Source organism: Passer domesticus, chromosome 3 (genome assembly GCF_036417665.1).
Source record: "Passer domesticus isolate bPasDom1 chromosome 3, bPasDom1.hap1, whole genome shotgun sequence".
NCBI lineage: Eukaryota > Metazoa > Chordata > Aves > Passeriformes > Passeridae > Passer > Passer domesticus.
In genome coordinates, this window is record NC_087476.1 from 96,585,406 (window position 1) to 96,657,494 (window position 72,089).

At 38.5% G+C, this 72,089-nt stretch overlaps 2 long non-coding RNA genes across 4 annotated transcripts; both read left to right on the top strand.

Annotated features, from left to right (window-relative positions):
• Positions 1-6,382: 6,382 nt before the first annotated feature.
• LOC135297216 (uncharacterized) lies at positions 6,383-17,328 on the top strand. Of its 3 annotated transcripts, XR_010359257.1 has the most exons (5): positions 6,383-6,569; positions 6,905-10,113; positions 10,294-10,485; positions 11,557-11,624; positions 13,873-14,100. It is a non-coding gene; the product is annotated as an uncharacterized LOC135297216 (long non-coding RNA). The 3 variants fall into 3 exon arrangements; XR_010359258.1 differs by lacking the exons at positions 10,294-10,485; positions 11,557-11,624; positions 13,873-14,100 and adding an exon at positions 17,185-17,328 and having other exon boundaries at positions 6,384-6,569; XR_010359259.1 differs by lacking the exons at positions 10,294-10,485; positions 11,557-11,624 and having other exon boundaries at positions 6,384-6,569; positions 13,873-14,097.
• Positions 17,329-19,944: 2,616 nt separating this feature from the next.
• LOC135298203 (uncharacterized) lies at positions 19,945-35,854 on the top strand. The gene is made up of 8 exons (XR_010360212.1): positions 19,945-20,366; positions 24,784-24,864; positions 25,940-26,085; positions 30,848-30,931; positions 31,773-31,871; positions 32,410-32,660; positions 34,235-34,409; positions 35,168-35,854. It is a non-coding gene; the product is annotated as an uncharacterized LOC135298203 (long non-coding RNA).
• Positions 35,855-72,089: the final 36,235 nt, after the last annotated feature.

The window sequence follows — 72,089 nt, forward strand, 5'->3', positions numbered from 1 at the left end:
GTCTCTTCTTATTTCACTCTAACCATATCAAGCAAATTATTGCAGTTCTCACCAAAAAACACAACTCCACTGGTAAGATTTCTAAGAGTCCTCCAGGCTTTATTCTGATTTTACAGTCATTTTGTGAGGTTAGATATTTAGAAAGTGACAGCAATTTCTGTTCCATTTTATACCAGGGAGGAGAGTGCAATTTCTTTCGTACATCTAAAAGATTGCTCTGTGACTCCAATCCAGTCATACTCAGCTTCCTTTGGAGGATATTGAGACAAATGGACACTTCCAGATCATGCGTCAGGTGCCTACTGCACAATGTCTGAATCCAAATCCACACCTCAGGCTTATGCCAGCACAGCTGTGTAGATCTGGGCTGGAGAGAAGAGAAATCCCAGGCAGATTTAGCTATGCTAACATTCATCCTACTGTTGATCTAGTTATCTCAGCAAACCCTGGTCTTTCTGCTAGCACAATATGCAGCTGTGCTGTGACTAAGGTGTGTGCCCTTTTGCAGGAACTTTTTTCCTCATGCTAGAAGTAATGCACTCTCGGGGCTGGCTTTGAAATAGCAATACGGCTCACTAAAAGGACATCACAAAACTGTAAGTAAGGGAAACCTTGATTCCTCCAGGCAGTGATATTTTTTTATGGCTTTTTTCTCTTTCTATTCTTTTTGACTTTTTTCTCTGATATGAAGAGAACTGGATTAATATGGGAAGAAATGGATTAGAAGCACCTGGGGAAAGTAGCATTCAGCTTTTTCCATACTTATAGCAATTTTTATCTGCTCTTGTTGAACATTTACATGAGAAATATAATATTTACATAGAATACAATTGACATTTTTTTCACATTTGCAAAGAAAAGTGTATTGATATTTTACATTAAAAATGTCTCAGATATTTATGAGAAACATAATTGATAAGCATCTATAATAGCTTAGAAATAATTTATTTGAATGCTTATAATTTTAAGATTTTAAAATCACAATGGAAATATTAACATAAAATAATATTATTCACTTTGATCAGCTCTCAGAAAAAATAATTACAAATACATAACGGAGATATATTTTTAGCAGAAGCTTAATGTACAATATCCAAACCCACTGAATTATCAGGGAACATAAAAAATTTCAAATTATTTATGTAGTACTGGAGATGACCAATACACACTGATTAAAAAAAGTATAGTTTTTAACATATCCATTAGCTGAATTTTTTTTCATTAGAACTCATCTTAAAAATACATGCAAACATTGAAACACAGAATGGGAAAGGACCCCAAGAGACCCAAATTCCTCTTTGCTTTATTTCATGGTAAATATACTATGAACACACCTACTGGATATTTGTACAATCTATTCTTACAAATCTCCTGGGAAATATCTCTTGCAGCAATCCCTACAGAGTCTATTCCCATGCCTCACCCTGATTTGGATTTTTCTTAGTATTTAACTATAAGAATCAGATTTTTAAAACTATATAACATTCCTACAAATTCCTCTTTTGTTTTCTATCCTTACTGTCTCTAGAAAAGCTATTGCTGTGCCTTTTTACAGCAACCAGTTGTGAAATGGAGGGCTGTTACCGTGTCTCCCATTAGCCTTTTCTTTCTTAGCCTGAACACTTCCCTTTCTCTGTAGGTTACATCTGTTCATCCTCTTCTCTTTCTTGCTGCTTTTCTTTTGATCACAGTTTCCTTTTGTCTTTCTCAATACCAGGCATCCAAAACCAGAGGTAATCATTTGTGCCTTGGTACCAGCATGAGCTGGAACTGTGGTTTCTTTTGCTAAGTGCTCCTCTGTTACAGAGTCTGGTGTGACATCTTCTCTTTCTGTGACAGCATCCTCCTAATTTTGGCACAAGCAGTTTGTGGGGTGCTGTACTCACTGGTTATCCTCTGTGTAGTCATTTGTCCACTTGGTTTTCTTTGGGCTTTTTTTGTTTGGGCTATTGAACTTCATCTTATGGATTTCCAGAGTAGCTTTCCAATTTTTCAATATGTTTTGTTTTCAGTCCTGTCTTCCAAAGAGCTTGCAATCTTGTCCAGCTTGCTTTTTACACTTAAAAACCCCCAAAACTGAAATAAGACAATGTTGTTCTGGTCAATTAAAATCATGAATAAAACCAAAGCCAGGCCAAATGCCTGTGGTTTAGCACTTAAGAATCCTCTCCAGCTTGATCACGAGTCAACTATTCTAACTGTAGTTCTGCATCTATATAAGAATATGTTTCCCTGGTTTGCTTATTAGACTCTTTTCTAATATTGAGGAAATGGAAATGACCTAAGATTTTTGTCTGACAGGAGGGTCATGACTTTAGACTCACTTGAGAGTTGGTATCTTCTTTGGACTTTAGATATTTGCTTTTATGATATACTCGCTTTCATTTAACAGTGCAAGGATAATAGGACTTGCTTGTGTTTTTACAGCAGGTTTGGATCTGTTGTTAGAACTAATGATTTTTTTTAAATTTAGTGATGTTTAGGTTCAGCTTGTCTTTGTGATATCAGTTTGGTTTTATTTCTTCTGATGAATTCTACAAATCCTAGAGAATAATATATATATATATATAAATATAAGTAGGTGCACACTTATTGAAAAAATCCAAAGAAGAAAACAAGCCAACCTTCCAAAAATTTTAATTTGTGGAAAAGAGACCTATCATAACTTTGAAACACATTAGGAATATTTGCTGTTTTCTATTAAAACATCTCACACCTATTGATGCTCCTAGCTGCTTTGACATGTAACACAAAGGCCCAACTCACTTGTCAGGCTTCACTGTGTCTCAGAAATAAATCTTTCATGTATTGAAAATGTGTATAATCTATTTCTGGTATTGTAAGGGTCTTCCATTAGTCTCAGAAAAAGAAACTGGCAATTGAAAAGGATACATTCATTAGCATGGACTTCAAATCACTATTGTTTTCTAATTGTCCTTTAAAAAACATTATTTTATTTTCTGAGGCTGGGTCATAAATACAATTTTATCTAGGGCTGGGACATTTTATTCAGGCAAGTTTAGCCCAGCTGTGAGAGGACATTTAGCAATGGATTTGCATAAATGAGCTTGCCTCCAGGACCACTCTCTATCTTCACAGTCATTCTTCCTGCTTCTGCTCATTGTCTTAAATTTTCAGCAAGTCTTTGAAATCATGCCAGGCATGGTCTAAAAGCCTTGTGGGATTGAGGGTTTCCTTGAGAAGTAAGAAACGTGGGAAGAGGAAACTGAAGTTTCTGGTATGCTGGAAATCTGGGGAAGAACATGCAAAATCTGAAAGTGATGATAGAATTGAATCCCTGCAGGGCACGTGGAGACAGGGAGTGGGTGAGGCCAGCTCCTCTCTGCTGGGGCTGTTTGAAAGCACCTCTCCTTTCCGAGCCCTCACAGCAGTCCCTGAGCCATCTCTGCTAGCGTGGGCATGCCTGCTCTGAGCGAAACCAAAGCTGTACAGAAATGTCATCTCCAATGGCATACCAGTGTCCTGACACAATTACAGAGTCTGGCCCCAGGGGAGAGCTTGTTGGGTGCTCACTTGAAGATCATAGCCCTGCACAACCTTGTACAGCAAGGGCGTGCTGCCAGGAGAGCTGAGTGCTGCAAGACAGAAAGTGCTGAGGGAGCTCTGGGAGCAGAGCAGGGGAATATGTTGAGAGGAGAGCAAGGCAGAGAAAAAAAAGACAGAGTGTAGGAGTATACTGAAGATTCATTCTCACCATCTTTTTCTGAAGGTTTTTATTAATTCTTTCAAATTCCACTGAAATTTAATATGCATATGGGGAATATTCACATTTGTGCACTGACTAGGTGTGTTGCAAAAGGATGAGAAGTTGTTCATTTTATTTCTTTATATAGATTTATTTTAAAAGCATTTTCCCACTCTACTTTAAATATAAAGGTGTATTAGTATCACACTTCCTGATGTCTGTTACAAACATAACTGTCTATTAGCATTGCATTACATGATGTATATATGTGGATGCATTTATAAAAGTGTATGCTTGTCTATGAGTATCCATATAGATCTACATGCCTTTCTCTCAACAGTCTCACTATACACACTGCATCATTACAAAAATATTTTATATGTTTTTAGATAAAAGTTGTCATGTAAATCTAGGATTTTATTATTCCTTTTTAAAGTAAACAATGTGAAATATATGTTTACATTTCAGAGATGTGCCTTGAAATCTGCAGAACTGAAGGGGACAGGGGAGAAATTCCCCCTCCCAGTTCTGCCCTGCTTTAAAAGATGTTACACTCTTAAAAGTCCTTCTAAGATGTCATATAGGTGATAGGAGTGCACACAGACACATCTATGAAGTCAGTAGGCCCCATATCAAACAAGCCGTGCTGTCTGTAGCTAGTGTGAACTACATATTTAGAAAAATGAGTGTCTATGGATCAGAAGAAATTTTCATTAAGATTTGTTTTATAATCCCTAATTGCTGTAAAATCTACTTGTTTATATTCTTCAGCTCAGCACGATATAATTTTTTGTGATCCAGTGGTATTGACTAGATCCTAATATGTTGGGAAAAAAAAGTGGTTTGTGTCACTAAATAAATCGGAGACTTCTCCAACAGCTGGAAGCTAACACCTGAAGCCATCTGAACTGCATGATTTTCTGTTACTTGTAGGACTGATTCCTCTCCTCACAGTGGAAATATGAACACTCAATATGCATTGCACATCAAGTAATTTTCCTGTTTATCTTCTCTAACTGTTGCATCACATTTTTAATTTTCCTCTCTTTGTAATTTAGTCTAAATAAAGGCTCTGGTATTAAATTAAATTTTTTGAGAGAAAAATAAGACCTACAAAATCAGAGACATGAATTGCCCACTGTCTAATCAATTTCATAACTTTTTTTTTGTTAGCTTGCTCCTTGAATGAATTATCATTTTCAGATGAGAGATGTATTAGAGTCTAGGTTGTCAAGCCTGCTAAATCTTGTCTCATAGCAAGACTGAGTGGGATTTTCATAAATGCATTTGGCTCTTTGACTTGCACTAATGCACAATGTTTTTGTTTTGTTAGTTTTTTTTCCCTAAGTATTTTCCTGTGATGTCCTTAAGAATGTTGCAAAGAAAGAAGCTTTTATGTATTTTTTTAAAGAAACTCTTTCTGCTGTAAGGAAAGACTACCCACAGCTGGACACAGCTGTGAGAACAAGTATTTATACCATACTGAGAACATAAAGCTGTCCCTATGGGGTAGTTCTTTCCAAGACTCCCGTGATGAGAAGACCTTGTAAGGTCCAGGAAGGCAGGCATAGAAAACATTAATATGTGTGAAACTGCCAGGTAAAGCAGAGACATCAATCACTGCTCTATTCCTCAGAAGGCTTCTCAGATGTGGTAACTCAGAAGCATCCCTTGATATTTATATGAATCCAAGACATCATTGCTGATACAGGGCTACACACATGAATTACTATCAACACTATTTTATTTTCTGTAGAATGCAATAGCACAGAATTTATTTAGCTCATTGTCTCATATGGGCTGTTCTTCTTTCTTAATTTTTGCAAGTTCATGACTGAGACCCAGACTAAGACATGTGGAAATCTGGTCTCAGGGTGAGGTCCACTCACTTTACAGAGAGATGATGATGAGAATTTTCTGGTAAGCAGGGTAGAGAAAAACAGCTGAATGGCAAGAGAGCTTTGTTCACAATATCATTAAAGTTGTAATTGTTCTATAATTGATGATCTTTGGTCCTTGCAAAAGTGAATGCAGAGAAAAAACGCATTAAGAGAACACATTGAATGGGTTCCATAAACACAGAGGAACTGCATAAGTGGAAAAGCTTATAAAATGCCCCTGTAACTGTACAGATTATGCCCAGATGTTGTTGAGTTTCAAAGAGAGATGGACTCATCTAGACAGTATCACTAAGATTTTTTTTTCAAGCAATTTTTTGCATCTTGTTTTAAATGAGAGTGGATTATCCTCTTCTTTTTCCCCATAGCTAAATGTTTTTGTTCTCACTTCTTAAATATCTGAATTTTTCATAACCCTCCATGGATCTTACTCTCACTGCAGCTCAGAACTAGGACCTGTTACTATCTCCAATATTTTCTCCCTTGAAAAGCACAGTTAAAAATTCCCAGGCAATGTTCTTAATGCTCCCCAGTGACTGAGTCAGTTGAATGATTCCTTACATGTATGCATGTGTGTGTGATCTTTCCCCACACAACACATTTATGTCATGGACTGGGCTCACAGGTTTTGGTTTTGTTTCAGCAGTGACACATTTTTGCCTTCAGGATTTTACCACAGCAGCTGAGTGACGAGGAAAATAAATCCACCTGGCTGAGCTATTCACCAGCTTTTTTTTTCTGCCTCTCTTTAATGTGGGGCAGCTGTGCTGCCTTATTCTCTGCAGCTGACTGTCCTTCTCTGCCCACCTTATAAAACATGGAAAAATCACCCTTCCCCTATCCAGCTGCCTGGCTGAGGCAAAGCTTTAAAGGGCAAAATTGCAGCTCCTTCAAACAGTGATTCACAGAAGAACTTGAGCTTTGATTTATAATTAGAGCTCTGAAAACCTTTCATTGCAAAGCTGGTAAGAGCTAGGGAAAAAGCTGTCCTCACCTGTTTTCTATCTCACTTCATTATGAATTTGGTTCACGTCTGTCCTCTGCCTCTGTGTTTGCCAAGGTTTTGATGGTGCTGGTGTAAAACAGTTTCAAAGGGAAATTTTAAGGCAAAAGGAACAGAAAATATCCTCGTTCTCCATAATTTCAGGACAGGGATTTTTGCTTCCTCTGAAACTATTGGGTTGTTGACTTTTTGTATGACTTTGAATAGGACAAAGTTTGTTCTCACTTTTGTCTTCTCCCCTCCTTTTCTCATTCCCTCTCCGGCAATAACAACAAATGATATTTCTCCATTTCACAGCCCTGATGACTTTGAGAGTTTCGCATGGACACGGGCTGAATGACCGTCTGTTCACAAGACAATCATCTGTGCTTTTGCTTATGAGATGCTCTTATGCAAAAGAGCAAGCCAGGAAAGAAGAAATCTTGCTGCTGTGAAAACACTTGAGTTCCTTCTTGGCTTCAGTGCCTTGAAAGACAGAGGCCACCCAAAAGTAAAAGCCCCCCTGTGGAGGATAATTATTTTTATTTAAAAGGATGAGCATAAGCCTTAAATGAATTTTGTACATCCCTTCCTTGTGAATCTTCATGCATCTTGATATTTGTTTTCTGTTTTTCTCTTCATAGACTGTGATACCTCCTTTCTCCCTCTTTTTCTTTTGTCTTGCTCTCTCCTTGTGGTAGCCCTACCCCAAAAAAATCTTGAGCTCCTCAGTATGCCTTTTCTCCTTTGAAAAAAATGATCTTTTCTTGAATCTCACATAAAAAAACAGTTGCAGAAATGTGTAATCTCTCAACATCCAGAGGTAGAAGCTGTGAAGAGAAACATGGATTTGAAAGGAAATGAATGTATTAGTTCTGTGTCACTTTGAATCAGCAATGCTGTCTATGCCTACATGCCTATGCATAGATTGAAAGCTCTAAAGCTTGCTTTCAATCCCTGAACCCCCTGAATTTGTACTTGTAGTATACACTGTATATATGCCACATTTTGTATGTATGGCACACCTTGTCAAGCCTCTTAACAAGAGATGATTTTCTAGTGCTAGCACTGATCCTGTATCATGGTGTCACCTACAATACCATGCTCAGCTTATCCTGTTGAGAAGAATTCTACACAGCTAGTATAACTCTATCAAGTTTATCTTACTGCTTCTAGCAATTAGTTCTGAAGTTTTGGAGGCCAATATATGTGATTAATACACATACATAAAGCATATCCTCTCATTTGCTAGTAATTGAATTTGCTTTTCCTTTTTTTTTTTTTGTTATAACATGTGGCTGGATGTCACAGGAAATAATCACGTACGATAGGGTATTGCTATAGTTTAGTACTTTGAAAAGATTAACAGGGCAGCAGTTTCTCATTTTCTCAGTCATGTTCTATGGATAGTTATACTGGAATAATAACAACGAGTGATGTGATTTTGATCATTTATCCAAGACCTCATGGCACATGGAAACAAAAATTTGCAAGTAGGTACTGTATTTTGAGTCAGTTTTTAGTATGCAGGTGACAAGAAAACATTTTTCAAAACTTTAAATTAGAGATGAAATAAAAATTAGCCAGAAAACCTTAGGTGCATATAAAACTGGACAACAAAAATAGGGAAATAATGAGGAGGAAAACGCTTTCCTCTGAAGTCATCAAATATTGATGACACTTGCCTGTGATCTACAGCTAAGACACCATTACTGCTGTATAAAGTTACGTTAAGACTCTGGACATCAGTGGTCAAATGTTCCAAACATGAAAGTCAAGTTTTAAGGGATAATGTTGATTGCAAATACAGGGATTAATTCTTTTAAGAATGGGAAAGTGGGTTAAGCTGGCAGTGGAGCAAACTTGTTGTGACTTCTAAGGTCCAGCAGTGAGGACAGAAGGATCCAAAAATTTTCAGAGTACAGTGCATGGCATATACCAAGGCCTTAGAACTTTGATGTATCTGGGAGGAAGAGGAGGATGAGGACTTCTCTGTGTCCCTACCAGCGTGCAGATAAGGGCACTGGACATGGCACTGTCTGTTAGCCTGCCCTCAAAATCAGGGATGAAGGTTTCCAAGGAGTTGGTCCGGGATTCACAGTTTTGCTCTCTAAATGGAAACCACTGAGCGTGGTTAATCAATCACATAACAGGCCTATCAGGTTAATTAACTTGTTTCCAAAAGTGATCACGAATGGTTGAAGTAGAAGGAGGTGATAGACTTGATTAGCTGGGCATAAAAAATTGCAAATAGACCATTAAAATATTTTTGTCTGTCTTAATGTGTGCAACATTTTTATAACATATCCACTCTACTTACAATGCAAATATCAACTTCCATGCCTACAAAAGTAAAACAACATCAAATTCTCTGTTTGCCACGTGGAACACTTCATAAATGTCCATAAGGGCTTTGATTTGTGGTTTGTCTTCTCAGAAGCTGGAAAATGAAGCCATATCCCATAGATGGAATAAAAAAGTTGTTCTCTATGAAAGCAACTTTCTCTCCTGTAGCTCTACCAGAGTCTCATGAATAGATTTTGAAGGTGGAAATTTGACTACCTTATTCTTCAAGAAAGATCTAAACAGAAAAGTTGTTTTGATAGTTTAGAAAGAAAGGAAAAAAAGAGATGGGACTTTTCTGGAAGGCTGGAGCAGGCTATCAGCAGTTTAATGGCCTCATTAATCATCATCATCTTTACAAAAAACCTGCATCACTTCTTCACTCTACCTTTCCACTGAATTACTGAAACAGATCACTATATATTGAATATTATTTTTTTAACTTCTGATTTAACTGTCCTCATAATCTGCTGTAGCCCAAATATTCTGAAGATATCCCATGTCTTTTCTAATATGTAACCCTTTAGCATCCAGAAGTAAACAGTAAACTCCCTTTATACTTTTTACCTTGACAACATCAAGAGATGGATGTAGAGTTAGGTTTCATGGAGGTTTTAACTTGAGTGCTGAGCGTAATAAAGTACCTAAACCTCCCTCCAATAAAACGGAACCAGTAAAAATTTAATTCTATACTTTCAAACAAATCTGAGCAGTAGGTAAGTTTATGTGGATAAGAAGAAGCTTTATAAAGACAAAAATCAATTCCTGGTAGCCCTGCTCCCATTTCCCTCTTTGGAACAGACTGCACTGCCTTCACTGTCAACTGTCGCAGCAAAGACTGTCCTACGAGCTGTAACATCTCCCATGTGCATATCACTAATTATCTGCAGCAGGGAAGCATGTTCAGATTTTAACTACACAAAATAACAACCCAAGCGTATGGATTATGACATGAGACAAATTTTAATGTCTTGGAGTCATAAAGGGCTGGTAGCTGTGGCATTCCCCAGCCTACACAGAGAATGAGGTGAATGTTTTGGAGTGTTAAGGCTTATGATTTCCAACTATCCCAGGGGCTTTGGAAAGGGAGAGTGACATTTACCACAGATTCTTGAACTAACCACAAAATCTGGGCATCACCAATGTTCCACTCAAGGGTATAAACAGTGCACAGGTTTTTGCAGGTGTGTGGATTCCTAATGAAGTGTGGTCCACGGGTAGTAGATATAATTAGACCCCATTTTCAGATGAAGGAAGAAAAGCATTAAAGGATAAAATGACTTGTCTAAACTCAAAGTGATAAGTAGGAAAATCTGGTAGGTATGCCAGAAATCCCCCTCATTAACTTTTTTCTGGAATTGCAGAATCACGAAGTGGTACAACTTTGAAGAGACCTTTGCGGGCCATCTGGACTAGTCTCTCCTATTGAAGCAGGACCACTCACAGGAGGCTCCTTAGGACTTTGTTCAGATGGCTTTTCAGTATCTCCATGGATGGAGACTACAATCTCTCTGAGAAACCCATGGCAATGCTCAGTTATCCCTACAGTACAAAAGGTCTTCCTTATGTTCAGATGGATCCTTCCGCTGTCCTACCTATTCTTTTTCTCTATTCACCAGTTGTCAGGATAAGTGCCAGATAGACTGATAAACACTGTGGATCTTTGGTACCTTCACAAAACAGGAATAAATTTAGTGACAAGTTGTCCATATCCCCCATGGGAGAAAGATGATTTGATTGTTCTCCACCTTGGCAAGGCCAGTGAAGATATGCAATAGGAGATTGAATCATCATAAATTATAAAATCTTGATCTACTTCTCCCTCTACTGTCTGTGCTGTTAATGAAGGCCTGGTCAGTATAAAGAAAGTCTGTACTTCCACACTATATACATCTGAATTAAGTGAGCAGATCTAGGCACCTTTCCCTTCTCATCAATATAGTTTCATTTTATTTTTCAATCATCAGTGCTAAAATCACATTGCTTTTTCTTGATTCATCACTGCAAATATTTTAAACCTATTGACATCCTTCACAGCTCTTATTGTCTCTCACCTTGACTGGTGTAATTTTTGTTGGTGCTTTTGTCTTGGTCCATATCAGGAACACAACATGCTGCTGTGAGAATCATCTTAATTGTTCATTAACTCTTCTGTATGAATTTCTTCATGTTGTTCAGTGACTTAAGTTACTGCTATATGTGAGATACCAAGAGAGAGGTATAAGGGGAGCAGGAATCTGGTGGAATATTTAGAGTTGCAAAACACTCAGACTCTGCCTTCTGACTCTCCAGAGTACAGTCCTGCTCAACTGCCAGCTCTCACCCAGTCCTCTGCTTGCTTGAACTCTACTATTTACTCATTGCTTCACACCTTATTTCATGAACTTAGCCCCTGTTCTCTGGTGTACATAATGAAAATGACTACCACTGAAATCCATTTTTTTTTTAAAGATATGACTTTTATGATATATTCTGCCATCCCTCTGCTTGTTTCTACCCTTTACTTCCCCCATCTTTTTCATCACTGATGACTCAGTTGGTGAGAGCACCCTGAAAGAACGCATAAAGTGGCTTTCAAGAACTCAGCCTAATGAAAGCATTCTGTAAATATCTGGATTTGGCTTTAGACATGATCCCAGCATGAGCCAGTGGGAGGAGAGAGAAAAATGAACCAAACCTCTTTGCTGTTCCTGAGGTAAGAAAGCCATAGAAACCTTTTTGTTCAAGTGGAGAGAAAATTCTGGGAATACCATGCCATGCTCTGCAGTCACCATGCAGGCATGGTGATTTTAGTGTTTAGAGAGGAGTGGGAAAATGTTCTAAAATCTTTTCTGGGGACTGAGAGAAGAATGTGGAGGTAGTTTGTCTCTAATTGTCTAATGTATTGTTTCATGAGCTGTATCTATGGACCTGAAAGAAGTTCTTTGTTGGAGACAAAGTGCAATGCCATTGTCTGGAGATTAGTATTTAACAGTGATCTCCCCTCTGGAGACAGTGTCAAAAGAAGTTGGTGATTAGGACTTATTTTTGTGAAAAACTGAATAGATGAGGTAACCACTTGCCAACAGAAAGAGGATGAGATGAGTGAGGTGCAATATGTTTTCTGTCCTCATTGGGTCAATCAAAATTTGATACCTCAGTTTCCTCCTTTTATTAAAATTACAATAGTGAGCTTTTCTTTACACTTTAAAGAACAAGATCTACAGATTAAAAGAGCTATTATTTTTGCTAGGCATTCATAAGGTAGGATTCTTCTTCAAATATATTTTCATACAAACTTCTTTTATTAGTTCTCTTTTTTCATATTTTTTTCTTAAGTATCTTTTCCTCTTATCCCTTTTGTTCCTCCTAAGGTCTTAGATGGCAGCATTTTTCATTACATTCCCTGCTTTTTTAATCTCTTTGTCTCCATTTATGTAAATTTGGCATGTGAACATGGAGTTATGAAAATCCTTGGAGCCTGCTTTAAAGTCTCATGAAGGTCTAATTAAATATTGCACACTGGGAAAGATATATTTTCCAATGTATGCGAAAAAATTAAAATGATTGACATGAGTAGTAGGTCTCAAATCCAATATTTCCTGACATAATGCATTCCTGCTTAACTCAAATTTCAAAGTGGATTCCGTTCTGTTGCACGTGGCATGTGTCTCCATAACTGCCCCATTTCCTGTTTGTTTTGTTCATTACCAGTGTGAAGACCAAAACTAAACACAAACCATTTTACTTCCCTCCTGGCTCCAGGCTGTTTGGTGATTGCTGTTATTATTACCGTTATTACTACTATTGTCATTTTCTTGTGGGTTAAGGCACTGTGTTTTCACTGTTGTGTAAAGACAATGAGCAGTGAATGCAGAAAGGGCCTCTAAATGAGATCATCCCTTTATCACAACAAAAGTAAATCTCCTAAATCTAACTGAAAATTCACCATCAGCTGAGACCATCCATCAAACATGACAGCAATGGAGAAAAAATGAATTCTGTATCTACTTGCTTAATTCAAATAATCTGATTTTAAAATGTTGTTCATCCTTTCATTACCATAGCAGCCAATGTGGGATTTTGCTGAAACTCGGAGTCTACATTTTTACTGTTAAATATAATCTCCATGAGGCATTTTCTGGCCTGAAGTGCAACGACACAAACTGCCTGCATCCATACTTCATTACATCTGGTTCTGGGTGAAATTATGTTTTGGCCCTGGAGGGATCAAAACCACCCCGAGTAGTGTTGGAAGATATTTTACAGAGATGGGAACCAAAACACTTTAAAGTAGAGGGGAAAGTCCCCGGTACACTCTTCCACCTGAGCTGTGTGCTCCCTCCTTGGTTTGTGTTCCCCAGCCCCATCCCTCTGTCACTCTGAAGAGTTCTATTGAGCCAAACCCATCTCAGGGCACCACTTACAGAGGAGGATTTCATGGTAATCAAATGGCTGCATATTTTCCCTAGTCCTCTTAACTTTGGGGATTTAGAGTCTCAGTGGGAGGTTTTGTCAGTGGTTGTATGCATCCGGACTGCAAAAATGTCTGAGGACATCTACTCAATAGGATGCTGTGCCTCAGAGCTCACTGACAAGTGCAATAGCTGGTTGGTTGGACAGGCAAAGAGATCTGGATGGAGGAAAAAAGTCCTGTAGCCTGAAGAAATTACTCTGCAGGAAATATACCCTCTCCTGGCCCAATAAAATTCCTTATCACCTTTCCAATGTCAAATGGGGAGAGTGAAAGAAAGTTTAGATATGTTTAGGCATTTGTCTTGGTTCAAATCCCCCAGTGAAGGTGTGGGAATTTTGCTGTGGAGGGAAGCCCTGTGATGCTGTTTTGGTGTTTTCCTCTTTTTCTTTTACAGGTTCTCTGTATTCTTTGCACACATACTTGTAGCTTTGTAGCTTATTGTATTAGCAGCTAGACTTCCCAGTAATTTTCTGTGGCCTTTCCCTAGGTAGCAAGACAACACAAATTCCAGAGTTCCAACTCCCAGGGGGTAGAAGGCCGCAGTGCTATCTTGGTTCTTCTTGGTTGCCAAGGTTGAGAACAACTCTTCAAGATACATTTTCATGGACAAAGTACAACTAGTGCTGAGGGGGTGAACTCCGGAGAAGGGACTTGACCTGAGGGGGAATTGCATCAACACTTGTACTCCTAATTGGTGCTTTTCATAAAGTCTGGTAATCTTCTAAAACCTGTAAAAATGTACTCACCCCTGGGAAAGTGGGCTTTTGTGGACATCTTTCCATGACTTCCCCTGAAGGCCTTCAAATAAAGATCCTCTTTTATATTACCTCCTTACCAGAATTATTTCAAGTTTAATTTCCAGGTTGGGAAAAAGGCAATATTTGCAGAATGTCCATGAGCCATGATCAGGAAAGTTCTCCTCCCACCTCTGGACAGGTGTCTTTGTGCTGTGTGTTGCAGGGATGTGCTGCCATGTAGTCTGCAGAAAAAACATTCTACAATTTTTTATAATTGGCTAAAAGCTGTTGGAATTTTATGAGCAACTAAAACTATTTTATGTAAACTGCTAAACTTGGGGTCTAAATAAGTAATTACATTTGTGTATAGCACTAACTTTCATGCTCTTGCAAGCTTCTTCCCTTTCTCCCTTAATTTGCAAGGCATCTTCAGGCAACTCTGTTTCACACTGGAGAGGCCTGCATAGCAGTATTGGCTGAAAAAATTATGACATGAATTTTATGATCCTTCAGATCAAATCTCTTGACAAACATTATACAAATCCTGCTCATCAATAATAAAATGACTTGAGTTTAGAGGTCTGCAAGATGAAGATAATATATGAGAGGGAAGGAGAGAATTCATAGAAATTATGAGGCTACGTTCTGCTTGCAAATACTACAAAGATGCTTGCAATACAAACAAAGATGAATTGCCATGTAAAGGATTTCTAGAAGAGTAACACTGCTATTCTAATGTTCCAAATCAGTCAGTCTTTGCACTGTCAGTGCGAGAGTTTATGAACAAACAGAAGAGACCAATCCTTAGCATCTAGAAAGATGTTGGTTTTTTTCCTTTGGTTTTCAAACACAGAAGGGGCTCTTGGGGAAACCCTTGCATTAGGATTTTTGCCAAAGAAAACTCAAAATTGCTTTGTGAATCGGTATCTGTGGTCACCGTTGTATGAACTTCAGAGCAGATTTACAGAGCACAATTCATTTTTTTGGAAGCAAGGCATTGTTAGTTTGTGATGGTAGAAGAGAACTCAAAACACTCATTGAAGCTGCATGGAAGCCCACTAGAAATCTCATATAACATTCTTACAGTGGGAAAGAGTATGTATCTGTGCAGAATCATACTGGACAGGTATGTGTCCAGTATGGTGTAAAAACCTGAGAACCTTCCCCTTACATGGCAGGTCAACATCACTTGTTCCATCATGATGTAAAAATCTGGGCAGAGTTTGGGTTTAGTTTTTTGAACTTGTTTGAGATCTGTAAAACACACATGTTTAAAATCGTGTCGGTTAAGGGTTAAGTTACTCTTCCAGGTAAGAGAGTGCCAACCTTTTGTTTCTTTTTATCTGACAAAAAGTTTTTCAATGGGGGATTTCAGTTCTTTGCCTGTTGGTCCCACTGGGACCTAGAAATGTTTTGGTCATAAAGGATGTGATGACTAGTTTGAAGACCTTATGAAATCTACTATTGCCAAAAGATTCAGTTTCATGGCTGTCATATTTAATCTGTCAGCTTGGCTTTCCTTTATTCCTAACAAGTTTCAAGAATTGTGTATTCAGAATGTGAAAAGTAAAACTCTCAGCTGAGGGTAATTTTCTTCATTGTCTTCTTTTCCAAGCAATAGAACATCAGCAGGAGGCACCATCTTGAATTAACTCAGAATGGTACTGCATTTTGTTTATTCTTCTCACATTTATTAACATGGAAACCTGAAGGTAAAGCCAAATTTCCATTGTACTATGAGGAAACCCCACGCTATACAAGCACAATCACATAAAGAAATAGAAAAAATATTGGTTTCACTTTTCAAAGGGGGATCTGAAGCATTAAAAAAATATACAATATCTCAAGCAGAAATTGGGCAGTGTAGAGCTGGAAAGCAAACCTGCATTCCTGAGTCTTATACCTCTATCCTAACTATAAAAATAGTCTTACAGCCTCAGTCAGGTAGCTTCATGCAGTACATTTGAAGGGATAATGCCAAGAGAAAATCATTCTCATGTATTTCTTACCTTGTTAAAAATACATGTTGCAGCTGATGCATTTCCAGTTGCAATTGATTTCACTGAGCCTGATTGAAATCAAGTAACACCTTGTGGCTCCAGTACATTTTGGAATGTTTTCTGAGCTGTCTGTGCCAGGCAAAACCTTGTCATTTCCATCTGTAGCTGGCTTGTCACAACTTTTACACTCCATGAGAGAGTTTCATTTTCATTGCTAGATGTGTTTTAAAAGTTCCTCCTCATACTGAAAGCTGAGGCCCATAATGGACTTCATTAAGGTAGAACTGTTTTCTCCTAGGAGGCTTCAAAACATTTTTCTCTGAACTTCACGCTGCTTTATCTGGCAGACAGGCATGCCCTTATACAAGAGGGCATTCTATAGATAGATATTTCACACTCAAAAAATTTTAAATAAAATATCAAGTAAAATACAGCTTTCTAAACTATAATCTGTCTGTCACTTCTCTTAGTCCATTAGCTCTGAAAGGTACAGAAAGATGTGTCTTCTTTTACTTCTTCCTTGTAAGCAAGTGCTATTTTTGAAGTTTACTGTAAAATAATGTTAACAGGGGTGGGATTTTAGATTATTTCCCCTCTGCTTCTCCTTCCCCCGCCAAGGCATAGTATTTGTTTATGGTGTTATACTTAGATTTTAGAGACATAAATAAACCTTACCTGAACTTGAAAGATATCCAGATCTCTGTATGAGGCAGAATGTTCCAGCTTGATTGACACCTTCCTTGAACCTCCATCTCCATCTTAGTGTGTCAGAGATGGTTCTAACTTCTGTGGCTCGGTGCCAAACCACAAGGAAATACATTAAGGAGGGGCTGAACACGTAAGGCTGGTAAAATGTGGAATTACCTTGTTACCAGCAAAAAGAAAGCCCAGACAAGCTGGTGGCAGCAGAGTTTCACTTATGACTGCAGTCCAGATGCAAGCATTCATAATTCTGTGCCACTTTTCCTGCCATCCCACCAAAACATTTCCTTTGCTGCGTAGAGACAGTTTCCTCTTGCTACTCCTGACTGCAGCAAAAAAACAATTACATCATTTTTACAGGTGACTAGCAGGGCTACGAATTGGCAACTAAAATTACTGGGCACAGGATTTCTTCCTGAAAATGAACCTCTCCCTCAGTGATCAAGACAGCCCTGGACATGCCTCTATATGCAGAGAAACAAGGATGGCAATGGAGCACAGAAGTCCCTAAATCAAAAAGATCCTACTTTCAGCGATTAAAAAAAGTTGGTAATCCAAAGACTTTTCTTTATTTGGCATGTTGATGTGACTCTTATAGATAGGCAACTTAAACCACTACTGCCTGAGAGGAAAAGTTAACGCTGTTGATTTTTTCACACGTCCTACTCAGGATCGGAAAACAGTAGACAGTGGATGACTTTTTCACTTGGCCTCATCTGTTCATCTATCTAGCTTCTCAATAGTGAGGGTTTTAACAGTGCTTTAACTGTGCACGTGTCCCAGATGTGTGGAAATAAGTGACACTGTGCCCTAACTATCAGTTCGTCATCTGACAGGGTCTGGGGAGGTGAATATTTGGAGAATCCTTTCTGCCACCCATAAAAAATTAACAGAAAATGCAGGTGCATGCATGGTAGTTCTTAGGTAGAAGAAAAGGATAGATAATTCAGGTTTATAGTGGTATAGAAGGAGGCTTGAGTCATATGTGCCATTTTCTGTTGTGGAGACCTCTTCTTGAATATAATATTTGCCTTATTAAAGGGGCTACTTGTTTTTCAGATGCCTTCCTCTGTGACCATCAGTTTTGTTACTACCCTTTCAAACAAGGTCAATCTTCTGAATCAGTTACTGTCTTCATCCAGCTTGCTCAGCCATCATTAATAGTAATCAATGAAGGGAAGAGCTGTTGTGATTGAAGGGAATGACGTGGGTACTGCTCAGTCCTTGGAAGCCCAGATTTAGTGAGACTCATGCAGAGAGTGCTGCTCATTGCTCAGTCAAATGCTCTCTTGTTTGTCAGTCATTCTCTACCCTAATATCATGGTGAGAAACAATTGAGGTTTTGTGCTGCTTGAACATGATGTTGCTTTGGCCATTGAACAGCTCCTGTGGAATACATTTCTCATTTTCCCTGCCTTTGCATACAGTCACACATACAGAGAACACACTGTGTACCCAGCTACAGGTGTTCCAGCCTTGCAGTGCTGAAACCATCCACTCCCACTCCTAGCTTTGCAAAGAGTAGTTGGCTGTTCAAAATAATTGACTGAATAAAAGGGGGGAATACCTAAGCTATCCACTCATAAAGTACTGGTCTATGACTGCGGGCAGCTGAGTTCAGCTCCCAGCTTCCCACTTTCCAAGATGAGGAACTCTTCATGGATTATACTGAGCAAGCTGATGCCATGCATGGATTTTTGGTGTTATCTAAATGAGCTAATGCAGTTCTTGAGCACAGTGCAGCCCTGCCTGTGTTGTCAGCCATGCTTGAAACAATTAGGAAAGCTGGACTGATTTGGTCTGCATGGAGGGCATCCAGGCCTGGACTAATGTGAGCTGTGATGCTCAAGGCTCTGTCGACACATCAGTTTACATGCAGCTAATTAGGGTATGCCCAAAATGCAACTTCATTGCTTGGGGATTTTGAGCTTTTCTGTGTCTCCAGGCAAGACATGTAGTCCAAATTCTGAAACAATATGAATTAGGGATTTAAGTATTTGGACTGACTTGTACACATGATGTGTAATCATATGTCTCATTGGTTTTGCTGTGGACATTCACTGAAAACAGAAAATGAAACCAGCCCACTTAGTTTCAATTTTAGATCTTTAGGCTTACCTTCCCCAGTAACGATGAAGAGGCATTTCATCTAAGTTTGTGAGTGTTTGAGGTGGTCTTATTGAAAGATGTGTATTTCAAACCTAGCTATGGAGAGCTCTTTATTGATTTATTGATATTATATATATTATTAACTACTTTCTGTATCATGGAGATAGGAGATCCTTTGTATGCAAACAGTAGCAGAATCTCAATTACCAAACTTTGTCCTCAGTTTCAATGCTGGAAATCAGTAAAAACTCTGTTAAAGTTACCAGAGTATTTCTGACTTGAGGCAAATGAGGCAAAAAGTGGTTTTTTGTTGCCTAAGTGGAAAGTTATATACTTTTAAACAGGGTAATTTAAGGGAATAGGTAGGCTAATGCTGACAAGTAATTTTTATATCACACCTAGTAATATGCTTCACACTTTTACACTTAAAATGAAACATATGACCCCAGAACAGTGGAACTACTTGGCCATGTGGGATACAATAATTTGAGAGGTGACAATGGAACAATGCAATCCAGGCCAAAGTTGAGAAAAAATTATTATTTCAAAGAAGATTTTAAAATCACCTTTTAAACTTCCTAGGTTTAAATGATGAGGATCAAGCAGTCCATCTCATTTTATCTGGTGCGGTAGGGATAGCATAAATTTACATTTGAAGTTCCTACAGAGAACTGCTTCTGTATCTTTTCTTCCTTTACTCTTGTGTGCATTGCTGTCTAGTGCAGGAACACTCTGGATTTAGGAAAGTGCCTGGATTATTTGGAATTATGGGACACAGATGAGAAATTACAGGTAGGATCTTTGGGTTTATGAGAGCGATAAGTGGTTCTGTGTGATACGACCTCCTGCCACCATCCTGCAAAACATTTTGCATAAATTCTGCAGTGACAAACTCTTGTTCTGCTTGCTCAGGAGATGGACAGTGGGATTGAGTGCACCCTCAGCAAGTTTGCTGATGACACCAAGCTGTCACCCAGTCAACATGCTGGGGGCAGAGGATGCTTTGCAGAGGGGCCTTCATAATCTTGAGGGGTGGGCCTGTGTGAACCTTGTGAAATTTAACAAGGCCAAGATCCTGTATGTGACTTGGGGAAATCCCAAGCACAAATACAGGCTGAGTAAAGAACATATTGAAAACAGCCCTGTGGAGGAGGACCTGGGGATGCTGGTGGATGAGAAGCTCAGCACAACCCAGCCAAGTGCACTCACAGCCCAGAAAGTCAGCCCTGTCCTGGACTACATCAAAAGCAGCATGGCCAGCAGGGTGAGGGAGGGGATTCTCCCCCTCTGCTCTGCTCTTGGGAGACCCCACTTGTGTCCTGCATCCAGCTCTAAGGTCCCCAACACAAGAAGGAAATGGACCTGTTGGAGCAAGTTGAGAGGACACCAACAAGTAAATCAGAAAGCTGGAGCACTTCTCCTGTGAAGAAAGGGTGAGAGAGTTGGAGTTGCTCAGCCTGGAGAAGAGCAGGCTCCAGGAAGAGCTTATAGCACCTTTCAGTGCCTACATAGGGCTGCCAGAGAAGAGGAGAAAGACTTTTGTAATGACATGGATTGATAAAACAAGGGGGAATGGCTTTAAACTGAAAGAGGGTAGGATTAGATTAGTTATGAGGAAGAAATTCTTTACTCTGAGTGTGATGAGGCACTGGAAGAGGCTGCCCAGGGATGGAACTGGAACAGGCTGCTCCATCCCTGGAAGTGTTCAAGACCAGGTTGGATGGGCCTTTGAACAGCCTGGGTAGAAAGTATCCCTTCCCATGGCATGTGGGCAGGTGATTTTTAAGGTCTCTTCCAACCCAAACCCTTCTATGATTCTGTGCTTATATTTGGTAGGGTGATGGCATCAGGCCTTCACAGGGCCCATTTGGCCACACAACAACTGACAGTCCTAAGTCCTTTGTTCAGAAAATAATTGAAAGTGGCTGTAATTCTTGGCAAATATGTAATTCTTGCTGCCTTGAAAAGACAAGGATTTAAATACTTTCCTGATGTGTGGCCAGAGGGCCTACTCCAGAATCCACCCTCCCCACCAACCACTGCTGAATATCCTAGTTCATTCTATGTCTGCTGAAAAATTGCAGCCATCTTTATTGTTCATCAGGAGTGCTGTATAATTAAATTAGAGCCAGGCAAACATTTCAAGAAAGTTTTTGTGAAGAAATAGATTAATTCAGTTTATTTCTGTTAAGATTAAGTGCAGGTCTCTTGTGTATTCACTTGGTATTACCACCTGATTATTTTGCAACTGGCACAAACTTGAAAGGCAAATTTCAAAGCCACATGCATACATTTTTACAAAATTCAGAAATTTAAATACTTACATGTTAATATTTGCATTGCAAGTGATCATCTAATCAAGGAAAATGAATCATTAACCTTTCTAAGATATTCAGGTTGAACTTCATAATATTTGTGATCAATCCTAGACTTCAAAAGATTTGAAATAATATCATTGCAATACAAATGTTTCTAGGGCGAACAAAATTTCATGGTAAGTATTTAGCTAGCAGGTTAAGGAGGTTCTTCTCAACACATATACCAAATAATAATAACAATAAAACATTCATATACAATCTTCTCAATGTGTTGCCACAATTAAGAAGTAAAAAAGAGAAATAAGAAATAGGGAAGTGTCTTAGCACACATAATTTACTTACTATTTTGAGACTGATTTTCCACCCCTGCTGACATCTATTGTTCTTGATTTTTGTGATTCTAAGTTTAAATTTCTTCACTTGTACAATATCTATCATGTCCTTTGAGAGCTTATTCTTCAACCTATTGGACCAGAAAAGAAACGTTTTTTTACTGATTTGCTGACTGAATTTTCCTCTGCTCAGTATTATTCAGTGACAGTGGATTATATTTCCTTTTGCAGTCTTAAATAATTTATTTTGTCCTTGTTATTTACAGTCTTTGCCTGGTGTGACCTCCTTTTATCTTTGTATTCTATTCTTCCAATATTTTTTTTTCATGACTCCATCTGTCTCTTAATCATTTGTTGTAGCATTTCTCTGAGCCTTTTCCAATTTACTGGCATCTTTCATGCTCTAAGAGGCTTGTGACTTTACACAGTATTTTTAGGGCAGGCAAACCCTTCATTGATTCAGTGCAGCCTCTTTGGTAAAATGCTCTTGGCTTTCAAATATGCAGCATCTACCTTTGCTTTCAGGATACCTTCAAATTCTAGTGCACAGGGATCTGTGATATAATGAAAGGAATGAACTGACAAGAGGGTCTTTGCCCTCTGGAGACTCCCTGCTCAACACTGGGATGATCATCATGAACAAAGTAGAGTATCAGCCCCAGTCTTTGGAATGGCTTCACTTTACGTTCCCTTTTTCTCTATTTTCTTACCAAGTCTTTCCAAGTATCCCCTCCCCAAGAAACAAAACACTGTATTTTTTTCCCACTAGCACTCTTTTCTCCTGACTATATAATTTTTTATTTAATTAGTAATTATGATAAGCCTGCCCTGGTAGATCTTACTTTGGTTATCAATTCTGCCAAGGTTGCACCTCCCAGCTGTTGCACATAATGTTCTCCAGTTTTACATGCACTACCTCTTAGTCCTGTCCCAGGTCAGGGTGGGCCACTGTCACACATGTTATTCCCCTTTTGTTACCTGGAGAACACCACAGTTCCTCATTTTGTTGTCTTGTTAGGAGCACCATGCTTCAGAACTAGCAATCTGCACGCCTCCCTTAGCACATTTAATTATGGATATTACCACATTTTATGTGAATTAAGATGACAAAACTGGACATTATGGTGGAGCTTATAATCTATTACCTACGGCACTGTCTACCTCTTTTACTATTGTTCCCTCTGGAGTGATTCAGCCCCATAGCTGGTACAACACAATTTTCATAACATTCAGCTCTGGCTTAGCCCGTTCTGACTACCAAAATGATGAATGTTTGGTTGGTGATGTATTTTTTTCTGTTGTTGTCATTGTTGTTGTTGTTTTGGGTTGTTTTTTTTTTAATCATTAAAGTTAGGTGATTTTAGGGTTAAAGGTAGAAGTTACGGTAAGGCACTGGTGCTCTTGTTCAGCTCCAACAGCTATTCTGCATTACCATGGGCAAAACACTGTTTCCACATCCACAATAATATATTAAAGTTATATAGTCCCCAAAGACTCTGAGATCTCTAAGGAGGGGGTGTGACAGATATTCAGAATAGCTGCTGCTGGAAATTTCTTTGAGACTTCCTGTCTTGCATTTTAATTGTAGCCAGCATAAGATGGTTGCTGATTGCAGAACCTTCAAGGACATACTTATGGTGGCAACATGCAAGGGGAACCACGGCACTAAAAGAAGTACCAGGATATTGGTGGGGTCAAACAAAAAGGTGGAAGGTGTGACAGCAGCTGAGACTAAGCTGTTCATTGCTGAAAATGCTGAACACTCACAGGATAGAACATTCATCTCCTGTGCCACACAAGACAAATATATGGTTTTTTGTTTTAGTTTATAACCTGGTATCTTTTAATGAAAGCAGTGAAGGTCAGCTCTGACTCAATGGATAATGCTTCAGTTTTCTTGTGCTGCAGTGAGAAACTTTCCTCCACAGCCAGTTACTGTAACAAATCTCACTTTTCTGAGCCACTGTTACCCTCCTTTCCAAAAGAAAAGGCATTATTTTAAGTTCTCATTCCTTGGCTTTCAGTTTATCTCAGAACTCCCACAAATTAGAATTTTTAAAGGCCTAAAGTTAGTAAATGATCATTTCTCATTCAAAGCAGTGTTTTAACTATGATCCATGTTGGGAAATGTATATATTAGTATAATAAAAGTATTCTACTTAAATAAAAAAGAAAATTCCCTGTATTTTCTTCCTTTGTATACGCTCTCTCACATCCAGTACCCCTACTCTCAGTGTATATGCAGAAACATACATTTCTCCTGCTGCTGGTTCTGGCAGGGTTTTCTTTCTTTTCCCATGAGACAGTTCATATAGGAAAAAAAAAGGAAAAGATTTTGCAAAAACAGTCTTTGTAAGTGGATAGTCTGATGGTTTAGCCTGTAAGACATTGCATTTATACTGTCTGGAAAAAGGAAATACTGTGAACCTGTTTGGCTCTTCTTAGACCAAGAAAAACACCACTGACTAATAAAGAGAGAAAAATAGGATACCTATTGGCTGATAATGTTGTCTAGAGAGGTTTATATCGTATTAGAACACCGACACCCAGAAAGGAAGGACAATCTTTCTTCCTTCCCCTGATTAAAAGGAATTGTCTTCTTTTAATGTCCCTTGCAACTTAATTGATAAATCCTTTCTCCTTCAACCTAATTTCACTAGTGGTTAGTATGTGTGTCACATCCCTAGCATTTGCTCTCTGTGCTGAAGTAGAGAAATATTCAGAAAATGAAAAATTAGTGAAGACAAGAAAGATTCTGAAAGGTGAAAGAATCTGCAAGCTTATCCCATTTACCTGGATCTCCCAAGAGTGCAACATTTGAATGGATGTGTGAAGATTTTCTGGAGGCATTCCAGCATGACTGGATTTTGCTTAGACAGAGATCAGACACTGATGTATTTCTGTGCTGATCAAAACCAAAAAATAATGTAAGCGGGAGGTAATACAAGTCTTTGTTTTTGTTTGTCAACCTCAAAGCAGCTTGAAGTTTGGCCTGAATTTTGAATAAATGTTCAGGTTTTATATTTTATTAATTCAGAGCAGTTAATCTAGTCTTAACAGCACATTCCACATTTCCATATAAAAGAGAAGAATTCTGAGGCATGCCCTCCCTACACTTACTCTGTTTTTTGGCTGCCAGAAGGTCTGGAATAATTAGCAGCTCCTTATTTTCTTATTATTTCTTCTCTTTTTCTGTCCAGATTTAAGAGATTGGAGCATCCTCCTTTTTGATTTGTTTTTCTTTACCAAGCAGTGTATTGGACACAGAGTAAAACTGTAGGGTAAGTCTGGGAAGGTGTTTTTTTTATTGGAAGTGGGTGGGCAGCTAACTGTAACATATTCAGGAAGACTCCTGGGATGAGGTTCCACACTAGGTGCTGGGAGTACCCATTAATTATTGTGAGTACACTGTAGGTGTTGGCTTCATTTTGTCTGGCAGATTATTGTTGCTATGCCCAGTAAATGGGCCAAAATCATCTCTGCTCTGAGCAGGGAGCTGCCCACAGAACTGACACCACTCATTTCAGTCACGTTTGGGACTCTTCTCTCCCTCTTCCAATTTGACAGCAAGGCCGCTAACACCTGCTTTGAGGTGACACACTGAGGGCAATACAACTGCAGCTCTTCTGGGAAGGTTATTTAAGAGACACCAAGTGTAGGCTCATGCACAAGGACACCCAGAAGCAGGAAGCTGCTGTGAGAGCAGAAGATAAGGAGGCAGGAATGGGCCCCTTGAAGAGAGCACACGGGGAAGAGCAAACAAGTTTTTGCCTCTGCCTAGGGATGTCCCTCATTGAACAAGCATCACGAGGGCTACCCTGACATCCTGTTTTAATCCTGTGCTCTGCATTAATAACCTGACTCTATCTAGGCACCTTCCCAGGAGCCTTTTGCAAGCATGACCAGGAAAAGCCTATGCATGTGTGCCAGAGTGGTATCCTGCCAACATGGGAGCAGTTGCTGCAGAACTGAGATGACAAAAGCTGCTTTCAGCTGCCAAGCAGCTTGGGCTGGCTGAGTCTGCGGGGGCTGGAGTCCCTGCAAGCAGGCTTGGGGATACTCTGTGACTGCTGTAATTCAGGCACCCAGCAGACATTTCCAGTGAAAGAATCCCATTTAACAAGAGCATTACCTGCTAGAGCTGCACTGGGAAATGTCAGGGAAGATGAGTTTTGGATAATGTGCTCAGTACACTTGGTAAAGGGCAAGGCAAGCTAAGGCTAGGCAGTCTAATAGCTGTGATGGTGTATCATGTATCCTTGATTACTTTTGCTAGTCTGGGAAAGATACATACTTATTTATGCCAAGATAACTAATGGCTGAGCTCTCATTTCCTTTGCTGTCGGTCTCGAGAAGATTGGACTTGTCTTGTTCCTACTGCTGCCTGCAGATTTAGCTGTGAAAAAGCAGATGACAGAAGTCTGGATTTCAACAAGAAGCAGAGCTCCCATATGAAGCACAAATATTTCAATGTTGTAATTAGAGCACACTAAGGGAGTGCGGTGAGCAAACCATTTTTATTAGTATCATTAATTTGCTTGTTTTAGGAGGAAAAAATATAAAATGTGCTTTTTAATATTTTAATTGCCTTCTGATATACTGCTGTAGGTACATAGAAAAGGTAGAATGTACAGAGACTAGAGCTAAAAGGAACCTGGAAGCCATCTCAAGAGACATTCTTAGCCTATCCTTTAACTCCAAAGCAGAATCAGCTATACTTAAAGCAATCCTGTCAGGCATTTGTGTTATCTGTTCTTCAAGAAATTCAAAGAAAAGATAGAACTGCTTCCTATGGGAAACTTCTCCAGTCCTTAACTAACATTATAATTAGAAAATTTTCCTTAGTTACTGAGGAAATTGCCTTTTGTTCTATCCACCAGGTGCCCAGAAAGATTAATCCTTTATTCCTTGCAGGATGATTTCGTATTCCACATTACGTTTTTGTGATATTTTTTATATGAGACTAATAATTCCTTTTTCCCTTCATTTTTTTCTCCTTTAGTCTTTGTTTCCTCTGATTGGGTTGTATTGTTTAGATCTCTGGCCTTCTGAATCTTCTTGCTCTTCTCAGACCAAATGTTCCCTGCTCTTGAAATATGATGCCTGAAACAGGACTCAGTATCCCACATGAGATCTTATGTATAGAAGGATTATTTTCAGTGTCATAGATAATTTCCTTGTTCATACATTTAATGGTGACTTTCAAGTTTGGGAGCTTTTAATTTTCAAAATATGCCACAATTAATTAAAATTCCCTTTGTGACCCACTGTGCCCTAAGAACATCTCTTGGCAAGTTGTTGTGTCCTGTCTGAAGTGAAGCATTTCTGCCTAACTTGCAGCACTGTACTGCACCTGAGTTTATTGAATGATACCTTTTTAATTCCAGACTGATTTTCCTTTTTGCAAAGATCACTTTTTATTCTGTTAGTGTTTTCTAGAGTGCTGCAGCCCCCCTCAGCTTTACGTCATCTGCACATTTAGCAAGTACACTCTATTCTATCACTGGGCCTGTGAAAGGAAGTCGAGACAGCAGGATAGTACCAGACTCTTTGAAACCACACTTGAGACATGTTCTAGTATGACAGGGGACTACTAATTGATTTTGCTAAGACAGATCTTTAATAATGAATAACCACTGCTTAATAGTATGCAGTGAGCCTACCTCTCAAGGAAAATCTGAAATATTACTCATTTCTCAAAATGAACCTGAAACAAGCATATTGTTAAAACTCAATGATAAGCATTGGACTGAACTAATTCAAGCTACTGATCTTTTTTTCCCTGAAGTGGAAGTAAACCTTAACAGTTTTGGAGAACTTTGTGGATCTCAGACTGGAAAGAAATGCAGATAGATCCAAAGTAAAACATAAGTTAAAGAACATTGGTTTAATTCCTTTCATGCAAGAGTATTCTATGGGCTGCTTTTCTTTAGTTAGCCCACGATGATGCAAGGAGACATTGATAAAAGCCCATCCTAGATCAAGCCAAGGTGCAGAATATTGAGGTAAGGAGATGTTAGCAAGTGCTGCAGCCAAAGACTGGGATGAGCTCAGGCTCCTTGGTCACCCTCTCACCTAAATGCAGAGACTGGGACTCAGTTCACTTTGTCCTTTGTCCCCATTTCAACCCCATCTGCTCCTGCTCCTCCATCCACAGAAAGTGGAAGAGAGATTTCTCCCTTGGGCATATTTTGTTGTTTAAGTGAACTCACAGGCTGAAGTTCGTACTTGCTCTGTTTTTATGTGAGACTACCCTGCCCCTGCCCCATCTCTTACAATCACAGCAAAATTGAATTAAAAGAACAAGAGCAAGTATGGCACCCAGTATTTTAAAGTTCCTCTAAAAGCAAACATAACTATGTAAGGAAGATAGTTCTACTGCCATTTTACTACTTAAAATTATGGATCAAGTTTGACATCAGGGAACTAAAGCAGAGAATATAAATTGACCCTTCTTTAGTAGCAAAAATATGTCAAGCTACCTTTTGAGGTATATTTTTCACATGTACAGATAGCAAAGCTCCAAGTGATGATCTTCAAGACACTGGAGAAAGTATACAGGGCATGTTTCCAGTCAATGCTGCTGAAAACAAAACACACCCCTGAGCCTCTCAAACTTTTTTTGCAGGGACTCACAGCCATCAGCTTCTTAGAAGCAATCTAGGGAAGGGACTGTGTAGCAGAATACAACTCTCCCATTTGCTAGTTCCTATTGTTTTGTTGAAATATAGAAGGGAACAGACCTAGAGGATCACTTAAAGTAGTAGGACAAATTTGAGTATCAGGATTGCAGCTGAAATGTGAATTTTTAATGTTTGTTTCAGAACCGTGTTTTTTCCTCTCCCATAATTTAGTAACAATTTTACAGTTGCCACAACTGGCAGATCGTTTATAATTCATTACCTAAGCTCTTATCTGATTAATTTTATTCTTCTTTCTAATCTTTCATTCTGCTCCTCCTTCCCTGAGTTTTGGGCAGAGCTAATTGTTCTCAAGAGAGATTAGCAAACTGGTCCATAAAAACTAAAAGTGACCCTGAATGCTAATCCATCTAAACCTGCTGGCAGCTTCAGGGTGTTTAAAGATTTAGAGATATTTGCATGGTGGGAGCTCAGCTATGTAGAGGACATTTTTACCAGCACAGCACTGGCAGTCTTAGTGGATGGGATCCAGCTGGGAAATAGTCTTAGAAAAAAAAAACAAAAAAAACAGATAAATCTAACCTCTTATGATATTTAGGATGTGCCTAACAAGCCTTCTGCTTCAATAATTGCTGCCATCATGAGAATGGCACTTGCCAGAATCAAAACCCTTCCCATGGCTAAACCTAATATTCTTAAAGAAGAAAACACAGGCTAAAGGACCAAACCTCAGGTGGATTTTCCATATGATGGAGAAATGTTGGATAGTCCCAGGAGTTTACAAGCGATTTCACCGTTGCTTCTCTTGCATTACTTGGAAGGAGCTCAAACTCTAGGCAGAGTCAAATCTGATCTGAGGTTGCTTTTTCTTGAGACTGTAAAATTTGACAGTGATTGAGGCCTTTACTTGGGCTAAATAAAGCTTCACAAGAGCCCATGGCCACTAATCTCTCCCTCACATAGTCTGTATGGTCTCTGCTAGGAAAAAAACCCCACATTTCAAAGAGGGTCTGTGTAATATTTCACATCTGCAGCAGTGCACAGAAGGGTAGCTGTGTCTCTGCAGAGGGGCAGGAAGGCTTCACTTATAGGCATAGCACACAGAATGAACAGACCTCACTTCTTCTCAGTACCATTAGTTGCATACCCCCCAGTAAGTAATGCTAATTTATACATAGCTGCCTAATGAAATCAGTGTGCATGCAATGATCTTATGCTTTACAACTGCTGCTTAAGGCTATTTGACCATACTTTCCAAAGGTCAGTGCACAAAATCATAGCTGAAAGAAAAAAGGATTGGAGTAATTTGCTCTGTCCAATAAGAATTGTGATGACCTTCCTTTTAAGAAGGTCTTAACCTGGTTATTAGTGATATGCTTGAAGCTTTCTGTAAGCACAGGTTTTTTCTGTGATGCAGGTGAAGAATTCCAGCTTCTTTGTACTTGCAAATTCCTGTTTTTCAACTTACTTGGGTTAAAACAAATGGCTCCTTCTTTATGGAAGAAAAACATTCAGCATCAATGACCATAAAATCAGTCACTGTGTCTCCTGGCAAGGCTGTTGTTGGAAGCTATGATGATAGAGATTAGAGATATAACCTGCCTAGATATAACCTGCCCTCAGTAGGAGCCCCTGTGCCTGGGATGGGAGCTACACCCAGGCCCACACAGGAGCTATGAATTGCTCTGTGCAGACTAAGCTTTGATTATGACCCATGGGGAAATACATGTTTTTTCCAAGGGATCACAGATAAAGTTCAGAAGGGGTTATTTGATAGCCCCTCCAACCCTTGTGCCCAGAGCATGTGACAGCTGAGATTTATATTTACAAACTGAATGCATGACAGCATCATAGTGGGAATTAAGCCAAATGCTGAAATTTTTTCTTCGTGTGGCTGAAAGCTTAGTGAAGCCTTTGTTTATTTGTTTTTTGTTCTATTGTCTCCACAAGATCTTAGACACTACAAATTTATTGTTGATTTGTACAGTTTGAAGTCTGGGTGGCTATAACTATTTTTTGTCTATCTTTGTGACTTACAGAATGGAATCACAATGCTACTCTGTCCATAGAAAAGCTACTGATTTTTTTCTTATGAAATAAGTCAGTTTATGTTTGACAAACCTCTATAGGTAATGGAAACCAGTACTGTCTAAATCAGCCAGTGGAGACACTTGTCTGTGTTACAGCCTAGGGAGAAGGCAGGCACAAGCTTCTTCTGCACACTCATTTCTAGGTGGGAAATACTAAGGGAGATGAACCCTAACTTGTAGTAGCTAAAATCTATGCAGACACAGAAAGATGACTAAGATCTCAGTGATTTTGATGAACCAGTGAATTTTGATGATTCCCTTGTGTCTGTAGATATCAAATAACCCTAAGAAATCTGAATTTATTTTATAAAGCTCCTCATTCTTGAAATAGGAATATTCTTCTTTCTCCATAATTTTTTTATATATATGTAACTATTTCAAGGAGTTTGTTTTGAAGTTGTAAAACTTCAAGTATATCTTTCAAGCTTCAGGATGTTAATATTAGCCAAACAAATAATGATGATGATGGTGGTGATGATGATGATTCTAATTTATCACAAAGTCTGTTGTAACTCTGTTCTGCTCTTCAGCAGAAAGTCCACGCAGAAACCAAGCGAAGAACAATCTGTGGAAAATCTCTCTTTTAAGCCCCTGGTGCTGGCCTCCTCTGATAAGAAGTGAGATTCCTGGGGATATACAGTATGGGGAAGACTTCTAATGTGATTATGCAAGTTTAGAGATGAACAGAGGGTGGCAATATTTAGATCTTAAAAAGGAGAGAAAAAACACAGTCTTGAAAAATGGTATCTTTAAAAAGACTGAGTCATCATTTTAAAAGTCTACCTATTTGGCTTACCCACAGATGTTTCATAACAGTTGCAAGACATTTATTCTCAGTAGGTTGGGAGCATCCCATCTGAGGGCATATTTCTTAACAGTGGCACCTGTTCAGCCTCCATACTACCTATATATATTGTATGGATAAAGATTAACACAGCCTAGATCTCAAAATCAGCCTCATTCAAAAGGGGTGGGAGGATTTGCCTTGGAAGTAAAATACAGTATTATGAGGTTTAGGAGTCTTTATGCAAAGAATGAGAAGTTATTTCCCAAGACAAAGAGACTCTATTATTAATGTGTCTAAATGCAGTACAGATATGTACAAAATACCCTGTTTTAAATTCACTTCTGAAACATCTTGATCTGATTGATGATCTCTAGCTGCTTATATTCAAATCAGTTCAAGATGTGAGCTGAGTGTCTTAAAAATGAAATGCTGGTCAAAAATACTGAAACTAATGTCTCTGGGTAGTTTCCATCCTCAAAGCACTCTTCATTCAAACCATAACTTTCCTCAAAGTTGCTTTAGACTGTCAATAACATTTTCCTTTTTGATTTTGATTTTTTTCAATTGAATAAAATAATTTTCAGTTTGAGCAAAAATGCAAGAGACTATATCTATCTTTATTTTTTTCCTCTGCTTTTGTGTTTTCATTATCCACTACATGGATGGGTTAGCTCCATACTACAAGAAAATATGTATGTTCTTTGGAAGATTAAATTAAAGGCAGGATAAGAAGAAGATGACAATGATTCTAAAAGGACTACTAAAGCAAGGTACAGGTGATAGAAATATCAAATATATGTTGAGAAAAAAATGGAAAAATTGAAAGCAGAAACAGTAAGAGAAGGAAAAGAAGGAAAGAGAGAAACTGGATGAGGAAAGTTGTGGATAATTAGTGGAAATATCATTGAAAATATACCCTAAATTGTATACTCAAATGTTCTACATTAAAATGGTATATAACCAGTATTTTGTAGAATATTGTTCACTTTGACTTTACATTCTTCGTGTGTTTGCATCAGTAATGTACAATACATAATGTGCCAGTCCTAAAGTGAAGTGAAAAGAGGACTTGGAACAGAATATAGAATTGCAATGTGTGAAAAACCCAGAAAGCACATATTTTTAAAGTTTATTTTTACAAAACCATACATACAGCTAAGAGATTTTTCAATGGTCTATGTCCCTTTTTCCTAGTTTGTACAATGGGCTCTTTCTTTTTCTCGTTTGACATATATTACTTAACTTTATTTGTATTGCCTCATGTTTCAAAGGAATGGGTCTGAAATACCCTTTCTCTATATTTTTAAGACAGAACAAGAGGAATAAAAGAAAAGATTTGTTGAGCCTGAAATCATGCAGTCAGAAACTGCAAACAGGAGTGCACTTGCTGCATTGTACCCGGGATTCTTCTCCCAGAAAGGATGGAGAAATGCTGGACTTGTGCTTCAACTCCTGAGACACATGGAGTTGCAGAGCATCCAGGCAGTCCTTCAAAGGACAGCCTTTATGGTCTTAGAATACTCACCGCTTCACATACACTTCATCTTGAATAAGACTTGGTAAGGATATTCATAGGTTAGTGACATTTTGTGCAGCAGGCATTTGAAATTTTACTTTCCCTCTACTCTTCCTCACATCACTTATACTAGCTCAAAGGGTAGGAAAAAATATTGCAGAAGAGAAGTTCTTGTCTTTTTAATCGAGGTTGAGAACAGCAGGATCTAATACTGATGTCTGGAAAAAAAGAAAGGGACAAATCTGAAAAGAAGTTATTAGATTAAGTTCTCACAATGCAGAGCACAAGAATATTAGAAAAGGGAAAGGCAGAAAATCTGTGGATGGACTGAAACACCTGATTGTCATTTTGCAAACACTAACAGTCCATCAAGAGAACTGTATTTTGACAGTATTTGACTCAAAAATTCCTGGGAAAGATAGAAGCTGCTTCTAGATTCTTCTGTTCTTCTACCCACTAATGATTTCACTGTCAGCTGTGACTAGATCTATTAATAAGTAGTGTTTTGAATTTATAAATCAGTTTGTGCCTAATTTTTTCTTCCAGGAAAGCTCACATTGGTTCCAGTTGTTTTCACAATTTGGTATTTCCTCATGAGAAGCCTGCGGAATTTTCCTCTCCCTTGTAAAAGAGACTGTGGTGGGAAGCAGGGCTACTTGGTACCTTAAGAGAGGAATTCCTTCACCATCTGGGAAAAGTATTCCTGTATCACAGCGAAAATTAGATTAGCATGCTACAATTGTAGTAAAGAGATTTTTAACTTTGGTCTTTTAACTTACACACAGGCACATTGTGAGAGGTTTCCTGCACATCCTGGTTTGTTGAGTGGCTACTTGCTTCTGGCCAGATGTCTACCAGCATTTTAATGCTAGAGACCTTTGTAAATGCAGCCCATAGCTCCTAACCAGAGGTTTTCTTCAGAAAGTTCTCAGTTTCTCCCACCTCCCACTATGTTTAATTCTATGTGAAAGCACTGGAAATCCTCAAATGAGAGATGTCAGTAATAATTCTCGAGGAACTCTAAAAGTCTGACATTTTCCATTGTTCCAGAAGACAGCTCCAACTATTTAGCCTTGCTTTTCAGGACTAGGATAGAGCAGAATTTGGGTAGGATTTGCTTTGTCTTTTCTCTTAACATTTGTCAGAAGTAGTTCTCACTGGGTGAAATTTTAAATGGGCAGATTCCGAAGCTGCCAATCCTGATGGTCTGGATATTCTGTAAGAATGAATTGGGTCAGAGTTATTTTTGTGAATTTTTTGAGTGGAGCAAGGAACAAAGAAGGGAGTGGTTTGTATCTTTTTATTGTTGGTTTTTGTGGCTTTAAAATGGTTCATGTGTAGGAGAGCAACAAAAGCCCGTTAAAACCATGTGGCAAAAACACAACAGATTTGGAATTTGTTATGAATCCAGAGAATGCAGGGTGTACATAGGCTGAAATACTTGTACCAGTGCATGATTATGGATTGTTTGAATTCCAGCTTTCAGGAAACTTTTTGCTTCATCCAAACTACTTCAAAGAAACCCTTTATCCAGAGAAACTTGAACAAAGCCTGTAGCAAAAGCTGGCCAAAATCTTCTCAGAAGGGATTCATCCAGTCTTCTTTGCTTCTTTACAGTTTGACAGCAACAGAAGGAACTCAAAACAGAAGAGAGTCATAATTGCTTTATGCCTACACTTCCCTGGCTCCTGTGCATGAAGTTTGCACAGAGAAGCTGTGTCAGCACTGGGAGAAACTGATGTGACTGCAGTTCATCTTTACCAAGCTTGTTGTAAATTCTGTTAATAACAATGTTAGTGCTTCAGAAATTCATTGAAAAAGCATAAGGGACAGCTGCTCTCTACATGCTCTCGCTTTCCCATCCCAACTGGAAGGATCAGATTTCCAGCTGGTGTAAAGTGTTGTAGCATCACTGATGCCAGTGAAGTATTGTTTACTCCATCTTTACTTTACATCTCATAGAACACTAGAGTATGCAGAAGTTACTAATTTCAGCAATCTGCCTTATAAGAACTATTAGTAAAAAGCAAATATCAGAAGCCATTGCTTAAATTTTCAGTCACACAAACTAGGGAATTCTGCCCATTTTCAGAGTCCAAACATGTTTAAAACAATGCAAAAGCACGCTGAAGAGACAATTGAATTTATTTAAAGTGTTCTGTGTAATGATCTATGCTGATGGGCCCCGGATCTAAATCTTGCAAAACATATGTGGCAATTATTAAGCCTGTTGTATCAGCAGCTTTAAACATAGTGTTGATCATTGTTGTTGCTGAAATTTAGATTGTTGGTTTTACGATTGCAGTATTTGGAAATCTTCCCAATATTAAGTACTTTGATCAGATGTTACTTTGCTGTTGTCATAATAGAGATGACAAAATTGAATAAGACTAAATTAGACTAATGAATATATTAATAGTGAAGATTCATTAAGTTTAACTCTCAAAAAAGAAAATTCAAGGAATTTACCTGTATTCCTTAAGAATCTATGAAGTGGTATTCTGGGTCACATCAAAAGTCTATACAGCCTCAAATGTTTTTTTCCTACAGGGATCAGCTGCAAATGTATAGGACAAATGTAAGAAATGGAAGGAAATAGTGAGGATGATTCTTTGTTGGTGCCCTCAAGCCACCTTCTTCAGAATTGACAGGTGCTAGATGTTGTATCCCTTCCATCACATTCAACTCCACACCAGCAGATCTTTCCCCAGGAGCTCTCTGAAACAGTTTTGAATATGTTTAAACTCTCGCTCACCTCTATGTCTTGCAATAATGAGTTCTGCAGTTTTTTTGTAAGTTGTGTAAAAACAGTTTTATTTGTTGCTCTTCCTAATAAAAAACATTGGGGCACCTCTAGTTCTTACACTCATAATAGCTTGTAATTACTGCTCGTCTGCTAGATAAGACTGTGTAGACCCATTTGGTGACACCCTTTAGTCCTGCCTTTTCCAAGATGAAGAGCTGCAGGCTATATGCACATGAAGTCTGTTCTGTATTTCTAATCACCCTTACCATGACTTCAAAACTACACCAAGCTGTTTTCCAAATTGATTGAATTGGTTTGTGTTCAAGATGTGAGCATGCCATGGATTTACAAAGCAGTGCAAAGATACTTTTTGTTTTGTTCCCCATTCAATTCCTAACAACTTACAACATTAGGTTTGCCTTTATGAAAATGGCAGAACATTGTGCTAATGTTTTCAGAGAAGCAGTCAAATATTTTCTGAATGGGGTTAGATAAATTAGAAATCATCATAATTTATGCCAGTTTACATGGGCATTTTCCTTTGTGTATTACTCTGCATTTCTTCAAAATCTCAATATTTTCTGCCACTCTGTTGACTAGGCAAATAATTTAATAAAAATCATTCTTAGAAAAACTGTAGTTTGTGCAAGTAAAAAATAAAGAGACTTTTCTGAGTCAAAATATTTCAGTCAAAAATCAGATATTAACTTTTTGATGACATGATGTTTATCTTGTCTTCTTTGAGTCACTGAAATGTTGCTTTGCAGTTTGAGCTTAAGGTCATTAATTTCTCTTTTCTTTCTCTCTGATAACATTCTCCTGGACAATGATTACCATATCAAGAAAGTTGTAGGTGAGGGAATTTGCAGAGGAAGATCGGCAGGTGAATAGTGTTGGGTTTGCTCAAAATAAAATGCTTTTAGACAGCAATTTTATATTTGCTATTGTAATTTTTAGACTTTGGAATGCACTTGTGTTCCTTGAAATTAAAAAAAAAAATTCATATGCTTTATATTGATCAATGTTAGAGAATACTCTAAATTCTGACTGTCACATGTTCTTAATGAGTCACTTAACAGCAGCTCCAGACTGGGACTCTAAAGTCTTATTCTGATGCTGAACTTAACAAGTTGTCAGCAACCCACTCAAAAAGTGTAAAGTTAAATAGCTGAAGAATTGGCTTTCAATATTTTTTCACCAGTTTTATTCTGTATCAAGCAAAAATAAAATTGAGGAATGGGCTGCCCAATTCTCAGGCAGGAAAAAATAGCAAAATAAATCAGAAACATTTTTCTTATTACTGACTTACTCAACTGTAAAACATCATTCACTTAATAGTCCATTCAGAATATAGATGGATAGATAGATAAATAATAGATTAATTTTATATAATTATATTAATCCACATCTTTCAGTGAAAGTCAACTTATATGGGCAAATATAGGATGAAGGAGTACTTTTATAATTTCATGCTCAAGGAAGTATTTGAGTAGGGCTGAAGAATGGATGCTGTGAAACATTTTCAAGACAGAAGAAGACAGTTTTTTTCCTCATTTCAAGACACAGAAAATTTAAATGAAAAGAAACAGATAATGGAAAAAATACTGCTTTCCTTCTGCTTTGGTTAGTTGTTACTGTTGTCACCAATGACGTCTTAATGTTCCTGACAATTTAAATGATAATAAAAGCTACAGTCTTGAGAATTCTTCCATAGTAGGTAACTATTCTCTCTAGGGGGATGTAGATAATATGAAGAGGGAAAAAAAAACACTTAAGATAAAGATGTCCATAAAAAAGTACCATAATATCTTATTTACTGTAGTAGTTTAATGGTGACACTGACATAGACTGTAGCTGTATCTTCATAATGCTAGCTTCCCTCTTTATAACTGGGTGACCAGCCCACAGTCTGTACCCAAAACATTTGTATATGCTATATGGAGGGGCAGGGAGAAGCAAGCAAAAGCAAAGGGGAAAGAAAAAGCATTGCAGAAGCCTAGGATTTTATTCATGTGACTGAGAAGCAAAAAAAACCAATCAAATGCATGAGCACTCTCATTTTTGTAAAATTGTCTGCTGCACTCACTGCTGCAGTGGCTTCGATTTGACTCACATCTTTGGATGTCTGGGAAATTAGCAAAGTGACCGGTGATGCTGCTGTGTCTCTGTGCCAGTCAGGACACCATCAGTGGCACTTGAAGTTCATTTTCCCCTCTTTGGGAGGGCATTGCATGGTCTGACAAGAAGGCAGAGGAAGGTGGGATGCAGACTGGGATTTTGGTTGGAGTGTCTTTGAAGTCAGTGGTCATACAGAACAGCATAGATTCCCTGTCTCCCCACAAAGCAATCTGCTGGGATGAATTGCTCATTTTATTTTACTTAAGTTAGAGATGAGATTTAACTTTGTCCTACTCCATGCCCACAAAAAATTTACTTGCACATCCGATAACCATCTTTTGCCAAGGTTACCATATGTAACATGGGGTATAGAAAAACAAGTAATTTTGGAGCAACAGGTGTGTTCTGACTTGAAATCGACCAATCTTTCTCAGTTTTGCTGTATGACATGCAAAAAAGGCTTTCACACTGACTGCCATATATTCAGTCTGTCAGATAACCACAAAACATTCTCGGGTTTTTTTTAATGTTCCTTCTGCTGGGGAATGAATGGATGGCATTTGAAGTGGCAGTCTAAAATGCTGTTGAGCATACTAATAATTGGTTATTGGCTTATATTTACAAATTCATGTATTATTTTATCTCCTACTTCAAAGGAAATAACCCAGCACCAAACCTGAGGCAGATTCTCACTTGCAAAGGATGTTGACTGGCCAGACCTGTAGAAGTGAAACAGAGTAATAACATACATACAGGCCGAGTTTTTCCTTACTTGCCTTGCCAACATACATGGTAAATGGAAGTACAGATGAACTGGGCATCCCCAATTCCTGCCTTTGCAGCCTCTTCCCCCCTGTGACATTTGCTAGTGTGGGACTGGGCTCCAAATCCCTCCCTTAGTGGCTGGAGCAGACTAAGAAGTGGTATTTCTCTAATCTCTGACCTGGCATAATCCCATCCCTGTGCTCAATTTGGGTTGAGAAAAGTCCAAAAGATTGCTATCACTGGTGCATATTCTAAAATAACTTTCCCTTTTCTTCCTCCTCAGAGATGAACAGGGCTATAGGGCTATTTTACAGACATCTCTGAGACAGTGAAGGCCAGCTATAATATAACTTTCTTTCTTTTCCACTTGAACAATGAGAATATGACAGGACATAATGATACAGTACAATCATGCAATTTTAAGAGGTTTCAATTCCTGCTACAACCAATGTGAATTAATTTGTATCTTATATCTAGACTGTCTCAATCCCTTATCTTTGAATTTCGTCTCAGTGTTAACCACTTAGCCAAGAACCAACAATTTCCCTATTTTTATTTCCTTAGAAACAGGAAATATATGTGGTTGTGAGCACATAATATTTATGTTTGTGTGCAGTGGCTATGTGTTGGACAGATCTGGAGGCTATACCAACTTGGGAGCCTTGACAGCATACCAGTCCACATGAACAAGGTGTCTTGTCTTCCTCATACTAAAAATGTTCCAATCCCTTCACCTGTACCACATGAACCATGGTGATATTTTACCAGACTTGGATCCAGACCTAAATGCACACTTCAAGTTGTTTTTCAAATCACTAATTTCTTCTCTGCTTAGATTTCACAGCTCTTTTACTGTAGATCTTCAAATAAAATAGCTCATGGTATCTCTAAAAACTAAGGGGAAAATCTGTTAGCATATTCATATTCATATTCATATTCATATGTGTACGGATATAGAACAGATAAAATGACTAAAAGACTTGATTCCCACAAAACATGATTTTTCACCTCCAAACCCCAGCTGGCATGAAATATAGTATGGAATATAGGAATGCAGATGATTCTGTTCATAACCCTGGGTTAAGTGGTATGCAGAAATGTGGGCAATAAAAATGATTATGCAGTATCAGACCCATGGAAGACAAGTATGGATGAACACAACACACGATGATAAAAAATGGGAAAATCAGTTCACACCAGAGAGCTGCAACTTAACTGTGGTAGATGCTGGGACACTGTGAAGAGCAGCAATTCCCTGAGGACAAGAGGTGTGGTGGTCCCCTGGGCTACCTCCCTCTGGGGCAGAACCTCACCATCTAGAGCCTTTTCCACCTCCCCAGTGAGAAACTCTGGGCAGCCAGGGGAAACAGGGGCAGCCCCAGTCCTGGGCACGGGGCACCTCCTTGGAGGTGGGAACCTGCCAAGGATGGGCTCGGGTGTCAGCCTGTGGGTGGGGGTCAGGATCAGGCCAGGTGTGGGAAAGCTGCATCAGACACAACCCTTCTGTTTGCAAATATGAACTAGTGAGAATATCACCACGCTTACGGGGACAGACAGAGTAATGGTGTATTTCTGAGAGATGCTGCACAGCCCACATCTTTCACCCTGTTCTGAAAGTGGTGCCTGGTGTGCTGTAGGCTACAAAAAGGTACTTGGTATCCAAGAGGTCTTAATTACAGTGACCACACAGAGAATTTAACTGCAGGAAGATACCATGCCATTAGAAACACATATTTAAGTCACTGTTCTGCTGTGAAAATAGGTTGTGCTGGATGAGGAAGCATTCTCCTGGAGGCAGGGTGGTGAGACTCCCTTAGAACAGATCTTGTGACCTCTAATTAATTAGTAGCTTTGTAATAATCTTGTATACTAATGATGTGAGCAGATAATACACAGTTAAAGAGCATCAGCAGCAGGAAAAAGGGCTGGAATTTGACAGAAAGAAGAAAAATGCTATCGACAGGTCTGAATAATTGAAATGAGCAAATAATGCAAGGAGCAAACAGGAAATTCTTTGGTAAATTCAGGACCATCCTTTAAAAAGGAGCAATGTGTTTTTATGTAGATAATAATTTTTGGAATTTCTGTCAAGAATCAATAAGATATGAGCATGAAAAGCCCAAATGTCAGAAAACATTTTCAACAGGGAGAGGCGATTGCTAATACCATTTTGCAAGGATAGCAGGAGATGAGATAGATAGATAGATAGATAGATAGATAGATAGATAGATAGATAGATAGATAATAGATGCCTGTGTACAGGCATACAGTCAGTCAGATAAAGGCAGGAGATGTGGAAGGAAGAGCAGCTGCAGGGAAAAGAGAATTGGAATGACTACAGACATAGTTTGTGAGAGGAGACTAGAAGGGAGGGTGTTTTCTAGCTTGGCAAAATGAATGCTGAGAGACAACATCGTTGCTCTCATGGAACACGTCAGTAATTGAACAGTAGACAGTAAGGTGCAGGACTTGTTAGCACACGACAGAATGTTTTTAGCACTTATGTTTTCCTTGTGAGCCCATGAACCACACACTTGCTAGTGCTAGACATAAGAACAAGTCGTTTTCCTGGGAGGCTGAAAGTCCAAGTTGAATCATGTTCAAAGACTGAACAACACAAGATGCTTTCCAATGAAATCTTCTGTAGGTAATGGCAAGATCTAACTGTTGCTTTCGGCTCTGCTAATATGCCAGGAGTGAGATCTGTTTTCAGAGCTGTCAGAGAAGTCTCAGAGACTGTCAGAGTGAGAAGTAGATTGTGGTCTGCCCTGCAAACACCACAGGTACTTAAGCAGAAATGAGTTTCAGAGCCTCTCTCCTAATGTGTGAAGTGCAGGCAGTACGGGCTCTATATAGCACAGTGACGTGCTTTGGCAACCCGTACTGGTGACGATGGGGTAACTGGGGCATGGAACTTTCCTTCAGAGAAAACTCCTCAGTTTCTTATGCAGATTTCCTCCCCACTCTGTTACATATTTTCATGCTCACACACTTGCCTAGCCTTTCTGGAACTGCAGAGCTGATCTTACGGAGGATATTTCTGATCCTGATCCCAGGAATATTGCCCTTCAGAAAGTCCCATTTGGTGGCTTGAAGCTGCTTTAGATACACACGCACAGCAACTCAGAGATGAAGGAAGAGCATGTCAGGGCAATAAAGCCCTGATAATAAAGCATTTTTAAGTCACAAAATAAGTTGTTTGAGCTTGAGATATGTTAATATTTCTGAAGAAGTGCTTCTCCCATGCTTAACATTAGCATTTATGTTCAGTTAATATACTCTATCACAAAGCTAATTTGTACCTCACTGTGCATACTTCTTGATGACTTGTTAGAAACTGCAGCTATAGAAGGTCTGGTTTTAAAATCTCCAGTGATGGAAATTGGACAGGGGCAGGCACCTACAAAGACCTGGGAGAAGAAGTGGGAAGCATTCGTTTTGCAAAACTTGAAAAGAAAGGAAAATGAGACATTAAACATAACTCTGTCATTGCAGCCATGTAGTAAGAGGCAGAGGACCTGGCACACAAGACCTGGTTGAAGGCTGGTATCCAAAAATAACTTATTGAATATTGTTTAATAGCATTTTACACCCTCTACATTTGGAACTAAAAAAAAATAAAAGTGATTTTTGTGAGGGGTCCTATTAGGTTTTTGATAGTGGTGGTGTTTTGTGGTGAAGGGAGGGGTGCTGGTTATATTTTAGTCACTACCAGATGTCCGAGATTTCTATGCTGAGGAAAAAACCTTCTCCTTCTACATATCTGTTACAATAAGACAGAAACATGTACTCCAATTTTCAAAGCAAACAGAAGAAATAGTGACTTTTCTTTTGGTGTTGTCTCCCTCTAAGAGATCTGAAAGTTGTATACGTTTTTAGTATATGCTGGTTAGTTATTCTATGAAAAAGATATTTTCTGAAGACGAAATCCCTTGTATTTCATTTGGAAGAACTGGTGATCTAATTTTTAGCTATAATGTTTCATGAAATATGAATTGCTTGTATGTGTCAGAAGAGAAACTAAAGAACAGATGAAGCTCATTAAAAGGTCTGGTTAAAAGGAAAATTTTTATTGAAATTTTTTTTTTGGCAAAACTCTTGTCATATGTATTTGGTTTTCAATACAGTATAATCTAGTCTAATACAGTATAATCTAGCAGGATTACTTATCCATTATAAAAACACCATTCTTACAGGATCAATTTTGTTTTTTCTAATTGTTTTGGAACCAATGAGCAGAAAGAGGGGAAAAGACTGAAATATTACCTGTGATGTTCCATGCCACTGGTGGTAAAACATTGTGTCACAATCAATCAGAAACTGATATCACAAGCTGATGCAACATTGTTCTGGGTCAAACTCAAAAATTTGTCAAAATCCAATTATCTTTAAAAACAAAGGAAAATGTATCAGGAGAATAATAATAACTTCTATAGGTTTTATTTCCCATTACAGGCTGTATCCTCCACACAGACATAGGAGATTTTTAGATCAAAAATATCAAAATATGTCCAGAAAGACAGTATGTGATATAATTGTTAGAATAAAAATTTATGGAAGTTAACACTGTTTGTATAACAGATTTAAAATTTGCATAAATCCCAGTACAAAAATTATACCTTTGAAATTTCAGAGTTGACGCACAAGCTGATTCCTCCTGCTTCCCTTCCTAGAGCTGGCACACTGGCAAATGAAAACCAGGTAATTTCATTAACTACAGGCAAGTGCATGAAAGAAAAGAGGCTGAAGGATTCATACAGTGAGATGCTCTGCTCTGAGTTTGGAGCTGTGGGTATCAAACCCTCTGCTCTTCCACTAACTGCCTCCACAACTGAGGGCAAATCCCTCCTGTGCTTCTATTTCTGTAACTGAAAGAGAAATTTGCAGTATCATTTGGTGACGAGCTTTAAACGTAAGTGGCACATAAGAGTATGTCTTTACAAGGTGGGTGCAAAACCAGTCTGTTCTCTGTGGCATCCTTTTGAAACCATTGGAATCCATAAAATCATATGGATGCAGGTGAGATGCTATATATTCAAAGAAACAGCCAAAGTAAGGGACTTAGCACTCTTATGGTTTGCAGCGCTTATTGATCACTGATCATGGGTGACAACATTGTTGCAGGTATTCCTTGCCTATACTTTTATCTAAATGGGGCTTACTCACTGAGCTAAGTGAACAGCTCCCCTGGTTTCTTGCTGACAGAGGAAAGTTCTGTGAGGAAACACGGCATCTTTATGGTCACATTTTCCTGTTGGTTGAAGAGAGTACAAATGTTGCCAGAACTTCCTGGGTGAAGCAGTCAGTGAGACTTTGACTGCCCGAGGACAAGAGGAAGCTCCTGCACATGTTCAGCTGAAGTGGCACTCTGCTTTCCAAGGCAGCACTCAAACCACCTTGGCTGAAGTGCACGAGCTGCTGGTTCAAGGAAAGGCTCCACAGCAATGCTGAGTGAGTGGTGAAGTGAGGGCACTCACATTTTCCTCCAGCTATCTCCCTCAAGTGGTTTTATTTTTCACATAGCTAGTTCATAAATAAAGAAAATCTCAGAATTAAATCTGTTTTTTTTTCTACAAAAACAGCCCTGCTGAGGGTGTGGTCTGTGTCAGGTGCCTCTAATTTTTCCTGCTGTTTGAGTAGGGCTAGATCCCAAGCTCAGAAAGAACCTGCAGGTGTGGGATGAAGCTAAAAAGATAACCACACTAGACCATAAAAATCCTTGAAAGTAAATAAAGGAATTTACAGTTTGGCTTAGATTGTCAATTGAGTGTGAGTGACACTAGGGAAATTTAATATATAAAATGGTTCTACATAGTTAAAAAAAAACAAACAAACTTTTGTATTAAAGCACATTTTCTCATTCCCTTTACTTGCTTTTGTTTATGGCACTTTCAGAGGGTGGGGGAGGGAGCAAGCCACTCAGGCAGGAAGGAAGAAAAGGAAGACAGGCTATGATATTGACCAAGAGTTTATAGAGACAGTTATAAATACAATTATACAGCTATCAGCACAGAACTGTGCTGTTATAGCTTTCCTATGTTGACAAAACCTTGAAGGCACAGAAACTTCAACATTCCACAATTTTAAGAAAAAATAATTAGCTAGAAAGTTAAAGACAATAACTATTTTCCTTTCATGCTTATATAATACCTTTCCTGACTTTTGGGAAACTCTGGAGTTGAACAAATACAAGAGAATTATTGAGATAAACAGAGTTCTTGCAGTACAGAGCTTCCTGGATAACAATAATAAATGACACAGACACAAAGTTCAGGAAAGGTCTGCTGATGCTTTTCAGACCAGATGGATCTTATTTCCTTGCTTAGCCTGTTTATTGCAATGAAGACATCACTAGGAACATTACAGCAAAGGTGTAGCAGTAGAAGAATAAAAACTTTGGAGAAAGAAGGAAGAATTTCTCGAACTTTTAGAAGAAATCTAGGCAAAAAGTCTGTTTCACCCAGTTGGAATTAGGTCACAGTGACCTGAAAAGAGGTCATTCAGACTTATTGGAGGATGTAGTAGAGGTCAGAGGACCCCACAGTTCAGAGCTGACATACCTAATCAAGGAGAGCAGGGTAAATATGTTCCATAATATCCAAAAGAAAAGTGATTGATCTGCACTGAAGGAAAAAATCATAAAATGATGAAAGTCAGGGGAAAAAAGCCAATTACAAATCACTCCTAAAAGGCAGGAAATTCAGTTATTTTTTATCAAATCTTCTAGAAATGCAGTCTCTATGTTCACTTCTCTAATGGGTGGGGGTGTTGAAATGTATGGATACCTGATAAACCCCCTACAATATATATCAAAAAATATTTGAGCAGCTACTCTTTATGATCTTCCATAAAGTTACAAAGGGTCAAAGTAGTGTTTGGAGTTTCCATCAAAATCAAATTAAATGTCTCGGAAGGTGGCTTTGCCATATTACATGTGAAGTCCCCAGCAAAACCATTGCTTCTCTGTTTGTCAGACAGGAGTCTCCAAAGCCACTGGGTGATCAGTGACTACTCCATGAATGGCTTGAAGTTATCTATGTGCAGCTAACATCTCTGTGAAATGAAAGACTAGAGACATCTATTCAGGTGTAGAGACCTGATACAGCAGGTATCTCCTCAGGACCATTATCAAATGGACCTGGGTGGATATTCAGATTCAGTTGACACACTGCCTTGCGTTTTCTGCAAATGGTACTTAAAGCTTTCTGATAAAAAATATAGCCCAAAACGTGATGTAAACATTGGGGAAATAATGGGGTTGGTGGAAATAATCCCGCACAGCAGAATGCTTCGGTTATTGTTAAGAACTCACATTGGAAGATATGGCACAATTTCCTTCTGAGTACTGAAAGATTTAAAGGTAAAGCTATAGTTAATCATCATCTTCAGTGGGCACTACATACTTGGAGAATAGCAAATGGCATGCCTAGATTTAGAAAAAAGGATAAAAGTGACCCAGGACTGATGTCTGTTTATCTGAGCTCAATAGTGTGTAAAACTCTAAGAATAATTTTTGAATTGAAAGATAATTACACATAACTATATTATGGGAATGGAAGAAACTGTGATATAGGGCTGGAAAAAGCAGATTGTGATATGTTAACCTAGTTTCATTTTTCTGAAATTAAGTGACTTTCTAAAGAATGAAAGAAAATTTTGTGGGAATAATTCATCTGTATCAAAGTAAAACATTTCTTAAGGAGTCATGAGGAAACTAGAGAAGACAAACACTCAGTACAAAGCTTGAGCTTGGCAAGAAATAGTTGAAATGGATACACCAGAATGAGATGCACATAAGAAAACTATCAAGCTGGAGGGAGGTTAGAAGAAAGCTCATAAGAAATTTATCTGTCCAGGTACCAATCTTGAAGACTGGTACCCTAAAAGTTGCTTTTGGCCAACTGTATTTGGCTAATTATTTAAGCAATATTCAAATAAACTTGATCATGAAGAAGAAAGTGGATGAACAGGAAGGCTGGAGTAGCAGAAATGGAACTTGACTTCAAGGTACAGACTCATTCACAGTACAGAAAAAAAGAAACTAGATTTCTACAAACAGGTCAGATTTCATTTTATGAAAAGGTCAGGAAACAAAAAATGTTTCATGTTTAGTGAATCACAGGCTAAATACATGACAACTAGACACAGTCCTATCGCATCATGTCAATAATGGTCAAAAAGGTGTGGTACAACTGTGAAACACCAAATGTCTACCAGGGAAAACATGTTCAGTAAATATCAGCAAGAATTAGTCCACTGCATCTCTGGTAAGATCCTGTGTACAGTGCCCTGCACGGTTCTGCTTATTCATGTAAAAGGGAAACTATAGATTGACTGGAGGAGGTGCACAGTGGAGTGAGAAAGTGAAAAGTTTTCCCATGAGAAAAGACTGACAGTGTGATTGAACTGGGTGAGTGTCTCACACCAGAGTGTATACAGATACAGCACTGGACAGTGCTGCTATTTCAGGGAGCACTCCCTTTCCCAGCTGAGGTCCTGCACTATTGACCACCCTCCTTTTTTGCTTGCTTCAAGTACTGCTCTCTGTCTTGAGTGAGCGCATGCAAAAGGGAGGGGGATAAAGTATTCAGACATCCATCAACAGATGTTGGAAGTGGGTATAAACTGTAAGCCCAAATCAAATGCTTTGGAATGTCTGGAATAACCTTGATAAAACTAGACACATTAATGAAGTGTCCCAAGTGTTAGCTGGGTCACACCCCAAATAGCACACTTGCACAACCAGGCAAAGGTGAAGTCAAGAACAGCAATGAAAATGTCAGGGACTTGGCACACAGCAATACCCACGAAGGCACTGGGCACCTTCAATCTCTCACCCACATCCTTGTTCAGCGTAATTAGTTGATTAATAGTCTCCTTCTCTTAAATGGATCCCAGGAGCTGTAGGTGGGGTCTGAAATGTTTCATGTGAGTAATGGAAAAGGGCATTGCATTTTAAGATGCTGTAGATGTAACTCAGGCTTAAATCTGGCTGATTTCTCATCCCCACATGAGAAATGAAATGCAGAGAAGGTCTATGTCTGAGTAAAGAGAATAAATATTTGGGATTTACTTATTTAAAGTTTTAAATGAGAGAGCTATTCTGAGTCAGCTGTTTTCTCCCTAGGATGGCAATGTCCAGTCACCCCCTCAAATTTGTTTCTCTCCTGTAAAAGTGCAAGAAATTCCACCTTCCACTGAGTGCTGGGGTGCTGACAGATCTCATCAGTTTAGCTATGGGTTTGCTGTTGCATTGACATATGAAATATCTCTCATATCATGAGTCCTCAAAGCAGAAAGAACTGCAGTCACAGCTGAGAGAAGTATTTGCTGATCAGAGATATTTAGTGGTGAAGACAACTCATTTTTTCATGTTCCTGGATGATTGGAATAAACCGTCTGGGCAAGAGACAAAGATGGGGTTTACACAGAGGATGCATTCCACCTGAGTTTGCCATTTTAAAACATCAAGTCTTGTTGGAAGATTAAACTCATGATAGCATCTCAGTCTATTGAAGCCTATCTGGAGGGGAAAGGAGAAACTTAACAGTGGGCAAAAGGAGTAGGAGTCCTTTTTAAGAAGGTATCAGACAAATACAGGTGGATTGTGGGCCCAGGATTCACATCCACGGAGGAACATTTCTGTGTGTACCCTCAGCTGGTTCCACTCTCTTTCCATGAGATCTGAGGGGCTTATGTCAAGGCTGATTTCAGTGATGGCTGCCAGCTTCAATTAAGGAAGTGGGATCCCTTCCAGCCCTGGCCAGTTCACTGTGTGTGATGGAGGAACTTTATCAACCAGAAGAGTCGGTCTGGGGATACAGCTCTTTGTACACATTTGAAAACCCCACTGGTCATTGTGTCACTCTTATTTCTGGGACAGTTAAAGGCTGCCTATGAGCAACTTCTGATGAACCTGAGGGATGCAGCTAATTTCCAGCAAATTACATAGTTTAATTGGTACTAAAAAAATGTTGGGACACGGAGTACTGAGAAAGAGTTCTTAGTAAAGTATATCAATAACCTCTATTGCAGAAATAGCTCAGATTCCCAGATATTTTCAGCAGTAGCTTTACTTAAAATTATTAACAGTATTAAGCATGTATTAACTTTATTACAATAACTAAATAACTAAATAAATAAATAAAGCAAAGCTTGAACAACAAAATTTGTGTCACACTTGTTTTTACTATCATGGTAAATAATGTGCTACCATTTCTGGTTTTGAGATAGATGGTTATTCACTTTCTATTCTTGTACCTCTAATGTAAAACCAGATTAGAGTCTTTCTGAAATATGTTCCTCTTTCTTGTGTTCTCCTCTTCATATTGTTGGAAGTACCCACAGAAATGATTTACAATGTAATACTTGTTTCCAAAATGCTTTTATGCCTGGAACCATATAACCTCAGAAGGCTGGGATGTTGTATTGCAGTAGGCTTAATTTGCAACTACTGTGTCTAAAATATTGCTGGACTTTTGCCTTGCATAAACAGTTACTCCAATTCTGTAGTGATTATGTGCAAGAGTGTGTTTAGAAACAGCAAAAAAAATTGCATGCACTCCCCTGAAATCTTAAACATAGAGTGGAGAAGAGAGAGTAGAATCTGTAATAATTATTTATTTAAAGATTTCAACAGTACAAAGATGAAAAGGGATTTTATTCTATCTAGCACAGTGCCTATGGTTTGAGTAGTCCACTTAGTTTTGCCATGCTTTTACAAGCTTTGATCTGAGCTGAGCCAATAATCTAAATAAGAAAGGAGATAACATATGGCTTTGTGTAAAAATTTGTGAACTTTCAAATACTACAGATATAAAACCTAAAGAAAATCTGTAGTGTCCTTTAGTTTTCTTGCATTTATTGAGACATGACCTAAGTTTTACTCATCACTAGAAGATAATACAAAGGCATTTTAGTCTGTCTGAGTGAATAAGTGGCTTAACAGTGAATGAATGTTTTTCTGAAAATATTGCAGAAGAATTTGCTACCTTTCAATTAGATAGTCAGCCCTTGTTACACAAAACATGAAGAATTATAGTGTTGAACATTTCAGTTAATACTACACTCTATTGCTTCTAATGGTTAGGAAAGACAAGCAGGGTCTTCCTCTTGTAACGAGTAGTATCATCACCTCAAAACCCTCACACAACTTGGAAAGTTCTTTTAGATTCCCTCTTATGACTGGTACTTTAGCAATTCATTCCAGATATATTACTGGATAGGATATGTCTCTCACCCTTTCTTTATCCAGCCTACATTGTTGAACCCTCTGCTCTCTCATAAATCCCTTCACTTGTAAAAGAATTCAACTGAGTGGAATTCATCTGTTCTCCAAAAGGACACATTAAATAGGTTCACTGAAGCCTTTTTTCTGCTGCAGTATTGGAATTGCTTCCCTCTTTAGACATTATTTTCTACAATTTTTTTGCCTTGATTGCAGAACAACTTTATATGTACGTTGGAGTGGTGGCTTCATTCTGCGGTCTTACTCACAGGAGCCTCACTGTGTCTAATATAAGTTTGGAAATCGTCACTCCTCATCTCATTCCTCTCTTCTCACAGTCTGAGCATCAGTGGCTGGAGTGCTTCTTGCTTTTTGACACAGCCTTGCTGTTACTCAGCAGCCCTTCCTTATGTGCTATTTCAACAACACATTTCTGAATCCTGTAAAAAATATATTCAATATCAACCCTCAGATTTCATTTGTTTCCCTGAAATCTCAGCTGAAACGTATCTCCATTCTGCCTTGATTTAGATACCTTTCCTTTGATAGGCATTATTATCCCATAGAAAGGTTGAGGATGCAGTTCTCATGGGAGAAATACAAAGAAAATGAAATCATAAAAGTTCTCTGAGCGAAGCCACAATACATATAGGGAAAGATATTATGCACACGGAATGGGAGATAATCTTTCCTCTTATTTCATATATTCAACTTAGCCTAAATATATAGGCTGCCTCATTTTTAGTACTGTATTCTGATCACAGCTGGAATGCTACCATTGGCATGTGTTATTGTGGTAAAATACAATTAAGGCATCATTATATTGAAGGAGAAAGTATCACCAAAAAAGAAAAATGACACAATCATTTTCCCAATCTTTTGTACAGGGAGATTTGTTGTTTTAATTTGATTGATTATCTGAATTATTGTAGTTTTATATTAGTGTTAAGGAAAATATGTTGCTTTGGTGTCTATACTCTGCATATGGATTCCTAGGTAAAAATTCCTCTGATATGTTGGTGTTTTCCTTTTGAAAAACCATTTTTAAATAAAATAAATCCTCTACTTATTAATGATCCACCTTATGTGTTCCTCCTTCTGTGCAACAAACTTTTGTTTTTTTATTTGTTCCTTGCAGCCTCAGCACTTTGAGGAAATGCCCTCTTTGCCTTTCTATAGAATTCCTGAAACTGGCATCTATGCAAAATATTTTTTTTTCTCTCAGAATTCAGTAAGCATAAAATGGTTTTGGAATTGCCAAACAAGAGCAGGTGATTTAAATGCTCTACAGGGAAAACATCAGACTGGAAATTTGGTGATGAGCCTCAGCCTCTCTTTGTTCTTATCTTCCCAGTCTTCCTCTTTTTCGTCCTTCTATTCCTCTGAACCCTCACTTTTTTCTTCTCTGTTTTTCTACATACGATTTTATTTTTTAAAACATCAGCCTTCTGAGGCCTTCACACTTAACAGTGACTGTGGCACCATGGGAAGTCATGTCAGACTCTTTGTGGAACAAAAGACAACCAATTACTGTCTTCAGTGCTGCAGTTGCTGCACAACAACAAAAAAACACACTGGAAAAAATGAAAAGAAAGGAGAAAGAAAGGGATGGTTTTGGTGTCAAGATACAAAGTAGAGTGTTGGGCTGAAGTTGGGATGAATGTTTTAGTGGAGCTGTGGATTGACCCTGGCTGGATGCTAAGCACCAACCAAAGCGTCTCTATCATTTCCCTCTCCAGCTGGACAGGAGAGAGAAAACGGAGCCATTTGTAATGATCCATCCATTCTTCCCATTGCCAGCATCACTTTTCTCTTTCTCATTGTCACTCATTAGGTACCTACTACTCATCATCAGCTAAAAAGTCTTTCTGGTTCAGCTTTCTCTTCATTACATTTCTTCTATTTCTGTCCCTTGATTTCTCCTGCTACTTCCCAGGTTGCAGCCTGGTTAGCTTGGTGCTTTCTGGCTGTGTGAGCCCTGTAGATCACCACTTGCTATCCTTTTCCCCACTCAGGCTGATGGTCTTCTTCTTTAGGATATTTTATGCCACTCTGGATGTGTGCTGCAGCTCTGAAGTGGAAGTGCAATCGATGTAGGAAGAGATTTTCAAAGGAACAAATGGTAGCTGGGTGTCAGTCTCTTGATGACTCTTGATGGAAGCTTGGTTCCTGATTTGTGTTTATGCCTTTGAACGAACATGTCCTCCATGCTTTTTAGATTGTAAAACACCTTCAAGAATCACTGAGAATCAGATGCACTATTAGAGTTTCTTTTGACTTCCCAGGATGAACTTTCTCTAGGGCTAACTAATAAATGCTCTGCTCTGCTTTTGCTAGTTTTATTCCCTGAATTCACAAATAATCTGAGTTGGTGGGCATGTACCTGCATAAGAAAAAAATTAAACTAAATTAGAATTTTAAGATTTCCAGTAAAGAAAAGAAGGTCATTTGTTTGCATGGAGACTAGTGTGTAAACGACCTTCTTTTCCCATCAGGATAGAAACATCAGCAAAGAAAGGAAGGCTAAGGAGAATTTCTATCTTGATGTTGGAGGAAACACAGTGAGCCAGGGTGAGAAAAAGGCAGAGATACTTAATGTCTTTTTTTGCCACCTGAGCTGGAGAACATGTTGGGAAGAGGAATGAAGCCCCCATAATCCAAGGGGAAATGGTTAGTGACTGGCTATGCCAATTAGACACTCATGAGTCTATGGGGCTGGATGGGATGTGCCCAAGGCTACTGAGGAAGCTGCTGGAAGGTCTCACCAAGCCATTTTCTGTCATTTACCTGGCTCACCAGGGATGCCCCAGGCTGGAGGTTTCCCAGTGTGACACGTATCAACAAGAAGGATCAGAAGGAGAATCTACAGGCCTGTCAGCCTGACCTTGGTGACAGGAAAGGATTCAGAAACAGATCATCACCAGTGGGCTGCAAATCCCAGAAAACAGAGGCTTCCAGTGTAGGGACTCTTTATTCAATACAGTTTCTACCCTACTACCAGGAACAGTTTTAAATCCTCTTTTCACTAAAATTCCTCTGCATTTTTCAAAAGATTAAAATGTTTCTGAGTAACCAAATTACAATTAAGCCAACACAGTTTAGCTGTAGTTGCCAAGATTCTCATTTACACTAGGATTCCTTTAAGATCTCTTTGTGTGTGCAGTGTTGCAAAGTGCATTTATACTGCATTAATACTCACATTAAGTTCCCTATAGCACCAGAACAGTAGAAAAGCACTATTGTGAAAGTACAAATCTAGCCAAAGTACCAATATACTCAATTCCTATTTGCATTATGGCCCGTTTTCCTAACTTTGTTTATATTAAAAGACAGCAAATTCTCTTTACCAGCTTCTTAAGGTTTCCTTTTAGGAAGAAAGCAGTACCAAAACTATCAGTGCAAATGAAAACTTGTCCCAACATTCCAACATTTGTTTTCCCATTTCCAATTTAATCAGAGGAAGATGACAATAAAGCCCATTTTCAATTAAATCTGTTCTAGCAGATTGGCTGTGTGCTTGTGCATATGTGTGTGAACAGCACCTGATGTTTCAGGAGCTCCACATTTTGGCTCCGGGGGTTTCTCACTGCCATATCTATGATAGGATGAGGACAGGGTTATTAAAACTGGGTTGGCTGAAGAAGTCTCAAGAAGGACTTTTTCTTTTGTCTTGCTTTTTTTATCTGAACTGGTGATTTTCACAGCAAGCCTCAGCCTTCTCAGTTATCTGGAGTAGGACAATTTTTAAAACAGCCTTAAGAAACTGAAAATTATTCTTTCATGGCTGAAAGTATAAAGTGGTGTTATATTTGCTCAACTATCCAATCAAAAAAACCCAAACAAAATTAAATGCAACAGCAATTTTAATTTAGTAGCTTAATATATACAAAATTGAATACACTCAAAATATTGACAATATAATTTGGTTAAAGTAAGGAATAATTTGCTTCTGATAAGCAAAAATAACCGTGTGGGGTAGCTTGGGGTACAGAGGGCAGGGCTTGACCCCTGTCACCTCATGTACCAGCTTGTCAAACCAAAATCGCCCTTTTTATGCTGTATGTCATTACCATCTCCTCCCATTTTCGATTTGTCACACTTTTATCACTGCCCTCATCACCACCTTTACCATGCATGCTCCACCATTCTTCTAGGGGGTCATACCACTCTTTGGGGGTCTTTGAGGAAGGCCTCTCCTCTTCCTCGCTGTCCTTTAATTCACCTTTTGGATTACACATTGCACTGAGCTGGTATAGTATAAGCCAATATTATGTTCTAATACTAAAACAATAAATCTTATATAATTAACATTTTCCTGGTGTTCAACCAAATTCTCCCTTCTTCCAACTAAATTTAGAGATAACTAAATAGTTATCTCTTGCTTCTTCCTGTTCTGAACATCTGCAGGAGAAGGTGGGGTGGGGGGGACACCAACCCCTTTTCTCCCTTTCTTTCTTGGCATTACACCTTTAACTGTTTTATTATTTCCAAATATTAATTACTGTATCAATATTAATTACTGATTCAATTTTGTCAGTATGAATCATACCTATTTACCACAGCTGCCATTCAGCAGTATGATTTGTCTCTGTGGGCAGAAGGTCTGTCTAAATGATTCTTGGCAGATGTTTGTCCAGCCTATTCTTCAAGGAAGAAGACGGATATTCCACAACTTACCCAGACCATCTGTTTATTTCAGCAGGTGATTATCATTACTTTTTAAATGTTTAATTTGGCTCTTCCTTGTTACAGCCTGAGATCTTTACTTGTCTTCTATCTATAATTGAAAAAAGGGTTATTGGATTCGTCTCTGTGCCAAACTTTTAGCAGTTCTCTCCTCAATCTCTTTGTCTCTGACTTGACAAGTAGAGCTGAGCTCACTCAGTGCTTCCCATAGACCATGATCTCTAAGCCTCTGATGATACTTACAGCACCCCTGTGAAATCTCAGCAGCCTGTAGGTTTTCTGAAATGAGGGAAGAAAAATTGGCAGAGACCTTCTATGCCTAAGAGAGAATAAAGGACAGTCACACTGTTTACTCTCTTATTTTGCCATTACAATATGTTTTATTGAAGTGATATATGGACAGGGAGTTTGAATTTTACCACTGTTTCATGCAAGTAAAACCTGATTCATGCCAAATTAATCTTATACTGTGTTTACATATCTGTGTTGTAGGTCTTTCCTTGGAAGACCAATTGACAGCTCAGAAGAGAAAAAGATAGCTGGAAATGAGAAAGAGCGAAGGTAAATATAAATATTGTTTCTGTCTAGTTTGTGTTGGATAAATTCTTGTTAATAAATTGAATCTTATGATCCCAATCCTCTGATAATTATTTATGAATGTGGTATATTTACGTTAATTATGTGAACATAGCAGTTTGAAATGCTGGATGAGGCTGCTGCTTGATAAGCTAGCAGTTATCAGAACTTGAGACTGTGACCTGTACTCCCAAATTTATTCCCAACGTTGCTGAGACAAAATGGTCTTACTTGATTCTTATTTCCACATTCTATATATGGTTCTTCACTGTGTTTTCATAGCATGGTTCTGGTAGCAGGGGAGGAGCGACAGTGGTGGCTTCTGTGAGAAGCTTCTGGAATCTTCCTTGATGTCAGACAGAGCCAATACCCAGTGTTAAGACGGATCAGCCTCTGTGGTAACATATTTAGGAAGGTGAAAAAAAAATTGAGCAGAAGTAATTGTGGCCAGAGAGGGGAGGAGTGAGAATATGTGAGAGAAACAGCCCTATAGACACCAAGGTCAGTAGAGAAAGAGAGGGAGAAGGTGCTTCAAGTGCAGGAGCAGAGATTCGCCTACAGCTCTTGGAAGACCATGAGGGAGAGGAGAATCCCTGCAATCTGTGAGGGAGCCCCACACTGTGGCTGGTGGATGCCCAAAAGGGATCTGAGACTGCATGAGAAGCTTGTGCTGGAGCAGACTCCTGTCAAGATTTGTGGACCTGTGGTGTGAGGAGCCCACACTACAGCTGGTTTTCTGGCAGGACTTGTGACCCCATGGGGGCCCTGCACTGGAGCAGCTGGATCCAGGAGCACTGCACCCCATGGAAGGGACTCATGCACTTTGGACCACTTTGTTAAGAGCTGTAGCCTGTTGGGAAGAGCTGCTATTTGAGATGTTCGTGGAGGACTGTCTTCTGTGGGTGGGATCTCACCCCTATCCTTAAGTGGTAGCAGAAAAAACTCAATGAACTAATGCCCATTTCCCCATTGCCCTGTGCCACTGCAGGGAGGATGTAGAGCCCGTGAAAGAGGGAGGGGTTGGGGGAAGGTGTTTTTAAGATTTGTCTTGCTTATTATCCTACTCTAATTTTGATTTTTAATAAATTCAATTAATCTTTCTGAGTTGAATCTGTTTTGCCCATGCTGGTAGTTAGTGAGTGATCTCTTGCTGTCCCTATCTCAACTCATGAACACCCTGTTTTATTTTCTCTCTCTTGTCCAGTTGAGGAAGAAGAGCTACAGTAGTTTTGGTGGCCATCTGGCATTCAGCCAGGGTCAAAACACCACCATTTCTTCTCTCTGAGTTAGTACTGAAAAGGAAAATGCCTCTGAAAATTATTAAGGGACGTGGTAGGACTGGAAGGCAGCTGATCACTTGCTATTTTTTTTTCATAAAATCTAAGGTAGAAATGAATGGACCTGGAGACATAAAAGCAGCAAGTTAGTTTTAGACCAGTGAAACATTCACATCATTGGAATTTGTCTTACATTATTCTAGAGTGTAACTGCAAATTATTAGGCAGTTTCCATGTTCCTCTCTTGAGGTGTTTAATCTCACTGGTGGATAAAACCTACCCATTTCTATGAAACTTTTCTGTGTTTCATCAAGAAGCATTTTAGTGTCCAAAATAATTCAATTTCACTGCAAATATTAGCTTTCTGATCAATGCTACAGGACAAACATTGGAGCTTTTAGGTTATTTTTGTAAATGTGGAGGAGGTAAAGGGAAATAACCTGCCCACTTCAAATTAGTCAAAGTTCTATGCTTTTTGTCTTGGGGAAATTTGAGCCCAAAGTCACACCAAATCTAAAATAGACTGGAACCTGAGTCTCCTGTTTTCCAGGTACATGCACATTCACCAAACTGTTCTTGTTTTGAGCACAGTTCCCACTATAGATAACAATGACAGAATCCCAGACTAGGTAAAGTTGGAAGGGACCACAGTGACTCATCTGTTCCAAGATCCCTGCTCAAGCAGGGTCATCCTAGAGTATGTGGCACAGGGTTGTGTCCAGGTGGCTCTTGTGTATCTCCAGTGAGGGAGACTCCACAATCTCTCTGGACAACCTGTACCAGTGCTTGGTCACCTGCACAGTAAAGAGGTTCTTCTTCATATTCAGGTGGAACTTCCTGTGCATCAGTTTCTGTCCATTGCCTCCTCTCCTGTTGCTTGGCACCACTGAGCAGAATCTGGAAATATCCTCTTTACACTGTCCCTTCAGATACTGAAGGGATATTGATGAGCTTCCCTCTCAGTTGCCTCTTCTCAAGGCTGAATGGGCTGAGGTCCCCCAGCGTTCCCTTGAAAGAAAGATGCTCCTGTCCCTTAATCACCTTTGTTGCCCTCCTCTGAACCTGCTTCAGGAGCTCCATGTCTCTCTTGTCCTGAGGAGCCCAGACCTGGACACAGCACTCCAATTGCACTTCACCAGGGCTGAGTAGAGGGGCAGGATCACCTCCCTCAATCTGCTCCCTCAATGGCAATGCCATTCCTTAATGGAAATGAGGATACCTTTGGTGTCCTTGGCCACAGGACACAGGGCTGGCTCATGGACAACTTGTTGTCCATCAGGATCCTGAGGTCCTTCTCCACAGAGCTTCTTTCCAGCAGGTCAACTAATGATTTTATGATGACATTCTCCATTTTTTAGTACTCCTCTCAAGATCCCTTTAGTGATCATGGTAGAAAACAACACAGTTTTTTTTGTCTGATGTATTTTAGATTTCTATTTGGAACAAGATAACTATGTCTTATAATTGCCTACTTTTTTCCTTTGGCCAAAATGGTACCTTGGAGTTAGAAGCTAAGATGTAAATGTTCAGATGAGTCCAAATAATTAAAATAAACTGCTGAAAGACACCTAAGCTGACCAGAGCTATGAACCTGAGTTCTTCCCTACCAAAGGGTTTTAAAAATATTTTTATCTGAACTTTATGAAATATATTAATGCTCATTATATTGGAACTCTTCTGGAAATGTTTATATCTGCAATGAAATGTATTTTCTTGGAAAGTAAATGAATTTTAAAACGAGAAAGCCTATTAAAATATGTATGGTACTCCCTTCACCCCACCTACCTTTAAGATCTAAGTTAATCTGCTTTGTGAGGAGCTTTTACTTTTTTTCCCTAAGGAAAAACACTTTGCATTAACAAATATTGTTAATTGTTCATATGATAATTACAGGCCTTGGATCTGCATAAATTTAGGCACAGTGTACTGATGGATATATTCATTCATTCACTACCTCTCCTTGACAGAATTGTGAAGGCTGCCTTTGAATTTCTGTCATGCCTTGTCATTTCCATTCATAATGAATGATAGCCTCCCTAAATGACCAGAGCTGCTGAGGTTACAGTAAACCTATTTCTCACTGCCTTTTACTGAGATCTGATCAGTAGAGCAAAGAATAAGAATCAGAGAAAGAGAGGGAACTGGATGTCTACAAAGCTTTAGCATCTCATGCTGTGACTCCCTTTAACCTTCACAAGATGAAATTAAAAGATTACAAGCAGGCTAGGGAGTGCCCTTCTCTTGCCCTGTACATGAATAATTTTATTGGCATGACTGCTCTGCTTTCTGTAGACCCTGTGAGCATGGCTGCTGCTCCTCACAAAAGGTACCACTTTGTTAACCTGCCAGGCTTGCTGGCTACCACTGAGGTTCCAAATGTAAATCAGTGGGAACATCTGAAGTGGCAAATTCATTTGGTTTATGGACACTATTTATTATCAATCACGTTCCTTCCTGGAAGTCCTGAGTATGGTGGCCCAGCAGGACTGTTACACTTTTACTGCGAGAAAACTCTGTTGTCTCTATACTTGCGCTCTTGCATACTCTTGTTGCAGAGTTTATGGAGAAGATGATCTTCCATGGAGCTGAGAGGAGAAGGGATCTGGGATGTGACATTGTCTTTCTCCTCTTTCACTTCCACTGGAACAGATGGGCAGTGTATTCTGTGTTTTTCTTTTTTATCTGCCCAGCTGCATGCAATCATAGAAATCAAAGTTTCAACTTTTAACACCTTCAATGTTGTGTAAGCAAGCAGCTTATGAGTTCTCTCTGATTTGAAGATTTGAGAGAATTTTGAGCTGTAGTAAGATGCAACAAACAGATGTGGGACCATTTGTGTGCATGCATGTGTAAACTAACACTCTTTCACACACTTAGAAAAAATGTTTTTAAAATTCTTTTGTTTATGTCTCTGCAGAGCCTGAGCTGTCCCAGTCAGTCCTGGGGATTCCCTATGTTGTAAACTGCAAATACAAACAAAAATAGGCTGTTTCTGCTGCAAACAGCTCAATCTGCAAAGTCAAAGCAAAGCAAACACAAAGTAGATAAAGGAAAAAGAGCTGATACCAGAAGTAAAATTACATTCCCAGTAAGACAGATCTTAGTTACATTTTCAAAACAGTCCAGGCCCTACTCTAAATAAGTCTGTGACTCTACCTCCCCTAGTGAAATTAAGTCTCTGATCAGTAGCCAAATATGGTGGTCAATAATTTACGTCAAAAATGCTAGTATCAAAATGTGTTTCTTCCTCTTGTGCTGTGTGTTTCAAACTGCCACCTATTCATCCTTCCTACCATTCCTGTCTCTTTCTATTTTTTCCCAGTGCAAAAAGCAGGTATGTTTTCCCATCACTGCTGCTGATGCATTTATTTGGAAATAAAATTTGTAGAACTCAGCAAAACCAAACTAGTAAAGAACAATAGTCGATTTATTGAATGATGACTTGGTGGTTCTGTGTATGTGCTTTCTTTGGGCACTCATGAGATATTCAATCTCTATCACAGACTTTATCTCTGGCACAGCCCAAATGAAGTCCCAGATCCTGAAAATGAAGAATCTGGGAGACTTGATAAGTCACAGAAAAGCCACTAGTGGCTTTGTCAAGGAGAGTGAAGTGGTTTTTGATAGTAAGGCTCATATTCTAAGCAGATTAAACTAGTTTATTTAGGTTCTTTCAAAAATATTCCCCCAGCTCACTACAAGCACAGCAGCCAATTACAGTGTTCCCAAGTGCTCCTGAATTTCAGTGCTGCTGAATAATGAATTGTTTACACTGCAGTTAAATGGAATTTAAGATCACATATTCTAGTGATACAAAGTCAGTTTGTTTCAATATATCAGGAGTTTTTATTAATTATTTCTCTCCTTTTTAAGGAAAATTGTGTATTTTTAAGCAGTGCATTCAGATTAGAGAAATTGATTTTGCCATCTGAAAATTTTGAGTAATCCTATTTCAGCTGAAAACTTTTTATAAAATTGTTTCAAATAGAGGTTTTATGGAGTATTCTAGTCTGTGTGAAACTCTAGCATTTCAGTGTCTTCTGCAGAAAAAATATTGAAAGTATAAGAAATTTCTGATTTATGAATTCTGTTTTTATAACAGTTATAATTTCTATGTTTCTTGTATAAATGATTTTAACTCTCTTTCTAAACCATGTAACAAAATCAGCATTTAAGCAACCTTTCCACCGATATCACATATTGATAATATCAATGTATTGAAAAATTTTTCTTTGGTTACTTTCTTTGTCTCTGAATCTGACTTAGTGATAAAAATAATCCTAGATTCCATCTGTCACGAAAATTTCACTGTATTTTTCCTCACCCCTGTGTCTAAGTGCACAAAAGAGTGTCTAGAACAAAAGAGAGATCCACAAGGATTAGAGAGATTTCTTTTCTCTATTCTACTGGCACTAGCCTATTGCTCATAAAGAAAAGAGTTGTTTTCCCTTTTTATCTGAAATGGGAATACAACATCTACAGCAACATGCTGTGCTTCTGCAAGATACAGAACCCTCATAGTGAGTGTATTAACCAGAGCTTCACTTAAACAGTGTTCTGTTAACAAGACATTAACAAGGAATAACAGTTTTGTGAGCTATCCTGCCCCAGCCAATTACATATAGCAGCTTTGGCACAGATAATGACATAGATTGGTGAGTGGGAGTTTACATTTCCATTAAAGGTTTAAAAGGGTTCACTAGTCCAAGCTGGTTTTTCTTTGAAAATATCTGAATTATACAACAAATGCAGAAGAATGATCAGTTATAATTAACTGTCTTGAAAAATTAAAACTGTGAAATGATAACTCTACAGCTAGATGTAAAGAACCCATTCAGATGCAACTTGCTGAATGATGAAGTTAGGACAATTTTCTTTTAAGTTTCTTAATAATCTACATTTGCCCTTGAAAGTCTCAGTTCCTGGAGTCACAGGATTACACAAACTTCACAGCCATCATGGATAAAGAGAAAAATTTCTATTCCTTCCATTTAGGGACTAGAAGAGTTGGAGTCTATAAACTGCAATATATCAAGGAGCAGAAGGCAAAATGAAAGACTCAAGCATAATTTATTTACATCTAATATATAGCATTTCATAAATTTCAAAATAATATGATGTATTATTTTTTAAAATTTCATCAGGATCTCACAGCTGGAGTGTCAGGTGGTATTTTAGAGCCTGGAAGAAAGCAGAGGATACAATAAAACAGACATGGCAAGCCTTTAGCAAGAAGTATTTTCTATATGTCCCTGTATACATTACCAGCATTTTGATACAAAACAGAGGATTCAATTAAATGGTGCTCTAGCTCTTTGAAGGAAATACAGAATTGATTACTCAAACCATTATGCCCTCAGATATGCATGCTGAATTCCCCTTGTGCTGAATGCGTATATGGAGCCCTCAGCACATGGGAATTTTGAGGTTAAATTGCCATAAATATTTATGGATACAAGTAATAAAAGTAGCCTTCCAGATCTTAGATTTCATTCAGGTGATGACTCCAAACGGATATTGCATTTGAAAGCTGGAATTTGATAAAAGAGTATTTTCTCCCATCTTTTTACCTCTCTTGTCTTTATTGATTGTGAGCTGTTTGCTGTAAGGGCTGTCTTTTATTAAATAACTCTACATTGCCTGGCATAATAAAACCTTGACTTTTCCCCTGAAGTCTCTAAACACCACTGCAATGCAAATAAATAAGCTCAATATCATTAATTTTGACAGTGAGGACAGTTCCCTTCACTACAAGTATGACTGAAGGATATTTATATTAATTAAACAGACGCTGGAGTTTCTCTTGCTCTAAAATACGTGTGTGCATGTATGTGTGCATTGGAATAGGATCTGTGAGAGCATAAGATAGTTTCTCTTCTTGGATAAGATAGTTTCTTTTCTTGCATGAGTCAAGATGAAAACTGAGTGGTCAAATGAACAAACCTAGAGAGATGATATTCGAGCTGCAGGGATACTGCAGCTTGGGCTCAGATAGAAAACATGTGAATGCTCTCACAGCTCAGTGATAATCCAGAATATTGTTCAATTGACTTGGAACTCTGTGGGAAAGATTGCTGACTGGTAAATTCAGAACTGTCTTTGACTCATACAGACTCCTCTGGTGTATGAGTTGGACCATTCCTCAGATGGTTCAATAGGTTTGTTATATTTATAAGAAGAATTCATGCATTCACCCTCAAAACCTATTCTTTCTCCTCCTCAGTTATTACCTGAACTGCCTGGTATAAAATAAGCTAAATCTATCTCACTAAAAGCACTTTTTTTTTTGAGAGTACATTTTGTATGTGCTGTCTGCCAGAGGTGCTTCTGGTGTTGGAATAAACTTACTACTGTATGCACGTAATAGTTTCTTTTCATGTTTGTATTGTGCCATTGAATTATGGTGTTAGCTGATGGGAAAAAGCACTACACTATTGTTAAGTAAAAGATAATACATTTTGATAAGTGAGAATAAGGAAAGGCTGCCTTTTTTTTTTTTTTTTTTTTTTTTTTTTTTTTTTTTTTTTTTGCAGTGATTCTTTGTCACTTATCTGTCTTCCCTTTAAGTGGCTAGCAGAAAGTGAGAAATTTTTGGCTGCAGGTTTACTTCAAGATATGGACTGGGGAGACATAGCTTGGGGTTTTAATTCAGATTTTTTTTTTATTCCAAAGCTCTTACAGTTTATTTGGTCCCCTTGAGTGGTCTGCTGCCATCTGAATTAAAAAGGTTTGTTTAGTCCCAGTGAGAGAGAAGTAGAGTAAGAGCTCATGACAGAATGCTTGCAAAAACAAGAACTGTCTGGCCAGAGCAGAGTAACCCCTCGTTAGGCTGCAACACTGACTTAACTCATCATGCCACATAAGTGCTCTCTTCTTCTGCTGATTCCATAGAAGATGAAAATAGTAAACTACTTAAATGAGCACAATCCATCAACTCTATTAGTGAATGCAAGTTTCTCCAAAATTTGGGATTAACTCAAAGAGCTGCCAACTAAAACTGTTTAACTCCATCATGCTAAAAGGAAATTTATAGATCTAAAAAGTAAAGGTGGAAAAGATAATAAAAGGTCCACTAGTTTATCTTTCTTTCCTGAGGATGAATTAATATTTACTTAAAATGTTCATTACAGATGTTTGTTTAGACTGTTCTTTCGAGACTGTTCTTTCGTGTTTGAGGGTAGGGACACTTTTTCCTCCTTATACAGTTTGTTTAGGATCATTCTTAAACTTTATATTTCAGAATTCTTCCTAATATTTGGACTTAACCATTCTTCCTGCAATGCAATCCTGTCTCTTCTCATCCTGTTCATAAGTGAAAAAAGTAATTTATATTGTGTGATAACATGTATGGAGATTGTATGTGAGACAATAAGACACATTTTGGAATGCCCAGTGGAGACAGATGGGCACTCAGGAATGACTTATTACATGCTACTTCTTTAATTGTAGTCTTCTTTATGAAAAAAGTTCTATATAAAAACTTATAATTCAGGGACAGCGCAAGGGCTGCTGAAATCAGTGGAGTTGTTTTACATCGACTTTCCTTTTGCTTTGCAGCTGAAAGATGAATTAATTTTCAAAGAAGTGATTTAATCCTCTCTACTGGCATGAAAGTGTACCTCTACCATTACACTTGACAACTATGTCTGGTGTTTTCTAGAAGTTTTTTAAAATGGAATTGGCCTTCCTTATCTTCAAAGGGAGAAGGAATTTTTCCATTGATTTAAATCAAAATCAATACCCTGCTTTGTCATTAATTTTCTTGAGATCAATAAGTCATTTCTGAATTAAAATGTTGTCATAAAAATGTAAGCCTGAATGTACATAGCAGGGCCACTTTTTTTCATCCGTGTGTTCCATATAAGTGTAACTTCACTGAGCTTTATCTTTATCTACAGCAGTGATTAATCAATGACCTGTAGCACTCCTCCTCATCCCCGTCCTTGATAATCCCAGATACTGGGTGTACATTACAGGGAACAAATGAACAGAGAAGTCAAGTGCAAAGGCCACACATTAATGTATACTTTTTCTGACCATACAGATTTGGAACAAGACAGTAATCTGTGCCTCAAACATTTTTGCACTTATCCATATGTGGGAAGAAATGTGAAGTCTATTGATATATATCTTATCTCACAGCTGGGATTTCAAAATCAAACAGCTACTTCTGTACTGTGCTTCATGATTCTTTCTAGAAAAATCTATCCCTCAGTCTTCTGCCACAGAAAGAGGTTGATGTTACTCTCTGATATGTCCCTGACTCCAAATTACATGACCATGGGTATGAGATGAGTATGTCACACTCCCAAACTAAACCTCCTGTAACATTGAAGCAGAGGAGAGAGCATTTAGAAACTCAGTACCAAATTATTTTTCAGCAATTCTATGTAAACATCCTTGGAAACACCTTTTCATTCACATGAGAGGATAGCTGATCTCTTGGGAAAAAATCACAAGTCTTTCATGGCCTGTCTTCATCCTTGTCCAGTACATGCACAAAAAAAGCTAACTCAGATTATTAGTCTCTACATAAAATTGCCAGTGACAGAACGAATTATCCACTTGAAGAAACCCAAGTAGAAAAATATAAGGCAGACAAATTAGAATATGGCAACAAAAAAATCTTTCAGTCAGATGTCCCAGAATAACAAACACAAAGCTGTGTAGAGACTGCTCCCTGAATCCATCTTACAAAAAGTACGTGTTTAACAGCCATCTTTTGGGACCATTGTGCTCCTTGGTGGATGCAGTTGGGTGAGAAAGGATAATTTAAAAAAGACGTCTGTATCTGCAGCCAGAAAGCAGCCTTGATCAGTCTGCAGGGGCTGCTCAACCAAATGTGTTTTATCCTTTGTCTCTGGGCTGAGATCTTTCTTCTAAACATTTGCAATTATCTTCCAAAAGCTGTGAGTCCATGACAAGTGACACAGAAATATTGTCATCTTGGCTAAGGGCTTTGTAGAGGAATTGATACCACACAAGGGTAGGAACAATGTGGTGACACAGACAAAAATTCAGAGGTGGAATCTGCCAGTCCAACACATTTTGCACCAGCACTAACTTACCCATACTCTAAATTCTATGAAGAAGTAGCAGTGTGTGTCGATATCTGGGGGGTGCCAAAGAGTGCTAGCAGCTGGAAGGAACTATTACAAAAGTTTTTTGTAGTCACTTGAAGGTTTGGATTTTCTTGAACTGCCTGTCTCATATCCATTCTTGACATGCACTCTCTTTGCAATATGTATGTCAAAGGCCTTGGGAGTTGCAAAGGTTGCCTTGTAATAAGTGCTTTTTCTGGTACTGAGCCTGCATGTCTGGCAGCCTGTTAGCAAAATTGCAGTTTCCTTCCTGTGTGTGCTGAATTAAGCCACTGCTGCTCCTGCACTACCTCCTGTCAGGTGCCAAGCTTCCTTCTTGTACTTCAAATGTTAGCAACTGTTATCTAGGAGCTGCTTAGTAATAGGACTAGCAAAGCCTTGAATTAGTTTCCAATATACTGAATTAAGGAGAAAAGAAAACAAAGGAACAAGTGGAATATTTGTTCAGGATCAGTGAACAACCACTGACTCTTCCCAGGCATTTAGGTCCAGACTCCCAAAAGGATTTAGTACTAACTTCCATTAGAATCAATTTGGATTAACTATTTTTTTAAAAATTCAGTCTTTAGAAAGTAAGAACTTCACAACAAGGATCAATGCTTTCAGACACACTAAACTCGAAAAAGTTGCTGCAGGAAGTGTATTATAACTATAGTGATTTTTGGGGCTGTTACAGAAAATTATTTATGAAGACATATCTGTCACTGGCAGAGTGACAGGGCTCTCTCTTGATTTCTTTAATGTCTCATTTGATTTTGTATCTATCCCAACAAAGTCAAAACACATACATCCACAGTGGGTGATTTTTTAGTGATATGAAAGAAGAGTGAGAAATAGAAGGGTGGATGTAATCAAAATATTAGAGAAGTAAAATTGCTGTGTTTTTCAGAAGACTAAGTATCTGCAGCTATATAACCATTAGATATTCCTGTTGAGAACCCACAATTGTAGTGACATTGATTTTCTAGGATTCAAAAGATGTTGAACACTTGGTGTTTCCCTCATTCAGCTCCTGAAGTTTAAAAATTCCCACTGCCATTTTTGGAAAAAGGCCCTGGGAATTCCCAGAGTTGCTATGTTGTTCATCTGCATATTGGGGCACTGAATAAAAGAAAAACAGTGAGAAAAGCCATGCCTGAACATAAAAATGTTGGTGAGGCTTAGACCATATTTCCATTGCTCTTAGGTTATACTAGAAATATATATATGACTGAAAAAGTATTTGTTTCGCATTAAATTCAATATTAGTCCCTCAACTCTGAAGTCTGAAGGGTCCTTCTCACTCTTCTGTCCTCAGACGAAGGGGACTCACATTTTCTCCTCAGTTTTGATGTACTCTGAATGCTAAGTCTTACACAAGAGCTGGGCTGGATCTGAAAGACAGAATATCTGCTCTTCTCCTCCAGAGATAAAGCATTCACAAGATAAGAGGAGACAGCAGAATGCGTTCATCTTGTCAAACGACACTTTAACTGGAGTACAACTTCTTAACTGCTGTGTTTGTACAAATTTAGCATATAGAGTGATACTGGCAAGCACTCCTGGAAATTTCTGAGCTCTATCATGTACGGCATATCTTTCTTCTCCCAACATGTTCTTGTGCAATCTCTGCAGCAAGAGGCAGATCACATTTATTTCAATGCTATGGCTTGGGTTTTTCATTTGCTACAGTGATGGCTAGGGGTGACAGAAGTAATCATCAGTCAGTTTTTGTTCCATGCAAAGCAATGAGGGCACCACCCTGCAAAAGAAAAGATCACTGGATCCTTGTCAAAGAGACATTTGAAGAAAGGGAGTGGTGTGGCATAGAGCTTTGGCTACTTACGCAAGTCAAAGCTGCTGGAATTGCTATGACCAGATTTGGTTCTCTTCGTACTGTTTATATCCTAATCAATTTACAGTCTGCATCCTTAAAGTCATCATGATCACCTTGCAGTATTTTCTATTGCTCTCTTTACCAGCCTAGACAGCAACACATGCAAATGAAATCTAATGGCACAATATTTCAGACAATATTTTAAAAAAGAGTCAGTGAATGCATGCAAGCTATTACCACTGCATAAGCCTTTATTCCCTTGGGCAATTCTATAAATATCAGCCTATTTAGTTCTCATTTAGCTCAATGTCACTGAAAGTGAATCAGACCCTTAATACTGTTTCATATATTTATTTATGCTGACCACTATACTTATCAGTCTCCCTTTCAAAGAAAGCCAGAGTCTTTGTCACTGCTGGAGCTCTAACACGAGGAAGGCTGAGTCAGGAGGACATTGTTAGAAAGACCTGGCATCCATACAGCCTGCTTCCTGGCAAGGAACTTGTAACACCTGTAAGCCTTATGTGTCTCTGTAAAACACTGGTGGATTGTGTGGTAGATTGACACACAGGGTTAATTAAGACATGTGGTCTGCACTTTGTGTGCAATTTTTTAAAAGAGGAGAAAGCCAGTCAGTTGGATGAAATCAGAACAATTAAATATCTATTCACAAATGTAAGATGTAGCCAACCCAACAAACATACACAGCAGCTATAAATAACATGCCAAAGAGAAAGAGACCCCTAAATACTTGTGATTGAAAGGTATCAGTGTCCTGTGCAGCATGAGAGATGGTTGCTGCTTCTTTTTAACATCTAATAAAAAAAAAAAAAAAAAACCAACAAGTGAGAGCTCTTGGTTCAGAGCTTCATAGCACAGATTACAACCCAAGCTATCTGTATACATGACAGAAAGTGTGTTTTCTCCCTAATGGGCTTCAGTTTTTCTTGGCACATCCTTTAATAAGAGGCAGAGTGCGGTACTTTGACAGTTCTGGCCTGTTATGAGTTTCATAAGGTAAAATGTTGCTGAGGAAATAAGATGTTAAGTCTAATCCTCCACAGCCCTTGAAAGTGTTCAAAACACAGGTTTTGCACAAGGAAAGGGCTACAGAACTTGACAAGAGATAGGCCTGAAAACTGACAGTAATGTCAGAGGCTGCTGTTTCTGAGACTGGTTTTGGTGGAAATTTGTGGAGACACAGATCTTGAATAGACTGGGTCATACAGGAGAAACAAGATAGAGAAACACTTCAGCAAGACACACCAGATTTTGAACTGGTTTCAGATAAAAACTCAGTATATTCCTGTATACTACAGGCAACATAGAAAGGTGTACACCCTCAGAATATTGATGTCTCTGCCAATACCTGCATATATTTATAGCTACTTCTGTCATATCTTCTGTATAAACAACCTCCCAGTTAATACCCTACTTTCTTGCAATATCTCTTAAAAACAGAAGAAATATCATGGAAATGTGTTAGTCTACATTTATACACAAATACAGAATTTCCTATGCCTTAAACTCATTAATGCAAAAGATAAGAGCACTCATTCTTTTCTGATCCTTTATTAAAGGATCAAAATTCTTGCAGTATTTTACTTCTTTGCGTAACAAAATTCTGACATGACGGGAGGTTTTATTTCTTGAAGACAATCTGAAGAGAAAAGATGCTGCCTCTGTAAAAAAATGAACATTATTTATTCAATAGCTACTCAAAAGAAAACAAAAATGAAAGAGGTGGACCAGGTCTGCTGGTTTAAGGATTGTTCCAATTCAAGACCCATTTCCCTAAGTAGCTCATGTGGTGGTTCTGCAGGTCTTCCCTTATCATCTGCCTCTCTCCAGCAAAAATTATGAGACACTTTGGCTATGGCTGAGATCTCAGGGAAGTGATTCACATTACAGTTAGCTCATTTATTCAGAACAGTATCATAGTCTTTTGTTCAGCTTTAATAAAATGCAATTATTACACTGTCTCTCGTTGTGATTAATTCAGACAATGTTTACAGACAAGACATTCTGCAGATATCTGCTGGTATTGCTGGTATTGCTGCCCCAATGAATTTAACCATGGTCTTCTGCCACTTGTAATTACAGATCCATATCTTCTTTCTCTCTGCCTCTCTCTCCTCTTCCCTTCTAGTTTGTCTGTATAAGCCCAAACAGATTTCTGCTGTGATTTCTAATGGAGTGGTGGTGTCTATACTTGCAGAAAAAATTGTCTCCAGCATGAGTTCAGCTGTGCTATGAACTGAATTCAAGAAGCTTATTTGCAGTGAATAGCAATTACAGCATTATTGAGCCTATGAATGTGTGAACAATGAAACACTTTATACTACAAGATGACATTTCTTCTATTAAATGCAGTTTAAGTATAACCCTTTATATAGCTCTGTCTCCTGTAACACACTGAGACTACTGATGGTGATAACTGCTCGCAATAGACTATTTTCCCTGGACTCATTTGGGTGGTGGCAGTGAATAGAGGTAAAGAACAAACTGAGTAAAAACTTCCTCCAAAAAGCTGGTCAGAAAACCTCTTGCTCTGAAAGAGATTGGATGCAAGTGTTGCCAGTTGAAATTATCAGACTCTGAAAAGTTAGACGAGAATGTTAGAATGTTAAGTGGTGGCTTCTTGTCTTTAAATGCAACAATTTGTAACCAAAAAAAAAAAAAAGGTATTGAAAAGGGATCCATGTGCTACAGTGGGCTCTGTACTATGTATCATGAAATGCTCTACTTCCCCCACTTGCTCTTTCTTCCATTTCTCAATAGCCTGTGCGAATCTCATGCCCAGGCCTGACACTTTTTTTTTTTTTTAATGTGAGCAGGTTCATATTAGAGAAAAACAAAACAAAAAAACCCCCACAAACCCACAAAAGCAAAAAAAATCAGATTTCAACACCAGCAAGTTCTACTGCTTTCAAACATTCCATTGATGCAGAACAAAAGAAAATAGCCCTGCCATTTCATCACAATGAGCCAGTTTTCCAATCTTCTCCAGACTTATACCCCAAAGTATGAGACTGAGAGTCCTGGCAGTTCCTGGCTTTTAGTACTCTTTACAGTGATGTGCAAAAGAAGGGTGATTGAGCTCTGAACATGTCAGGCAGAAGCCAACTACCATGAAAAAAAACAACATTCATGCTGCCAAGACACTTATCCTTGAACTTTAAAATCAACTAAAATCAACTATTCAAGACAGCACTGTTGAAATTCAGGTGGTATCCTAATATAGCTTTACAGCCTTTGGCTGAAACTGGCTGACACACAGCATATTCAAGCCTGGGAAGAGGACATTATCTCTAGTTTTAATCACCAATCTAGCCATGCTCTTGGTAACACTAAAGACATTATGCTCAATAATGTGATTTTGACAGTATTTTTAATCTTTTTCTCATCAGGGTTTTTTGCTCCTGTGTTTAAGGTTGCTTCCTTTATTTTGTCTTAGTTTCCAGAACTATTTCTTTTCTTATACTGTGTTGTCTTGCTTTTGACACTGGCATTTCTATTTTGAAATGTTATCACAGTCATCTCATGGGAACTGTGGTTCAGGAATCCTATCCACCCATCCCATCCCATTCTCCAGTCTGCTCTGTCTCTTTAACAATCATCTCCAACCATCAGCTGAGAGGTTGTCCTTCTTGTGAGGAGGAAAGGCACATAATTGTACAGAATCAAAGGAGTGTTTTGTAACTAGTGGACAAATTCAGAGACTAGTAGACTCTTCCTGCTATCTGAATCCTACTTATCTCTAAAGGCTGAGAAAATAAAATTGATCTGCTTTTGCCATGTTTTTTTATTTTTTTTTTTACTTCCTTAAATGTGTGATATCGTGTAACTGCAATATATGAAGTTTGGGTCCACTGTGTACTTCCTCTGCCTCCCTCTATGACAGATAGACATAATTATGCAACAGCAGGTTGGGAATAATGGGAGAAACAAGCAACTTAGGAAAAAGAATTTGGATCAAATGCAAATTTACCTAGAAATATTAATTTTCATATATGGCTGTTATATTTGAATTTAAGAGAAAACCCCAGAAACTATGTCAGCAATATTCCTACAAATCAAATTTGCTCAAGGACTCCTTGGAGCATCAATTACTTTCATCCTTATGATTTCTATTTCTCTTTCTTTTTTAAACAAACTGAGATTATTTTCCTAGAATGGTGCCTTGTCCTGTAGCCATCTAGAGCAGGAGATAGAGCCTAGCACAGCCTGAAATCTGGTTTATAACCTTACTCTCCTTGTAACTCAGGGCTAGGACAAACGTGATCAACTGTAATTTTTTATTATTATTATTTTTGGCCGTCTCAAGAAAGCAATTACTATTCAGCCTGCAACCTATAGTCAAGCGCAAGTAAACATGATGGTTGTGGAGTTTTATTTCACAGTTAAGCCTTTATTACCGAAGGCACAAGTCTGAATGCACCGCATGCATTAAAACACAAGCCAATTCCTCAAGCAGAGTTTTGACTGCTGCTGGTGAGAACTGTGAGCTTGGACTTCTGGTTTCTCATTCTCAGATGAACTGCAATGTGACCCTCGGCAGCTTTAGCTCGCAGTACCTCAGTTTCCCCAGCTGTGAAATGATGGCAAGAATCAGATGCTGCCTGGTGAGGGACAGATTCTGACACCCTTATCCAGAACCGAGCAGGGCGATCGATTTCAGTCTGAGGAAAGGGCAGCAGCGTCTGGCCGTTAGTGTTTATAAAGCAGCCAGACTCTTGGCTGATGATTTAGATTAGATTTCAGTGCTGAGATATTACTATGAAGGGCTCTTCACCATGGTTAAAATAGATTAGATAAAGAAAGTGTTTTGAGAGGTTTGGGTAAACAAGATGCAGAGAATCCTGATGATGGTGGGAAGAATAATTCCAAGGGTGAATAACAAACAGGAAGAGATGCCCTACTGGAAGAAGACAGCAAGTATTGTGCTTGTGTGGTTTTTATTCCTTTGATGTTTGAAGTGCAAAAAAAAAAAAAAAAAAGGGAAGACATAGTCCTGGTAAAATAAAAACATAGTATGGATGTTTTCTTAAACTCAATATGATGATATAAAAAAGTACGCCTTTTAACCCCCCTTTTGGAGCTATTTAGCCTTTTTATTTAATCTTTCATTCTTAGACCATTCTGTTATTTTTTAAAATA